General features: G+C 38.0%; 2 protein-coding genes across 7 annotated transcripts; both read left to right on the forward strand.

Annotated features, from left to right (window-relative positions):
• Nucleotides 1–940: 940 nt before the first annotated feature.
• UFL1 (UFM1 specific ligase 1) lies at nt 941–23,859 on the forward strand. Its single transcript, XM_040551183.1, has 19 exons — nt 941–1,139; nt 1,755–1,900; nt 2,565–2,593; nt 3,328–3,425; nt 4,275–4,389; nt 5,558–5,688; nt 6,251–6,309; nt 8,679–8,825; nt 10,028–10,203; nt 10,865–11,044; nt 11,423–11,543; nt 14,301–14,423; nt 16,779–16,899; nt 17,543–17,706; nt 19,170–19,300; nt 19,443–19,523; nt 20,256–20,341; nt 20,830–21,010; nt 21,718–23,859. Exons 1-19 carry the CDS (start codon nt 1,063–1,065, stop codon nt 21,919–21,921), a joined length of 2,370 nt encoding a protein of 789 aa, XP_040407117.1. The 5' UTR covers nt 941–1,062; the 3' UTR covers nt 21,922–23,859.
• Nucleotides 23,860–27,064: 3,205 nt separating this feature from the next.
• Nucleotides 27,065–56,146, forward strand: FHL5 (four and a half LIM domains 5). 6 transcript variants are annotated; one of them, XM_040551186.1, is made up of 7 exons: nt 27,065–27,304; nt 27,445–27,591; nt 44,896–45,077; nt 47,480–47,654; nt 49,773–49,942; nt 53,262–53,448; nt 54,480–56,146. In XM_040551186.1, the coding sequence occupies exons 3-7, from the start codon at nt 44,919–44,921 to the stop codon at nt 54,629–54,631; spliced, it is 843 nt and encodes a 280-aa protein (XP_040407120.1). In that variant the 5' UTR covers nt 27,065–27,304; nt 27,445–27,591; nt 44,896–44,918; the 3' UTR covers nt 54,632–56,146. The 6 variants fall into 6 exon arrangements, with proteins under 6 accessions (XP_040407120.1, XP_040407122.1, XP_040407119.1 ...); XM_040551188.1 differs by having other exon boundaries at nt 27,563–27,591; XM_040551185.1 differs by lacking the exon at nt 27,445–27,591.
• The last annotated feature ends 15,943 nt before the right edge of the window (nt 56,147–72,089 follow it).

Genomic DNA, 72,089 nt, shown 5'->3' on the forward strand with positions numbered 1-72,089 from the left:
TCCGCCAATGGCACACACCTAAGCCCGCCAGAGTCTCGATTTATAGCCTAGTAGTTCCAGGTTTAGTAGCACATCCTGGTGTCTTCTACGACTGCGCGGCCTGTTGCTAGGGGGTCTTCATCAGTCCTCTGGTGGTCGTGGGGATGAAGATCGTCGTCTTCCTCTGTGTTGGGGTCATGTCTTTACTGCGGTATGTGTGTTCCCATGCAAGGAGGAATGCCATTTTGCCCTTATTTGGAGCTGGTTTCTATTGCAATTGTTAACAGGAAGTTCCCATACTTGTTTTTTTCCTTCAACAGGATATTAGGGATATAAGCAGTCAACCGTTGAAACCCCCGTATCAGCAACATTTAATGAACAAACAAGGCTTTACCCATTACATTCTATACCTAGTTATCTGAGAGAAGAGGCCACCCCCGAGCTCCCCACACCTTCCTTTCAGGTAGCTGTAGAGAGCAATGAGGTCTCCCCTGAGCCTCCTATTGTCCAGACTAAACAACCTTAGTTCCCTCAGCTGCTCCTCATAGCACTTGTGTTCCAGGCCCTTCACCAGCGGGAGTGAAGGAGGAGCACAGTCAGCTCTCCCACGTTCTCTGTCGCTACCATTGACAAATCGATGCCACATAAGGGCAGAAGGGGCCCTTAAAATGCGTGGTTGGCCGCTGTTTCAGCAGCCACACAAATTGGGCTCACTGCCTGACGGAGTTGCAACTGAGCAGCTGTACAGGCTGTGTGCCTCACACACCAGTCTGAGCCTCCCCAAATTTTTCAGTAGTGTCGTTCATCTAATTCCATAAACGTTCCCACAAACACCCCAAAACCCTGGCTCGCGCATTAAACCAAGTTTAATTTACACTCTCCGCGCTCAAAAATAAATAAATAAATAAATAAATAAATAAATAAATAAATAATAAATAAATAAATGTAACCCCGCAGACCGGGGGCAGCCGGGCCGGGAGGGGGCGCTGTGGGCGGCCGGCGGGGGGGTGCGTCGAGGAGCTTTGTCCACGCTGGCTGCCCGTAGCTCGCCCCGCTGGGCCGACGTGGAAGGGGAGGGCGGCCATGGCGGCCGCCTGGGAGGAGATCCGGCGCCTGGCCGCCGACTTCCAGCGGGCGCAGTTCGCCGAGGTTGCCCAGAGGTGAGCGGGGCCGCGCCGGTGCCCGCAGCCCGCCGCCGGCAGGGCCCCGAGCCTCGCCCCACGGCCTCCCCCCGGGCCCGGCAGCACGGCGGGGGGGAGGTTTGGGGTGGGGGTGTTGGGGTTCTGGGGGTGGGGGTCCCCAGGGTTGTATTTAGGTCCACGAGAGACACTGAGGCCCAGCCGGTAAACGTCCTCGGGCCCAGCGCTCTGATCCGTCCGCAGTCGTTGGGTAATTGAGATTGTGGCCCAGAACTCGATTATATTAAAAATAAACAAATAAAATAGGAAATAATAAAGAAGTGTATAAGGGTAGTAAACAAAGCCTGTAAGCGCAGCCCTGCCTGCGTTCACAGAAAGGTGCAATCCTACTGCGAAAGGGGCTGACAGCTGTTGGGCAGTGGAAATCACCTCCCAGCAATGACTCGCACACAAAACGCTATGTGGGTGAGTTGTGGGGCATCAGAAAAGTAGGAACACAAAGTGACTGTCATAAAAAGTATTTAATGCAGAGAACAGCAAGTAATCAATTTATTCCCTCTGTTGAGTATTTTTAAAACGCGCATTTGAAGTTAGCGAGTGCTTGGAATAACCGATTGCGCTTTATGCTGTTGATAGGTTGTCAGAACGGAACTGTATAGAAATTGTCACTAAACTGATCGCAGAAAAGCAGTTGGAAGTAGTGCATACACTGGATGGAAAAGAGTATGTCACGCCAGCACAGATTAGTAGGGAGATCCGGGATGAGCTTCATGTTTGTGGTGGTAAGTGTCACATCTGCTTTCCTCTTCTTGGAAGTTAATATTGAAGGCTACAGAACGAATTTGATAGTTTTCTTCAGTACCCATAATGTTTCAAAAAAGCGATCATGCTCCCTCTTGCTTCATCTACATGTGAATTTGTTTGTTTAGTTTTTCATTTCAAATCTGTATTAGGTTTTTAACTAAGCATATCAAGATGTTACTTGATTCTTTTTTGCCTATGTAGAATTTCTGAAGTGGAAATGGTTTACTAACCCACTTGAAGGGAATTTTGCATTTTAGTATCTGGTCCGGATGTTTGCCCAGGACTCAGAATTTCAAAACCATTCTCTGTTCACATCATTAATTGTAATAATAATGTTTTTAAATTACTGTTGCTGATGTTTGACAGTAGCATCATACAAAGGTAAGAAGCTTGACAGCCTCTGTGATTTTTATTTCTGGGGTTTCTGTATTGGATTGTTAGCAAAGCCATAGTGTAGAACAGCATGGGATATCTTGCACTTACCATCAGTGATTTCTGTGATTTGTCAATATTTGAAGCTGAAATTGGTTTAATTGGTCTACAAAGTAGTAAAGTGTTCTGTACACAATGGACTATGCTGTATTTTAAACCTGTTTAAATATGTTTTATATACTAAAAGTATGTTTGTACTTTTTTTTGAAGGTCGAGTAAACATTGTTGACTTGCAACAGGTAACTTTTTAGTAATAGGAAAGTATATTCTTCCTTTTTTATCATGTCTGTTGTAAATGTGGACTTCATCAGTCACACTCATTTTTTAATAGGAGAACAGTTTATGATGAGCTGGTAGCCTTTGTCAGAGTACTGCAGATCATTTAACGCATCCGTTTACTGTTTTATGTAGAGTTCCTTTGTACTTACAGATACTCTGTGATCTGTGAAATCAGCACCAAAATATACAGATTTTTTGTGGACTCCTCCTTTGCAGACTAAGGGGAAAAAAGAATTGTTTCCCATTTAAATCTAAAACTGCAGGAGCATGCATAATTAACTTTGCATGCCTTTTTGGATCTTCCCTCTTCCTACATTAATCTCTTGTCTCCACTAACCTTTATCCTCCAGTAGTCTTCCTCTGTGACTAATTTTCCCTTCTGGCTAGAGAAAAATTACTTAGAATCAGAAAACCTTTCTGAAAGACAATTTAGTATTTTCTATTCATAGCTTTCTGCAATTTTGTATTGCATAGCTTTCTATTAACCTTGTCACAGTTGCAAAGAGTATTTTTGCCCAGTGAAGCTTTATTCCAAATCACAGATTTGCAGTATATGTATGCAATACTAGAAAAAAATAAAAGCAGCTTTCCTTAGGACATAAGAATATTTAAGTATAATAGCTCGATGTTTAAGAATGGTTTTCAATTTAAAATTCTTATAACAGTTTTGGTTTCTGTTTGTTTTTTTTTTTAGATAATAAATGTGGACCTTCTGCACATTGAAAACAGAGCTAATGATATCGTTAAGTCAGACAAAGCTATTCAGCTTGTGCTGGGACAACTTATAAATGAGTGAGTGCTTTCAGGAGCAGCATGTATAACTCAGATCTCTTCTATTTTTTGAAACACAGGCTAACAATGAGAGTCAGCCTTTGTTGTTTCTGAGGCAAAATACATTTTTTCTTGATTGTTATTACAGCTGTTTGGTGATTTGTTTATTTTCAAAATGGCTAGTGAGGCCAGTCTGAAGGTATTCACTGAAGCCATGGGGCAAAGGCATTCTGAATGTCTCTGCCCAGTATTCAGAGGTTTTATTTCTTACTTCTTCATGTCTTTGTGCTCAGGAGACAGATCTCATTTGTTCTGTGGGCTCGCTGTCTGCCTCAGCTGTTGACAAACCCTCTCATTTTCACCCACCTCTTGCTTTACCTCACAATCCTAAAACGTATGAGTTATTTTGTGGCTTTCAACACACCAACAAACACTGAAGTAATACTGTTATGCGGCTGTCTCCATTATTGATTGCATTGCAAGATTTATTCTTGGCAAAGAATGTGTAGTTCCTGGCTCTCTTGAAATAATTAAGACATACTATGTTTACTAAAGCCCTTTTTCTAAGTCTCATTGTCATAAAATGTTTTCCTGTTTCTTCTTTTTTGGCAGATTCATACAAGCAGGTAAATGACAAATTTTAATACTAGCTGCCTTGGTTACAAGGCTTTTAAAAACACATTTTCACTGGCATCTTTCTCTTTTATTCAAGTAAAATAACTTTCAGTTTGTTTTTGAGAATATGCACTAGAACGAGGTATAGTGCCAGGCCAATTAATAATTCAGCAGCGGAAGTGCATGTGGATAACAGGTTGACTTTGAATTTCACATCAACTTCATCTCTTATTTTTTCCCTTCATTTTAAATAAGGAGTTACCTAGACCAATTAGCAGAAGAAATAAATGATAAACTACAGGAAACTGGCCAGGTGACAGTATCCGAACTCTGCAAGGCATATGACCTTCCAGGAGACTTCCTGACACAGGTGATGGAACCCACCAACCTATCAAACGTAGAATCAATTGTGTTCACCTTCTTTTGTCATCTTTGCAATATCCGTGGCTTTAATTGTGACAGGCTGGTCGTCATTCTAAGTAGAAAAGAATTACTATGTAAAGGTTGCAGTGTGACAGCTATTGACAGATTGAGATTGATGTTTGCCTTTTCAGTATTGGGCAACATTTCTTCAGGGTCTTTTTGAGTGTTAGGAACAGAAGGATGTGTTAGACTAGTGGAAGATCTGAAAATTTCACTGTTTGACATATTAGAGAGATGTAAGGGTAACTTCATCAGTCTCATTACCTAGTCAGGAGGCAGAAATACAATGGTAGAGACTTTTCAGTTTATTCAAGAAAGGTAAAATAAATGTAGTTTTTTGAATCTGAAGTCAGACATTCACAAAAACTATTTACTTCTTTAAATGACTATCTTAAGTGCTTAAAAGGATTAGGGAGAATCGGGGACTTTCAGTCAAGGTTGGATATTTTTTGGAAGATGCTTTTTTCAAAGGGTAGTTCTGTGGCGTGTTAAGTGAGCAGTCATATTAATTACAACTTGCTGGCTCTTAATTTGTGAACAGAATTCCTCTAATGTTTGTTAGATGGCTAGCTTCTACAAAAAACATTTCTAAAAATTATTGTATGGTTTCTCCTTCTTTCTTGGGCAATGCTGAAGACTTAGTTCACTTTGCACATTTATGAAAACCTCTTTTGTGTTTATTGTTGCTAATTTACTTCTTGACTGTTTGAAAAAATGGTTAGTGAATTTCTCTGCCTCTAGTTCATACAAAATAAATAGAAAGGTTAAAACTTAGTTTTGATTGTGTATCTCCAAACTACATGGATTTCTTTTGCAAAGTTTTCTGTCAACATTGGATACATACATAGTAATCCCTTTAAGACAGACAGAAGAGAACATTATTAGGAAAGCTGAATTCCCTGATTTGAAGTGTGGGCTACAATGGCATCAACATACATATAGTTAGACACATTCTCAATATATCTAATAATTTCCAATTGTAGTCCTCCTTTTGGAATATTTTGCCTTTTTCAGCAAAACTATCTGGCTTATCTGTTAATACAGATTTTTGAATTCGTTTTTGTTTAACGTTGCTTATCTGCAATTTTAGCAGTCATCCCTGCTTCTGTTTACAGGCATTATCCAGGCGTTTGGGTAGAATTATTCACGGACGACTAGACCAGGAAAACCGTGGGGTGATTTTCACAGAAGCCTATGTTTCCCGGCATCGAGCACGCATTCGTGGTCTCTTCAGTGCAATTACTCGGTAAATTGCTGCACCTGCAACCGCATATTAAAACTTTTTTTTTCCATAGTTCTTTACAAACCAAATTCACTTGAGACTGAAGAAGAAAAGAAACTCATGGATAGCTTTCTTTAGGTATAGTTCAGTTCTGGGAGAGCAAGGAAAGTATAACTGAGACACATTTACATTTTTTGACTGAAGGTGTGGATCAGTGGGGTTTTTTTGTTTGTTTGGAGAATATATATCCTTACTGTCGTTCCCCGACTCCCCAGTCAGTTTTGTATTAACGTCTACCCAGTACACATTCCTATAGGAAATGTTTCTTAATAGATCAAAAATCTTGTGTGTCAACTTGCATGAAGGAAAAAATGTCACTTATGGTAATTACCATAGCTCTGTTATATCTTATAATTTCATAGTAATTTACAATTAAAACCTTGTAACCTGTGTTAATTGTCAGTGTAGCAGAGTGGGGCAAAGATACTACATAGTTTTGTCCATCTGGAATAACCTCTTGTTTCTAGATTCTCCACATCCATTTCAGGTCATTTAGTCACATTGTTTTGTTTTTCTTTTTTCTAAGGCCTACACCTATAAGTAACTTGATCACTCGGTATGGATTTCAAGAACATTTACTTTACTGTGAGTTTCGTTCAGACTGTTTTGTATTTTCGTTAGTTAATTCGTAGATTCTTCATTACCAGAAGTGCACTTTCAAAGAAGCATTTTAGTATATACCACTAATTCTGGAGTAAAGAACAGTATGCTTCTCTCTAGTATAAAAAGCGTTAAACATTTTGTGCTATCTGTAACTGAAGAGATGTTCTCTGTATCTAAAGCAATGAAAGCATATAGTAATGAAATGCCTCTGGGGGCAGGATGATGCAAGAAGTACAGTACTCGTTTTGTCGTCTGTTCCGTTATTTGCCCTTAGATACTGGCAATTTTATCAGTGAAGCACACAAAAGGGGACAGATTTTATGTATCCAAACAGCATTAACTGCTCTGGATTTTATTTATTGACTTTCCTCTCTGATAGCAGAGGCAGAGCTTTTGTTACAGTCATAGTTAAATGTCTTTATATGCTGAGAGATAAAGCACTCTTAAACTGTTTACCTTTATTTTCTGCAGCTCTTTAAATAGAAATTCATAAAGATTTCCTATCCAACTGCTGAAACTTGTAGGCAGTACTTAATTGTTTCTCACTTCTAATATTTCAGCTTTTCTTTGACCACCAGGAATCCCCTCCATCTGTTCAAGATGATGCTTCAAGCATCATTAGTCTTGTGTGTTGGCTGACCAAGTGTTGCAGCTGTTCAGAATCCTTTAATGGTTTTCCATCTCTTCTCATGAAAGTTAATCTCTCTCTTCTGTTTGAGTCTTTTTGCCTTCGGGGCATTGCATGCTTGAGCTCCACAGGAAAATCTCTGCTTACCTTCTTGCTTTGTTACAAGCTTCTTCATTACAAATGAAAATCTTAGCAGTTAAATCAAATCATATAAATACCCTGCTCTCATATAATCAATTTAAGGTTTCGTTTTTTCTAGGAATGTGCTGCCCAACTGTTTGTAGGTTAAAAGGGAAATCTGCTAAACTGCATTATAGCAATGTTTCAGCAGGCAACAAATTTCAGTATACAGTTAGCCTTTTTACAGGCTCTGCAAGTACATGATTATGTATTGCTCATGTACGATGTTAATTTGAATTGAAGTTTGAGTGTTTTCGTGTCACCAACAATCAGCACAGTTGCTAAGTGTGTTTCTAGTACTGTCTCTTTTTTTTTAATGAGTTAGTTCATCTTTTTATTTACTTCTTACTGTATTTCATTACCTCTGATGTTTCATAAGTTTCAAAGAACTTTTTATTTATTGCCAGAGCTCATTTGATCCATTTTTCAGAGATAACGTTTCAGTTCATAGAATCATAAAATGGTTTGGATTAGAAGAGACCTTAATGATCATCTAATTCTACCCACCCCTGCCGTGAGCAGGGAACCCCCTTGCCGCAGACAGGGAAAATAATTGATAATTATTGATAATATTAAAATAATCAATAGAACTCAGTAATGTTTCACTAGAACTTTCCACAAATGTTGGAAACTTGAAAATATCTTTTCAATGACTTTATTTATACTCTGTCTTTTATGTTTGTCGTTATTAGCAATGTGTTTTAAAGTAGCAGTTGTGAGTTTTGCCTCTTCCAGACAAAACTGCTGCAGAACTTAGCAGTTGATTTATTTTATTTTTTAATATACCTAGTGACTTATGTTCTGCTTTTCCCTTTTCATAAGAGGCAGATCATACATTCCCATGTGCCTTTAACGGAATGAAAATGCCATAGTTAGCATGAAGAAAGGTTTAGTACTTTGGTTCTACCAAATACCAGTACATTCTTTGTAAGCAATATTTGTTCGTTACAAGGAGTTTATTACTGGCAACATTGTGAACATTGTAAACCATAAAGATGGTAAAATTGTAAAATTACTCATTGTAAACTGTATGATAGGTGCTAACATTTATGCATTTTTGATAGCAATTTTTCATGTCTTTTTAGTATGTTCAGATCTATTTTCCATATTGTCTAACATGCAAACAGTGAATGCAAAGAGAACACTAGTAATAAAATACTCTTATATTGTATTGTCTGCCCAGAGAACAAGCCTTTTATGACTGCGTTTCTTAAATTAAAGGCTGAAACTGTCCAGACCTATGTTGAATAAAGAGACTTTTGATCCTGCCGTAGTGGTTCACTCTTTCAGAACATTGTATGATTTTGTGAGCTTTTATCAAGACATTCTTAGAAGCATTAAAAATAATGGATAGAACTTGGTAATGTTTCATTAGAACAAGCACTTGTAGTTTGGTCTCTAGTTTCTTTCAATTAATAGTAAAAAGAAAAACAACCAATTAAGGGGAAAAGAAGAAACAAAACGGGGAAAATAATTACTATGTTTAGATTAATGGATACATCAAAATGGAAAATGTTGCTTCACTTGTTTTTCTTCCTTTTAGCTGTGCTAGAAGAACTTGTTAACACTGGTCGTCTAAAAGGCACTGTGGTTGGTGGGAAACAGGATAAGGCTGTGTTTGTTCCAGACATCTATGCCAGAACACAAAGCAACTGGGTGGATTCCTTTTTCAAGCAGAATGGTTACTTAGGTAATTAATCTTCTTTCTCTTGGATAAAATATCTTTCTAAAGTTAGTATAGGTGTTTAGTCTTACTCTAATATAGGTACTATCTAGTGTGAAGCCTTGCAAGTATAAGTGGTGATAAGTACAGTTGATACTCCTTTTAAAAGACTGTCTTGCTTATAATTATGTGTTACTTCAGCAGAAGGAACTGTATTTCAGCAGAGAGAACCATACCGCTAAACAGTAACTTTATTTCACACAAATGGTGTTAAAAATGCTACTTCTATTACTGTTCTGGAAACATTTCTTAAATAGACTGCTTATGGTGGACTTTTCAGGTGGTTGTATTTGGCCCACATAGTTGGGAATTTTAGGTCAGGTATCCAGATTGCAAACAAACTTTGACCATTGGTTGTCCTGATAGCCAAGCATGCAGTGCACAGGAAGAACCTTTTCCACAGTAAGATTTGCAGAACTGGAGTTGATAATACTTATGTCCTATTTGAATCCAGATACGTCTATCTGACTTAAAGCTGACTGATGCCTGGTGATGGTATTTTAAAACGGGAGCTGTGGGAAAATGTGGACCTGAATAAAAAGGGGAGTGTACCCTTATGGTCCCAGAGGGCCATTTATTAGTCCTGCATTTTGAAAAATGTCTTGCATTTTGAAAAGGCTCAACATACTTTTCTACATACTGTAGTACTTTTAAGTGTTTCCGTAATACTGCTCAACTAATAGAGTATCCATCAAAGTCTTTGAATGTTTTTAGAACATCTAAGTTTAAACTGCCAAATGCTTTAAATGCTTTGCTTGTGAGGCACTGAACAATTCTACGAGTATATTGGGTTAATTTTAGAAAACATAAGATTTTGACATTTTACATATTGTAAATATTGTTAATGCTATGTTAGAATAATTTGGGAAGATGTCATTGGAAAGATAAATTTAATGGTGTAAGAATCTGAAAAAAGCATTTTTTCCAAAACTTGGACTGAAGTCATGTCCATGGTTTATTCTTCATATTTCTATCGACTGCGTTTAGCTGTAGCTTGTATTGAAGCAAGTTTTAGGTCAGCATCAGCTTGAAGTTGCACTTATGCATATAGAAACTATACGTAATTCTTTTTTTCCTGCTTTTCTAGAAAATTGCTACATAAATCTTGTAAGTAGCATGAATAGCATAAGAAGATATTTAAATTTAACACATTTCTAACTGTTTTATAGAATTTGATGCGTTATACAGACTTGGAATCCCTGACCCAGCAGGCTACATTAAAAAAAGATACAAGTCCGCAAAACTCTTATTTCTGAGAACAGCTTGTGTTGGTCAAGAAATTGTGGATCAGGTTGAAGCTTCCGTAGAAGAAGCCATCAGTTCTGGAACCTGGATAGATGTAGCAGTAAGTGATCCTTTCTGTTGTTGTCGTTGGATTTATCTGCTTTGTCTTATTTTTGTGTCAGATGATATTTTATTAAAGCTACATGTATGTTTAATGTAAATCCCATGTTGTCAAACAAAAATAATCAGACAAAATGTCATAACAAATAAAAAAAACTTTATTTTCCTTTACATTGGTCTGAACAAAAGCAAAGGAAGGCCGTGTCAGTATTCACTTGATAGACACCTAAGACTAACTTTTCATTTTAAATTTAATGCTAATGTTTTTTGCTAGAGAACAATATATCTTTTTTGGTATTCTTTTGGAAAAAGCCTTAAACTGAAGTCTTATGTAAATTTCAGTAAGTTTATGTAAGTGTTCAGTAAGGAATATTAGCCATTTTGTCCTAGGTAAATCCTTATTTTAGGCCTTAGACTATCACTTTGAGCTGCATTTTGAAGAAATTGGTATGCTTTTTCCCAGATGTAGCAGTGGTGTTTTTGGGATGTTAGGAGACTTAAAATAGTGTTTACTCTTAAATTACTAGTTTAATTTTATAAGTGAAATATATTTTAAGTAGCTAACAGCAAATCTGTGAGTCCTATTTATCCGTACACATGTATGTCTGTCCATTCTAGAATACGCTATTGTATGTAAATGACTTTGATGTTCTTTACCCTAGACTCTTCTGCCAAGTTCATTGTCGGTAGAAGATTCTGGAATTTTGCTTCAACAAGTGATGAGATCTCTGAACAAAAACTCTTCAGGTTTAGTCTTCAGTGACACCATTGTGGTCAGTGAGAAATTTCTAAGCAGCTGTACTGATCTATTTTCTGATATGATGAAACAGAAGGCTGAAAAGGTACAGTTTTTCATTGGTCAAGATGCTACGTTGAGTTTTGGACATAGTTTGATTGTCTTTCTGTTTGCTGTTACCATCTTTTTACTTCTCATCTGAAATACAGCTTAAGAAGACAAGCAAAAAATTAGGAAAGAATTTGCATATGCAGTTGGTGCAGTTTAGTGTATATCCAGTTTTGCTCACGGAACACCATCACAGTAACAGTATGATCAGATACTGAGTTTGGAGAGAAGACTAAACGTGTCTTCATGTGTTGCTCTTGGAAAGCATCATGTTAGATTAGTATACTTTGAAATTGCTAAATGGCTTAAACATTCCTGTATGCATCTTTTGTTGCTGTCTGTATCTTTCCTATTAAGTTCATGTTCTTCATTGTAGGAAATGAAAAATAACCCTGTTCATTTAATCACTGAAGAAGATTTAAAACAGGCTTCTGTTTTAGAAAATTCAAATGCTAATAAAAAAGACAAAAAAGATGAAAGAAGAAAGAAGGCAACAGGTAAAACATCAATGTTTTGCTTATGCAAAAAAAAAATGTTTAGCTTTAGAAATACTTAAATATGAAGTTATTCTGTTTTGTAGTCCATTAGTTTCCTCCAGTCCTTTGCTGAAGATATTTAGTAAACAATCCAACCACTTGTCATGATTATACTGTAGTTGTGAATGTATCTGAGCTATGTACATGAGAACTCATTTCAGATTCAAAGTACAGATGAAGTACCATAAAGAAATCCTGAGTTAGTCCAGTAGTACAAAGCACATGGCTCTAGAAATGGAATCCGTGTTCATTTATTTGTGTATATGGTATATTCACATAAGAATGAGTTGTGTGTGAGGTCTTGTAGAACCAGCTCAGATACATCTGTACCACTTTTTGCTACGCAGTGCAGATATGCTCTTACTCTCTACACTTTCAGAGATCCAAAAAAATTAAAATATTTCTTAATAGTCTTCAGAAATTACTTCCAAAATCGCTCAGTCTAACTTCAGAAATGAGATACTAAGGTGTTTTTTTTTTTTTTTGAGAGAGAATATTATGCTTCTTTTTTGAGAATCCCATGCCAATAATTTTATGTTTGCATACATAACAGTCATTTGGAGTTTCACACAATTTACTTTATGGTATATTGTGTGTTAAATTAATTCCATGCTTTACTCCACTTGTCTGGTGGCTGTTTGGAATAAATTTTAATTTGAGGGAGAATAAAAATATGTAGTTTTAAAAACCCTTTGAAATCTTTCTAGTTTTTAAAACATTTTTCGGACTAAACACTGTATTTTCAGTTCCAGAGACTTTACATGACTCTTGTGTTGCCACGGCACAGCTGAGCAATCGATGTTGAACCCACATGCAGAGTTTTATGTGCTATTGAAAGCAACAGAATTAGAGCACTGATGCATCTAGCTTAATTGAATATACTCATCTGAAAAATAAAATATAAGATTCTACTCTTAAAAAGGCCATGACTGAGTTGGCATGGAAACTAAACTTACTCTTGCCACAAGAGACAGCAGATTTTTCTAGGCCATAGCTGAAGTAGAGAAGCTTGAACTTTAATTGAACTGTCATAAATAGAATGACTTCAGTTTCCAGCCTTCTGAGGATTAAAGTCTCTACTGAGCAGGTACCGTTTGGAGTTTTGTTCATATCCACAGATAACATATGCTGCACAATAAGCAAGACTACCTTGAAGTGTTTTTCTATTGATTGTTATGTGTGTTACCTCACAACATTCAAAATCATGGTTTAAGGATTAGGTGTTGCTGCATAATGGCAAAATGTGGCTGATGTCACATTGCCTTAACGTCTTGTCTGTGCAGGTATGTCTGCTGTGCAAGTGGAACCTGGCATGGCCTAAGTGTTAACGCCACTGGTACAAATATGGATTCTGCCATGTACTTAGTGATTTCAAGATAAATTGTCAGTTGTCCGCTTATAATGCTGTTTATAGCAGTCTCTTACAAATAAGTATATATGGACACTGCAGAAATGATCCTTCCTGTAGGTTACAGTCCATCCTGTTGTCAGAAACTATGACTTCTTTTCCAGTTGTAGTCTCACTTTCTTCATTGCTCTCTGAATGAGATCCTGACTATGGATTGTGGCTTTTTAGTGTGGCTATTCAAGTGAAATGCAGGATGAAAGTAGCTTGCTTTCAAAATAACTAATACATTGCACACTTGACAAACAGTTTGTATCTGCTCAGCTGAATGCAGTCACATTTTAAATAAGTTTGTGAAAAACATCAACTCTTGTTTTATGGAGAGGTCAGAAACTCAGAAGGTCTCACAATGTGCTGCTAGATGCTACTGGACAAGTTTGTTGTTCCTGTAAAGTAATGCTATGCAGTTAGCTTTCTAAGTAGTAGCATCTTGCCCTTGTGTTTCCTTTTCTCAAATGGTGGTAGTACTGTTAGGTAACATAGTAACTTGAAACCTTGGACCTTATATTTAACTGGAAAAATAATTACTTTCTTAAGACTTAGTGCATGCATAGAACTAATTATTCTGGAGTTTAAAGTCAAAAAACAAGGGAACGAGCAATAAAAAAGGGAGCAAACAGCTAAGCAACTTACACTGTGCAGAGGGAATTTTTGTACGTTGAGATGCTATCTGCAGTGTAAATACGTGGGTTACAGCACCTATGAACTAAGTAATTTGTTGTTTGTCGGTACTGGATCATCTCATTGCTTCACAGTGAAGCAATGGAACAGTTGAACAAAAATTAGTGTTCTAGTTAATTGAATGCACATTTTCAAGAATATTTTGGATAAATGCTTACTATGGAGGATTATTTCTCTTAAAGTCAACAAAGTTGCATTATCTGGAATATTTTTGAGTAACTTGGTTATTCAGCATCGCTGAACAAAATGCCAAATGTTTACTAAAATGCTATTTTCAGCCAATAGAAAATCTCCCATTACAAAATTGAAATTAGTATTTCATCTGTTTTCATCTGGAAAAAGACATTATTGTGTTGTTTGTTTGTTTTTTTAATAGCATACATGGTTAGTATTTGTGTCTATTTGTAACACTGGCTTAAATGAAGCTTTCACTCAGTATGCTTTTCTTTTTCTTAAGAATGAAACTTATGACACTAGTATTCTGGAATATGTATTGTAGGTTACCTTTCAAGTCAGGTTGACTTTTCATTTTTTTTTAATTTAACTTCTAACAAGTACTGCAGATAAATTACTGTAATATTGTGAACTTTTAAGTGCTAGAACTGTGAACTAAGCAAGTAATTCTCCACCAGAGGGCAGTGGAAGTGTGAGAGGAGGAGGAGGTGGTAATGCTAGAGAAATCAAGATTAAGAAAACCAAGAAGAAAGGAAGGAAGGATGCTGACAGTGATGAAGAGTCACAAACAACTAGCACAGGTACGTCATTTTATTTTGGGCACTGTCTATTCATAGAGACATGTTTATATCACTTGCTTTTCATCATCTTTGATTTCCACACTATGTTGGTAAGGTCAGGTAAAATATCAAAGAATATGAGAATACTATTCAGTTAGAATTATATCAATGGATGTAATACTGCTATTTACGTGAAATGGACATATTCACTGAATAGTATAACTTAGTCTTTGAAAAAGAAACCGAAGTAATGGAAGATAAAGCAGATAATTTTAAATTTTGATTTTATGTAGGAAATGGTTTGGATTTCAGGATGATATTAATGTATATAAATACCTAAAGGGAGGGTGCAATTAAGACAGAACCAGGCTTTTCTAAGTGGTGCTCAGTGCCAGGACAAGAGGCAGTGAGAACCAACTGGAACACAACATGTTTCATCTGTTCAGTAAACGCTCTTTACTGTACAGATGATGAAGTGCTGGCACAGGTTGCCTAGAGAGGTTGTGGAGTGTCCTTCCATGGAGATACTCAAAAGCCATTGGGACATGGTACTAGGAAAGCAGCTCTGAGTGGCCCTGCATGAGCTGAGGGGTTGGACCAGATGACCCTCCAGAGATCCCTTCCAACCTCAACCATGCTGTGATTCTGTGATAGGGATATTGTAGTTGGTTTCTTAACCCATGCTGAATTATGATAAATAAAGTAGTTCTCATCCAGTTCCAAAGCTTGGTTAACTTAAATAAATCATAGCATTGAAACGGTACTTAAACATTAGTCCTCATAAGCATAAAAATACAGTTTTAATATTTTTAAATAAGATTCATCTTGTGTTAATGAGATTTCTACATCTGAGCTAGTTACCTTTGTAAGCCTACATTTTAGTGGCAGAAAGTAGGTATTTTGAAGGCCCATCAGTCTGACTGGTTTTAGATGTGTATTATAGGAGGAGTTTGAATCACTCCCTACTGGTGCCCATTTCTCCTTGCCGATTGTTAGGAGAAGGAGCATGGAGGCTTCCTCATAAGCAGATGCCTACGTGGTTAGACTTTTATTAAACAGTGGCTGTAAATGAAACAGTGATAATTATGTATTACTTATTTAATTCAAGTACCAGATGTGTGCTTCCATTTTATATGTAGTATCTAGACTTCTAATAGTGACTGCAAAACACTTTTAAACATATTTGAAGTTTTGAGGCACAGCATCTTAATTTTGGGTGATACCACTCTCATAGTTTCCTGTAATTCACATATAAATGAAGTTATTTTTCCAGATTGATGAGTTACTGAGTAACACAGTGTCAAATCAGCCTTTTTTTGTGTGTGACCTTTCATGTTTTACAGTTGTTGCTAGTTTTGCTGTGTTGTAATAAATAGACTGAATTAAATAGTGTGTGATGAATGCTGTTTGATTAACTTCATTTGTGAGTTACTTCTTTTACAGGAGAGAAAAAAAATACTCAGTCGTCATATTCGTGAACTAAAATCCCAAGATAAATTCAGATGTAACTATTCAAATATAAATAACACCCTTCCAAAAACTGGTCTAAGTCTCCTTTCCATCTGTTTTATATAGTCTTGTATGTTCTTCACTGCTACTGTAGCACAATTGGGAGAATCATTGATTTCCTTTCATTCAGTTACCTTATGTGCAGAATAACCCTATTTTATCTTGCAGCTGGAATATGTAATGCCTGTGCTTTTCCAGTTCCCCGTCATCATCCTGATCTCATTCTTATATGTAAAAACTAACATCTGCAGCATGCAGATGAACCTAATATATTGCCCCCCAAAAAAATACAGATGCAATAATTTATATGCATTTACAAGCAGCATAGAAAGTGGTCTTAATACCAGAAAATACCAGAATTTCTAGTCTGGTTTAATTTTCTTGCTATATCCCGTCTGAAATTTTATGTAATCCTGAACTATAACCTCAAGTTGAGGATACTCTCTGTTATATGATTGTCTACATTACTAACTGGGTTTAAAAAAATATCTTGTGAAATGCCTCAAGTAATAATGTTCTATTCAGTTTTGACATTTAAAAAAAATCTGTTTGGTCTTGGTGACGTCATCCTTCCTGAACTAATATATGGGCCAGGCAGTTTGAAATCTTCTACCAAAATGTTTTTGTGTATTTCTTAAGTTGTCCGTGACAGAAAATAACTGTGATCAAAATGGAGATTTCATCAATTTTTCATATGTACAAAATTTTATTGTCATCTATAGTCATCCTTTTCTTTGCGTTGTTGGTAATGTATTTCTTCTGAGGAGGTTTGAACTTTGAGGTGTTTCAATGTCTCATGCCACAGAGTAACTAAAGCAATGTTAAGTATAAAGTTTTGACAATGAATGTTGTTTATGGCTACTACAGATAGGAATAAGCATCTGGAGTTCCCTTTCATGACCCAAGAGGAAATTCAGGATGTTTTAAAGACCCATATGCAAGACTGCCCTGAGGAGCTTATTACAGAACTTGCTGAACATCTAATAAGGTAACTTCTGTAATTCAAACAGAGTTAGAAAGTCTGTGATTCATTTCAGATGAATCTTCTCTTGATTCTGTTTTCTTGTTAGAAAAAAAAAAACTGATGGAAGTGAATCAATATTCTCTTTCTGTACAGCTCTGTATTATATACTTCCTTTAGTATTAGAAAGCTGTACTGTCACAGTAATGAGAAATAATGCTTCTGCCAAGCTGTAGGAAGTTCTGTGTCCTATGTCAGGAAGAGATTTCAGGGTCACGGTTGCATTTCCACACCCTTACACTGTTCTGTGTTGGGATTTCACCAGTGCCATCTTGTGTACAGCTCTTGTATGTCCCCTGTCCTTTGTGGCACTACTGGCACTTGTGTAACTGGATGGTAAGCTAGGTCAGCAAAGATGAATAATCTATTTTAAAAGATGTTCCATGAGAGAGAGAGAGAGAAGTGTATGTGTTCTGGGCAAAAAGGACATGAGAAGACCGTAAGAGCCCCTTATGGGCTTGCTTTATATCATCATTCTGTGGCTTTTAAGTCCCACTCAGTCTGTCGTGACATAGCTTTCTCTATTGGTATGTTTGGAAAAACCTTCAACATTTTTACACTTTGCTTAATACTCTTTTTTTTTTTTCTCCCTCATCTTCCCTGTTCTAAGACCTCTAACAAAAAGTTATCAAGAAGTTGTGCGTTCCGTTTTTACGTCTTCAACATCTTCCTCTGGAGCTAGCAGAAGACAGACTATGAAGGACTTGCAGGAAGAATTCTCAAACTTGTACAACAACATTCGGTTATTTGAAAAGGGAACAAAGCATTTCACAGGTATAATAAATATATAGTTAAAATGAATGCACTCCTTCAAGGATGTTGAATTTATTCCAGAATCTACATTCAGAGTCAAAGAAGAGCAACAGTTTTAAGAAAATGAAAACTTAGGGATGTATTTATAATGTCTAAAACTGACCTCCTGCAGGAGTGCACTGCTTTGCACACTTACTGAAACACATTCTCTTTATTTCATATCCACAGTCTTTGTTCTGTCCAGGTCACTGTGTATTCTTGTCCTTTCTTCCAAAGTGTTTGTGTCCCTTTTCAGTTTTTATTCTCTCTACTATTTTTTTAACTGACTTCACTCTGTCACCCCTGTAACTAGTGAAAACACTGAATAGCACCTGACTCTTGAGAACTCCCCTCTCAACCTTCTTTTGGTTTGTATTGAAAGTAACCTCTCCTTGTAAGTACATTTTCAAAAAGGTGTAGATTCATTTTGCAGTGGGTTACTCTGTAATGTGTCTTCTTTAGCTACCTATATTTTGTTACAGAAAGGACTTCTGTTACAAGCAAAGACTTGTGGCTTTTTTTTTTTAAATTGGTTGGAAACAGAAGTGCTGAGTTACTAACAGGCCAATCCCTGTTCATATATATATATATATATATATATATATTTGTATATATACATATACATATACAATATATATATGTATGTATGTATAAAATATGTATATATATAATGTGTTTATGTATAATATATGTAAATTAGATGTATGTTATTTTTATGTATGTGTATAGATATAGATATATATATATATATACAGCATTTTCCTAATGCTGTAAATGTTTCCAAGATTCTGTGCTCTGAGTTTTCTTTGAAACTTTCCCTGTGGAAAGCTACAGCAAAAGAAAATATTAATGCACACAAAACAAATAAATGTATTTGTTTTGCATTTGTTTTGTATACTTTGTATTTTTTGTATTTTTTGTATTTTGTATTTTTTTGTTATATTTTTGTTATATTTTTTTGTTTTTTGTATTTTGTTTTGTATACTTGTATTTCAAATGTGTTTTGAAATAAATTTAGTTATTTCCCATTAGCCTTTGTTCTTGTACACTGGTTCTTTTTTTCCTAAAATTCTGCTATTTCAGTCTTATGTCACATGCCTGCTCATGTAACTGCTTGTCTTGTTGACTTTTCTTTTTCATACTTCTACTTGTTGATTGGTAGAATCAACATTGTGTTTGTTCATTAGTAGTTCTTGTTCATACAGATACACCTTTGAAGTACTAACTGTGCATTCAAACGCTCTCACAGACCTGAAAGTCCACATTTTCACTGAGGAATGAGGAACTGTAAATGGGGGAAGATTCTCTTCACGTATCTAGATAACTTTCTTGTACTACTCTGGGTTGATAGAGTCCATGATTTAGGAAGTGTTGTGATAACTCTTCATATGAATCAGCTGTAATAAGTTACTTTCCCACTTTTAATCTTATTTTTTTTTAAACAGATGAAACTCAGACTAACCTTGTCAAGCACCTGTTGAAGACTGTCTGTACAGACATTACAAATCTTATTTTCAACTTCCTAGCATCTGATTCAATGATGACAACAGAAAATTATTCTGCCATCACAAGTGAGGTATGCAGCGATCAGTTCCTTTTTGCCAGTCTCAAGTAGATCAGTGATATTTATTTAATATTTAATTATCTTCTGTTTAAATATGCCTACAGTTAAAATAGTAATTCGTATTGCAGATTGTTTCCAATCTTCTCTCATACAGGTCAGGACCAAGATTTTAGGTAAATTGCCAGAAGACACCAAAGGTCCTTTAACTAAACTGCATACTTCTCTGAATGGCAAGGTAAAGTATTCCAGAATGTTTTGAGCTCAGATTTTCTGTTCTGGTGATACTATGTTAATAAACAGCTGAAAGACATAGTGTAGTACATATGGTGCTGCTGCTTTAAATGCTGAAGGCAAAGTCATCTTTTGAATGTATGTAAGTCAGTGAGAGTAAGTACATTTTCATATCTGTGAATTTTAAGAGGTGAAAAGGTGATCTTACATTATGATACTGATGGTCACCTGGCTGTTTGCTTCCAGATGGACTCTAGTGTATCTTTTATGCATAGATGAGAAAAACAAAAGCTGAATCTGCAGTTTAAAGTGATCGATGTTTCTTGAATTTACTTCCTGAAGCTCCTGATGTTCTCCCATGTATTCTTTAACTAGTATTCCTGAGTACTTAAAATAATAAAATAAAAAACAGATTATGGCAGTCGAAGTATAAAGGAACGCAATTTATTATTTCTTATATGCAAAAGGCCATTCTTAAAGAAGAAAAGTCTATAGAGAACTGTAGAATGAATTCCTTTTTAGTATTTCATTTCTAAGACTAACATTACAATACAGTTTTTGTATTTAAATACATGAACTATTGGAAGATAAACTTAATTTTTATTAAATACTTTTTTTTTTCCTACCATAGTTTATTCCAAGTGTATTCATTGTCATCTGTTTGGGCGATTAATTATGAACAGTAATTAGCTTATTTTGTAACCTGCTAAAACAGATTATTACTTTTTTTTAATAGAGTTTAGAAGATTTCCTTTCATACCTTGATTCTGCAGCAGATATTTGTGATATTATGGTGAAAAAAGGAGACAAAAAGAAAGAAAGGTACCTTAATTTTATTTATTCTGTTTACACTGTGTGAAATGTAGCTTTGTTGATGCACAAGTGTCAGATGGTTAGTTTGGTAGCAGTCACGCAGAATGTGTAAGAGGCAATCTTTCTTTCCAAACTGTTTAACTGTAAAATACAAAGGAAGGCAGCCCTAATTCCGTGGGAGAAGGCAGAGAGGAGAGTTTGTATTTACCTAACATGCTTGGCTGACTGGTTACTACAACATAGCAGTGTAGGTTCACTAGGGAGTTTTTCAAAATCTGAGCTACACCAGGGCTTCTTGTTTGTTCGTTTTTTTTTTTTTTTCATTATTATTATTATTATTATTATTATTTCCTTTCAGTGTGGAGTTTCATATCAAGAACTGGTCGATCAGAGGAGAAAATAGCATTATTAATGTTAGAAGAGCTTTAGAGTCTATTTGGATTATTATGAGACAGAATGGGAAACATATTTTAATCTAATACATTCCTGTTTCTTAGGCAAGTCTTGTTTCAGCATAGACAAGCTCTGATTGAACAGCTAAAAGTAACAGAAGATCCGGCTCTTGTTCTGCACCTGACATCAGTACTGTTATTTCAGTTTTCGACCCACTGTATGCTTCATGCACCAGGGAGATCTGTACCACAGATCATTAATTTCCTAAGCGGCAAGATCCCAGAGGTATTCCTTTCTAGCCTTTTAGCGGGAAAGCACATTTTTTCTATGACTAAACATAAGAGTTGTGCCTCATACTGACTCCTCCTGCTATATAACACTAGCACCTTTGCTTTTCATGTCTAATCTTTATGTGCAGAATATGCAGTTTGTCTGATCTGTGTTTCTATTCAAGCATATCGTTTCAGGAATCTCTTTTCAACATTTTTTAAATAAAATTAAAAATCCATCTGTCATCAGTCTGTTCTGTAGCTTTTGCCTTTGTCTGTAGAGTCAGCTGTCCATTATGGAATGTTATAAATCAATGAAAATTCTTAAAACTCTCTTTTCTCCTACCTAGAGCGTGAATGTTTTTGAACTTTTCTGATTCAGTTTTAGGAAAGATGTACCTCTTCAAAAATAAAAAGTTTCAAATTCTACATCTAATCAGCCAAAAATAATGGTGTTTACTGACTGCATTGCTTTACTGCTTCAGTGGTTAATTGTCCTGTTCCCTCAGCATGGAAATACTTTCATTTTTCTACCTGTTTCATGGAATTTAGGTTAGGTAGCAAAATACCTTGATGGAAATAGATGCGTCACTAACCTCCGTTAGATAAGAATGGAAGAATGTTTATTGTTTTAACATTTATTCTTCAATTAATTAAAAGTTTGTGTATCTTCTCCGTAATGTTGACATTTCTTTTTGTTGTGCTTTTTTTTTTTTCCCTCAGGATCAGCATTCTCTGTTAGTCAAATACCAGGGATTAGTAGTGAAACAATTGATCAGTCAGACTAAGAAGACTGAACAGGGGGACAGTGACAAAACAGAAGAGGACGAAGGAGCAGATGCCATTCGGAAAGAGCTCCAGGAAATCACTACCTCTATCAAAGATCTTGTTCTCAGACCTAGAAAATCGTCTGTAACAGAGGAATAAAATGATTATTGAGTACATCCACATCCGTGATATAGTCAGAATTTATTTTTTTTTTTATCCTGAGGGGAAGGATGGGAGAAAATGCTTGAAAACCTTTTAATATTTGGCTTCTCGCAAATCACAGCCAGGGTACAGAGCTGTTGTGTGATAGTGACAAATAGACTTTTGTTTATGTACTACTGCATCATACCTGTAACACGCATAGTAATGCATTAGATGTAGGTGTGACAGAGTGCAACTGTGGGCACTTTGGGTATGAAAACACTGCTTTTTTAATTGGCGACTTCATATGAGACCTCAAGAAATGGTTATTTTTCATATAACACTATTCTGTTACATGCTTCTAGTTATGCTCTTCTGATTTGGATTTATAGTGATACAAGGATCGCATATAAGTTTATATAAGCGTATGTATCAATCTCAAAGACTAGTTTTGAAATGATAATACTGCTATAAATGGTGTACAAATGAAAAGCCATATTTACTTTTTGATATCAAGCTGGATATTTGCAGCTTCTGTCCACTAAACCGCAAGAGTAAAAACACTGAGTACAAGTTTATATTCCTAAACTTAAGTGACTCAGTATTAATGTGAGTTTCTAAAGGTACTGAAACCTTTCAAAAATCAGCACACCCATACTATTCGTGTATTAACATCCGTAATAGCAGCTCATTTAAAACTTGTAACTGGGACAGAAGAGGCAATAACCTTTTGCACTGATATTTTGAGGGTGGAGAAATAATGTTGCACCTTCTGTATTTAACATACTACATGTTATTTAGTCTTGTTGATTTCTCAGCCCAGTTCCCTTCGCAGTTTGAAGCACATGCTTGCATTCTGGCAGCTGCCTTAAGGGAACTTCTGGTATTCTGTTTACCCTGAGTTCCTTAAAAAAAATTTCAAAGGTAACTTTAAAGATATTTTTACATAAACGTTATGGACTGAAATTTGTTTTTCTAACCTGAAATAGCTAAATATTGTTAAAAGTGTTTCCCTCAAGTGTTTTACCTGCCTTATTTTCACAAGTACTTTATGTATTCAGGAAAGCAGAAAATGTGTACATTAAATAAATTAGAGTTCTGCCACTATTTATGACATAAAACTTGTCATAACACTATGTCAAATTATTTTCTAATTTGTACTTAAAATAAGATCGGTTTCAAACCAGAAATATTTTGGTTGTATCAGATCCTTCTTAGCTTTATATTACTTCAGTAAGACCTATTGGTTTCACGTGTATAATTCCAGGTTTTTGCATAAAATCAAATTTGAGTACTAAGACAAGAAAGCATACTTTTCACTGAAAAAGTTGTTCACCCATACTTTCCAAAATTCTTTGATGATGAAAGAAAGCAAATATATTCTGTGCAAGTCCTACTTTGTTTAAATACTGTGTTTTTCAGCAAAACAAATACCATTCATGTATTCTACATGCTTAATCAAAATTATCTAAAAGCCTGAAATTAGAACAACAAAAAGTTGATGAGGTCACTTATGGAAACTCAGATTAACCAAGGTTGAGTTAATTTTGATAAGGTAAAAATTATAAAAGTACGTTATATTTAATGACATTCACATCATAATTCTGATCTTTTACCCACTGTAAGACAAAAGCAGTGTGCTGGTTGTAAGGCAGAAGCAAAGGTAGTTGTTTCTTTTTCTTTGGATGGAGGCTATCTTAGATGACAATAAAGGACAGTGAGGAATAAGAGAAAAGTAGTGTTCTGGCTGTTTAGCTTTGTTTAAGAAAAAGTTTGCGTACAGTGAATAGGCTTGATTTGTTGTTATTTAGCCAGAATAATTGCAATTTTCCTATACTGAATGTAAACGATTTTATATAACATGGATCTATTTTGTAAATAGTATGCTATATGACATTCTGTATGCAAATATGAAATTATTTTAATAACATTAAATGATGAAGTATTTAAAATGCATTTTGTTGACTTAACCAATGGTTGATGATCTTGCAACTTGCAGCTTTCAAACAGCAGTCAGTTATATGCACTGTTTTATTTAACATGCTGCTTTGAGTGTCCCTGTGTTTTTGTTTGATTCTGTTTTATGCTGGAATAATAACTTATAAAATCTACTAAATCATGCATTAGAGTTGCTATATGGTAGCCATTATTATAAGAATTATAAAAATATGTGTATTCTTCTAAGTAGATGAGAAAAAGCCACTAAAATTCAGAGGTCTTTTATGGTTACTAAGAATTCTAGGACACACAGGTTGGAAAACCTTCCCACAGATACTTCTGTTGTCTCTTAGATATGGAAAACCAGTCTTTAGTTTATGAAGTAGACATATCTTGAAAGAGAGGGAAAAAGAATATTTATAATTTCCTGAATATTATGCTAATTTGTGGGTTTTACCCTCTCCCTATGATAAATTAAAGGTTGGACTTGGTGCTTAGGGACATAGTTTAGTGGGTGACATTGGTAGTAGGGTGATGGTTAGACCAGATGATCTTGGAGGTCTTTTCCAACCTTAATGACTCCATGGTTCTGTGTATGTGAGTGTAAGAGTATTTTTGTCTTAGAGGTTCAGTTCACAAAACAGAAGTGCCTATTGGCATATCTAGGAAAATGGAAGGGGATGCACAATATACAAATCAACACTTACTTTGGCTTTAAGTATTTAGTGTAAGCCTCTTGTGTCCTTCACCTTAAACACCACCATTATAGCTTCTGTGAATACATGTACATACGTACAAACATTTATAAACAGGCTTTTCATAGTCTCATTTGCTGCTCTCAGCAAATTGGAGTAGGTGCATTAACTGTAGGTGGAAAAATATCTTTCTCAGCAGTAGCCTTTCTTTTCCCCATTACTAAGTGGCAAATTGTGACTTTTGTAGCTGGTTATTTCAGGTTATTTCAGGTCTGCTGGAAATAAGTGAACTGGCGCTCTGCTGGAACTCACAGCCTTCTTTCCTGTTCTCTTGGTTTGCAACATCTTTGAAACAAAAATTGGCACAAGTTTCCAAATAATAGTTAATATTTGGGGGTTGTTGTCTGGATTAATGCATGTTAACAGCTTGCTCAGGTAAACTACAGGTTTTTTAGGGTCTTTGAATAAGCTTCTTCTGAAATGCTGCTCTGTGATTTCCCTTTTTTAAATAGCAGTTATATTTCCTTAGGCCAGGAAAATGGAAATTTCTACAGAACTGGGTAGATTTGTTGTTGTTGTTGTTGTCGGAATAGGAAGTTTAGTACTTACACAGAAAACATGAGGGTGGTTGTACTGGGTCAGATCAAATGTCTGTGTACCCAGTATCATTTCTCCAGCGGCGGCCAAAAGGGGTTGCCTAGGGAGGAGTATAAGCATAAGGCATGTAGTGATTTTTCCCTTGGGTATTTCTGGAGCCTCCAAATACATGCTACTCAAATATTTTGAATTATGGTTGTACTTTAAACATAGAAAATGGTAATGATCTGAAGCTTTGGGATTAACAGGATACTTGTGAGAGCAGGATTCCTTCTCTCTGCTGGCCCAAATAATAGCATATTCAGTAAAAGGCAAAGGTGTTTTCTCAGGAAAACAGTAAATAATTTGATAGTGGTTTTTTTTTAGGAATGCTTAAATATTTAAGCAAGGAATTACCTTGTGTTTTTTTTTTTGTTGTTTGTTTTGTTTTTTAAATTGAGATGGGAAGAGCAATTTGATATTTTTAAAGAGAAACATCATTTGGTTTATGAACTCCTAAATCCTCAATGTGAAGAGGAAGCTAGGTCAAGACAGATTGCATCTGTGGTCACAGAATAAGCTGCTTTCTGTTTCAGGAAGTTCAGGAAAAGATGTGAGATCTGTATGAGACATCATCTTACTGAGATATGAAAAAGCAGAATTTTTGTTCCGTTGTATTCAATTTGCACCTGTTGGCAAAAATACTTTCTTCTAAGAGCTTCTCTTGGCAAGACTTCTATTAATACAGCAATTATCCCTCCGACTAGAAAAAATTGAAAAGGATGGTCTTTGAAGTTTTAAGGAAGATAATATGGCTAGAGGAGGTTCCTGTGCTTTTCGTGCTTTCTGGAAAGAACCTTCTGTGTTGGAACTATTTATAAGTTTCATTAGGTCTTTTGACAGATCAGTTTGGGTAATATTTTTGTCTTGCTCATACTTACGGGTTTCAAAATGTACTTGATCAAAAATTGCACTTTAAGATTTTTTTTCTTTTTGGTAGTAAAGGCAAGAGGAAACTATTCATGATTCTCCTTTTGGACATGCATTCAGGCCTAACTTGCTGTCTTCCTTCTCAATCTACAAAAATTGCAAGCTTGAAAAATTAGCATTGAAGTGCTCGATATAAATAAAGCTTATAGTTTGTACAGTAGGAGGTAAAAGTTCAATCCAATTTGACTGGAAGACAAAATAAATGTGTGCAGAGTTTTAACAAACCAGTCAGCCACAAATGGAAATGATGAATTTTCGGCAATAACAATCAAATGATCAGTCGTAATTGCAAGATACTACCCAGGCACAGATAACCTCCAGAACGCATTGTCCAGATTTGCCAGTTTATCAAAGAACATAATACATCTTTAACGTTTAAATGCTTCCTTCTTTCTTCTGCCTGTGATATGAAGCAGGTCCCACCCACTTGACATTATAGACTAAATGATTCAGATGCATTGGCTCTTGGCGGTGGAAAAATCTGCCTGGAGGTCAATAGTAGTTCATACCACAAGCAGCCATCGTTTTTTTTCACTCTGCTTAGCTTCAGCCTGCTCTTTTAAATCGACACAATATGCTTACTTTCAGCTAAAATTGATTAAAGTGCTGCACAGAGCCTGATGCAGTACTTTGCTTACAAGCTCTTCGGTGTGCTTCGTGCATGCAGTAGACTGTCTGCAAAACTTAGCTGGCCCCTCCTGTGTCCAAACAAAAAGAGATGGCTGCAAGTTGAAGTAGGCCAGAACTGAGAAATTGAGGGATAGCCTCGACGAGGCCATTCCTACCACGAATGGTAATGCTGTATGCACAACTTCCTGCGTGCTGGAGGAGAGGCGAGTTGTTCCAGCCCAGAAATTGCTTTAGTAGTGTTAGAGGAATTCAACTCGGTCCCCAAAAAATCTTTCCTTTAATTGGAGAAGTCTTTCTCCCTGCTCCCCCCCGCCCATTTCCTGTACGCAGCAGTCATACGTTAGTAATCACGATTTTTCTGTTTCTTTTCTGAATTACAAGCCCAAGTGAGGGCTGTTGGACTCATTCTGCATGGACCACAGCATAGCCGGAGATGAATGATGATCCATATCTTCATTTTCTGCTAAACAGTTGGCGGATTAGGGGGTTTAATTCTTGATTTTTTTAACAGAAGTGCCTTTTTTCGTTTTGACAACTGTCTGAAATACGTTCCTTTAAGAACCTCCTACACGGTATGTATTTGTCATTTGTAAACAGAGTATGTCAAAAAAAAAAAAATAAATAAGATTTGATTAAGTGGTGAGGCAGCTAGCTATTTGCATGTCATGAGGTCTCAGGGAAACAAACTGACCCTCAGCCTTCTTCCATCTAGCCAAATTCTGATGGGACCCTCAAATAGCTCTGGCAAAGCGTTCTGTTTCTTTTGGACTTGATGAATGCTTGTTTCTGTGCAGACGTGTAATTATTTCTTCTTCATTTTGCTGCACAAGTTACCAGGAGAAGCAGCTTAAAACCAAATGTGAGTATTGAGGTTCTTTTCCGTTATTCCTTTATATGACAACACTTAGATGTGGTACTGTACAAGGTAACTAATTTACCTTTTTGAGAAATGAAGCAGAAGTATTTTTCTTCAGACACAGAACTAATTCACATGGATACTGCTTCTTTAAATTGTATGCAGAATTCTATACATATTTAAAAAAAAAAAAAAAAAAGATTCTGTGTACTGAAAGAGATGCCACACTTTTTTCAGATGCAATAGTTTTCGTTTTATGAATTGGCTCACATTAACATAGGGGAAGATTGTCTGTGGTTCCCTTTGTAATGAGATGAGGATTAATTTTGTTTACTCCACAAAACAAGCCAACAAAAAGAGTGTGCTGTTTCCTGTGACATTTGAATCATCATTCTCATCTCTTAGCAAGCTTTCATAGCTATTTGCTATTGCAAGAAAACTTTCTAAATAATGCCTTTTCAGATAAGTCACTTGTTTCTAGTCACAAACAATATCATCGCCTAATATTGATTGTTCTTGCATTTTCTTTGAAGTAAAACCAGTTTCCAAGCTGGTACTTACAGAAATATTTTGACTTGTTACAGAAATCAGGTAGTATCTTGCAATTCTATAGAACTTATTTTATCTTCAGTCTGTCATAGTTTTATGAACATAATCTTGGTTTGGAATTTGAAGAGAGTGGAATTGAAAGGCTATGCCACTGCTTGCTGTATTTTTTCTGAAAATGTGTGCCTGTACTGCAGAATTGAAAAAGAAATACGGGTAATGGGGTGGAAATATTCCTTAAAGTCTACATATATTAATTGTACTGATACCTGATTTCACAGTGGCAATTTTTTTTTGAATAATGGGGTCAAAATTAAGTTTGGATGAAACTATCAGAACGGAATTAAAATATTTCAATTATACCAATGTTGAAAATATTTTTTTTAACTGTCTCTGTTTTCAGAAGTTCTGTTTTTATATCTGGACCTGGACATGAGGACTTCTGTTTAGAAAACCAGTTTCAGATGCCTTTGTTGTTTTTCTTTAATATTTTCACCCATTTTTTCTTCTATTTCTGTGATAAGTTGACATTTCTAGAGTATTTGAACAAAACAGAATGTATTTAATGTATTAATGTTATAAGAGATTGCTGATGGTCTTGCCATGCAATTTGATTGCAGTGCCACAAAAGTCACTTTGATTCAAAGTTGTGTAACTGGTAGAAACCTAAAATGACATACTAATTGTCTTGCAAGATTACAGCAACATGAAAGCAGAAGCTGCTTGAAAGAGATTCTGATCTATTGTGACCTGTGGTATCTCCGGGTTATTTGCAGGCAAACATATTTTGCTAAGTGTGTGCGTTTGGCTGACTTGGTAAAATGTAAATTCTATGGGCCATATACCAATAATCCCAGCTTTCTGCATACCTTTTTTTTTTTTTTAATTTTGAGTTTTTAAGAAAAAAATAATTAAATCAGTGTTGCCTAACCATGGACAGACAGAAAGAAATGTGAAAATCTTAACCAGCATACTTACTAATCTCAACCCTAAACTCAGAGGGTGAAATCCTGACCCTGTTCAAATGAGTGGTCCTCCTGACAACTAAACAAGCTCTAGACTTAGGTCAGGCTTTTAGATTATCTAGGGAATAAAACTAAGATTTTCTGCGTGTTTCCCCGCCAGTTAAAGGTAAGATGATGTCTTATGTCTAATTCTAGGATGTTCATAAAATTAATGATTTCCAGCTCAACTTTTCTATAAAAACCTCCAGAGCCCAAAGTTCAGAAACTGGAGTGATGAAATGCTCCGTTTCTGCTCCTGCAGAGGAATTCACTCTTCTGGGAACAGGTTGTACAGTTCTAGTTAGGAGGCTGTGAACTTCTAATGTCATATGCTTATATTTTCCAGTAAAATGTAAGGGGGATGAAATAAAGGCAGTTTTATAGAAATGCACTGACGTTACTCCAAAACACTGAACTAACATACTAAAAATAAGTTAATAAAACTCGATGACATAATTTTATGTAACAGAGATACAATGAGGGACAAAACTATTACAAAGGCTAACTAATTTCCCTTGGTTGCCTCTATAATAACAGCTACATTAAGCTTCTGCTAGGACTCATCCTGGACAGGAATTTTTCTCTCTCCTTTACCTATAAAAAGTGTCTTGTGAATTAGCCTCAGTAGGCTTAGGTTTGCTTTTGTGAATATCCCCATTTTCCTCTGATATTGAACTGCATAAGTCAACTATCCCTTCTTGTTTCCCTTTCTCAGACTAAGCGGGTTTTTCTGGTTTTACTTCATTCATGCTAGTAGGTTACTTTCCTTCTCAGTCATGGTTGCCTTCGAGTTTGAATTTGTTCTAGGTCCATATATGAGGACTGGTAAATTCTTGCACATCTCAACATATTATGGTTAAGGGATCTAAACAGTCTGCTCTGGTTCATTGCTGGCCTCACACTTAGATGCTCTTAAGACTCAGAACAATGCTCATTTTCCTATACCTGTCTTTGTATGCAGATAACAGAATTGATAGAAGGAGGGATGCTGGTGACAGAGCGTGGCATAACTGTGGGCAGAACACACGTGGGAGGCCACAACTCAGCCCAGAGCCACTTTCAGCAAGATATTCTGTGCCTCAGTTCCCATATGTGGAACTGGGTTTGTTACTTCAGGGAGGAAAAAAATGAGTCCAAAACCACATTTATTGACTGCAAACAGCCTTAATAACCAGTAACTCTCTCAACCAATTGTGTAAGAATATTAATCATAACCTCAGAGTCCTTAAGGACAATTGTAATCTTCACAACTGGAACATTTTTTTGCTTCAGCTAATTTTAGAAGTGCCTTTTACCTGTAGCACTGGAGGCTGATCACCTGGAAACCTTTGTACAGTGTTTTTAACTACCCTGGGCCAGTGCCATGCCTACAGCCTAATGAGCAGACCCACCAAGTGGCAAAGCCATAATGACTGGATGTTTTCTTCCCACTCCTCCAGGTCTGAGCTCTGACCTTGAGCAAGCCAATTCCTCTACTTGGACAAGCATTAACCTTTTCTGTAGACAAGTGTCTCACAACTGTGTTTTGGGATTGCTTTATTATAATTAGAAAATCATTCTGAAATCTTTGAAAGGAAGACTGTAAAATACCTCAGAGTATTAGCTTATAATTCTATTTATCAGAAGCCCAGAACTGTATTAGGTTATAAATGTATAACCAGGAGCCCAGCCTTCCACAAGTGAGCTCTGCAAGTTTCTAATTCAACCACAACATAATTCATTTATGTATTATAATGTGAAATTGTGGCATAATTACAGTTTTGTGAATATCTGGATTTGGGGTGCTATTTGCATGCAAAAAAAGGAAAAGATTAGAGGAAAACTGTTTAATGCTGATGAGCTGAGAGTCTGTTTAATTTGGAAATGAAGAGCATTGAGAAACATTTCAAATTAAAAGCTCAAAATGTTGGGGGGGTGTTTCGTCTTTTTAATGCAGGAATGGAATTTTTAGATGTATTTAATCATTGTCTTGCACTTTTTACTGAAAACATTTACCAATTTCATTGTAATTTAGCAAAAAAAGCTTGACCTGTATTTGTTTGTTAACAGTTCCTGCTAATTCTTGTCACTCTGCCCCCCTCAGAGCAAAGCAGCCTCATTCCCCACAGCTGGTCAGTTAGGGACTCTGAGCAACATCCCCTATTGAAACAGGTAGTTTCCATTCCAGGTTCACTAAGATGGTTGCTTTGCTATTGCTAGGTGTCAGGCTTCACGTTATCACTTGAATAGATTTAAATGGTTTCAATGGACTTATTATTATTCCACAATATCCTTGAGCTAAATAACCTGTTCTTAAAATATTCCTAAATGTTAGAAAGGAATTTCTTCATTCTTACTAAATTTCCTCCAGCAGTCTAAGAATTAACTGATGATTTTTATTCCTTGTAATTCATCTGAGTCAAATGTTGGCTGTCTGAGGTGTTCAGATAATCTTTAGCTTTAATTTTCCTTCAATCAAAGTAGGGCAATCCCACGCTGGAACCAGCTTTAAGATAGCATGTATTTGTAATCACAGAAAGAAATCCACTGTGAAAGTCATAGTGCCAAAAAAAAAAAAAAAAAAAAAGACCTTTTCACATGCCAGGACATTACAAAACTCCCAGCAGAGCAGTAACTGAAAGGTCAGTAACCTCACATCATAATAAAGAAAGACAGAATACCAAGATCTATTCATTTCTGGGTCTAATTTTAAATCATTGCCACTTTTAGGAAGATAGACTATGTTAAAATAGAAAGAAATATGTCTAATGTCTGGCACAGAGATTTTAAGGCTTAAGGGAAATGTTAGGATACCCAGTCACATAACTGTTCTGAAGACCTTATCTCTTAAGTGGGCAGAACAGGTAAAGAAAGAGGCACGCAGATTTCGGGTACATGAGAAAGATCATACAGCAGTCACGGGCAGGGCATGAACAAAACCCAGAGCTGAGAATCGCTGAGGACTGGTCAGTGGTGCTGCTCACAGCATATAAGAACTGAAGTTAAAACAGAGTTGATGCCATGATACCCTTATCTTGTTTGGCAAGATGTTATCTACTCAACTGCTCAAGATACAAGAAATCTTCAGTTAATATTTTTACTCTGGTTAATGTCTAATTCACAAAACCACATATAAAAAAAAATAGTTTTATATTAATCTATACTCAGTCCTAGAAACACTCCTTTATTTTTCCTCCCTGCTAAAGGAAGAACAAGAAGTCACAGATCTCTGCTCCCAGCTCTTTCTATCAGCCACTCCACTCCTAAAGGGGTTCACTGCCTTGAAAGGCCTGCGGTGAGCTGTCTTCTAGAAAGGAGTTTTTACACTGAGAGTCATTTACCCTTTTGCTGTGTTGGAATGAAATGTGCTGGTTTACAGTGAATGTCATTTACCCTTTTACTGTGTTGGAATGAAATATGCTGGTTTACAGTGAATGTCATAGATCCAAATATTTTATCTTTTTTTTCCTAGAATCCTAAGAGCAGCAGCCTGCACTTGATTCATCTGCATAGATAACTATTTGGTTTTCCAGCTTTACAGTATGTTTAAAACAAATACAGGGCAGAGAATAAAAACAAGAAGTCACTATGCCATAATTCCAGATCTTCAGTGAAATGCACATGCAACCATATTGTGCTAGTTGTTTTTTTTTTTGCAACCTTGGTGCAAACGTTCAGAGTTTGTACATGAATTGTGCCCAATAGATACGAGATCACCAATGCAGGGTTAAAAACCTAATCTAGTGTATATTAAATCACCTAATTTAACATCCATAAATTGAGGGAAATTGTTCGGCTATGTTAAATTGCATACATATGTAAGAGTTTTAAGGGTCCTGTTCTAAGAGAAGACAAACCACACGTTCACGTAACCCTTAGGGGAAAGAGAGGAAGTCAAATAAGTCTACTTAAGACCATTCACATTGTGTTTTCCTGGCAACATTTCTTACCCCCGTCTCAATTACATTCTGTAAACAATTCATTGCTGCAAAAGCATCAGTATGCAAAGAGTACTGCATCTTTCAGGTTTTCTCTAACAGATTAGATCTTTTATCACCTATCCACCTAGCAGATGCAACATATGCATTTTAACCAGACTGTGTGTTTATTGCATCCCTGCTTTCCAAAGAGTTTGCAGTTATAGAGGATTGTTACTGCTAGAGCACATAGTTAGCAGTACAAGCTAACTTCTCATTACAATTGAGACACTGCGTGTTAGTTGTCAGTAAAAGCCCTCGCTTTGTGGTGAGGCTACTAGTGGCTGTACTCAATGTACTTGCCCATTCCTTCTCAATGGTCACCCACAACAACTCCCATGTAACATGAAGGGAGGCTACAGATGCTACATTTGTTGTTGCTGGAATTTCTTAGACTGTGCCCAGCAGTGGCTTCACAGACTGAATCATAGCAGCCCAGAGTCTGCAGAACCAGGTCATTTCTGTTTTCAGTGTAAAGTTTGGTAATAAGGTGACAGCCAAAACTGATGGAGCCCCAACAAAACTGGCTGTTCACAGGTCCTAAAAATATAAATAACTGGGAAAAATGAAATTGAGGTAGGGATCTCAACTCTCTCAATTAGATATGTACTGATACTCCTTACCAGTAGCCTTTGCTCTTCCTAAGCTATAATGCTACCTAACTCATAACAATCTTTTAACAGAGCTGAGATCAGAAATCCTTAGATTTGTTTCATTTCAATAAGGTTTCGTATTTTTATTACAAAAGTGCTGCAGCTCAGTTTATTTTTTCCTCAGAAAACTAGGTCAGGTTGGCCCAGTACTGTTGGGAGAGAAAAGTAAAAGGCTATGCTGCTGCAGCAGATGCTGTGTTACCACTTGGGGGATTTATGTTTGGTTTTGGAGGAAGGAGTTTTTTTTTTTTTTTTTAAAAAAAAAAAAAAGGAGTAATGAAAACCCTTTCAAATTTTAGCTTGCTTTAAAACATATCTGCTGCTGTTGCTCATCTTTTTCTTATCGCTCGTTTTATTTCTTAAAGCATTCCTAAAGTAGGTCACCGGGTTTTAAAGAACCCAGCTAGATAAAGTTGTAGTGAGTAGTGAATTGTCATTACGCTTTCACAAGGATTTTAATTCATGTGGTGTCCCTGGTCTCACAGGACACAGCACTCTCCATCCTCCCTTCTGTCCCTGAACTAAAACGTGAGGGTGGGGGAAATCCAGTCTGCAGCTGATGCATCTGCAGAGAAAAGACGTAGACTATTTCTTATTAAGATCTTGAAGGCTGAAGTCAGCATCAGTGTTGACTACTGAAGCTGTTACCTCTTGTAAGCTGCTTCGTTTTATGAGCAACTCCACTCCCTGTGAAGCACAGGCATCATTGCCTACAGCTATTGCTTTCCTCAGGAAAGCTTTCCATCCTGAAGACAAGCCTGTTGTGTTTTCAGGTAGATGTGTTCCTGCCCAGTATTGTTAGTGTATTGCTAAGATGGTGCCGTTTTCTTGGTGGACTTTTGGCTTTATTGCATTGTATACAGGGGAGTTGGGTGGGGTATTTCGGTGTGCAGACCCACTTCTAGCAGAGTTCAGTAAGAAGTGCAGCTCTCATTTGCACGCTGTAGATGAATTCACTGGCAAAAGTCTTGGATCAGCACTTCAACGCAATTCTCTATTTGCAACTCCCATTCTCTTTTTATTCAAGCACTTTTAAAGTACTTTACACAATTAGGGGATTTTAGGTGAGAGTGGAGGCAGGAAAGGGGACTGGAAAAAGCCAGGCTGAAAAGCTGGGGAGAATTTGTATTCACTGCCAGAGATCACCTGTGACCTCAGTTCTTATCCTGACCATTTCAGCCCCAAATTATTAACGTTCCTTTTTCTCTTTCAAAGACATTTAGTGCTTGCTGGGTTGTGGGTTGATAGAAGGAAAATACATTAATATTTCCATTCAAGTACAATATGTTATTCTCTACCTTTCCACCATTTTAATTGAAGAAACTGTCACCCAGCACGAATGTCCTTTTGCCACCGAATTTCTTATCTCAAACTGAGATGACTCTAACTCAGATTCCCATCTTTTTTTCCTAGAATAAAACATACAGCTAGCTATAAAATTGTTTCTCCCAGTGAAATATTCAACTCTCTATCAAAAGTCAGAAAGTAAGCTTTTACTAAAAGATTTTCTGTTGAGAATTTAAGGTTCATTTTAGACCAATATCTTTTTCAGATTTCACTTTCGTGAATCTTACTTTTCTAAATCAAACTGACATTTTCCATTAAGTTTTTTTATTCACAAATATTTGCTCCTAAAATACATCAAAATTAAAAAGATAATTAAAAAAAAAAAAAAAACTGTTAGAGTATTTTCAAATAAGCTTTCTGCAAAACTCCTTTTTTCTTCCAAAAATACCCTGATGAAATAACCTCTTAATTTTTATTCGTTTTGGAAGCTTATAAATGCTCAGGTTTCAGAGCATGAATTTAAACCTCTAAAAGGGATTATGAAACTTTCCTCATGAGCAGGTTGTTGCCTTGTGCAGGGTTTCTTGCATCTTCCTTAGGATATTTTTGTCTGCTGAACTGAAAAAGATAAGTACCCCTATAGTCATTTAGCATCACAAAATTATTTTTAGATCTGCTTCTCCTCCTGAGTTCTAGTACGGACTATGTTTAATGTAGATGTCAGTCCTTTATTCCTTATTGTACCATACAGGGCAGAGGCTGAGCAATGGAGCTCAGCCTACGTTTCCTTCTGAGCCAAGCTGTCAAAATAGTCAGGATGACTGAAGGCATCCAGACCTCCACATCTCTTCTGTAGCCTCATCTATACTAACATCAGCTGAAATTTAAAATAACTGGTGAAGAAAAGGAGTTTTTTTCTTGCATCTGCCTGCAACAACCAAAGTAACAAAATCTTCTTTACTGTGGTAAACCAGATACCACAGACAAGCCAGTAACTCCTTTCCATCAAAAAGGGCCAAGGTTTTGGGCCATACTCACATCTAAATATCAGACTGGTTGACAAAGGATACGTTGATCACATTTCACACTCAGTGACAATATGAAGTAATATCAGTCTCTCTTAATTTCACACATGGCTGGGACTTGAGAATGCTGGAATTGATTTTTCCCTGCAGAAATGCTGGATCTACTGAAAAATGTTTTTTGTTTCTGTTTTGTTTGTTTCTTTGTTTTGACAGAAATCGTTTAGAATCACAAGTTTCGTTTGCTGTTTCCTCTGTAACCAAATTTGTGCAATTCCACTGACTGTATTTTAATCGAGAAAGATTTACAGACTGTGTTTATCAGATTTGAAATATTAGGAAACATCGACATTAATGGTAATGAAGAACCTAGTTGCTTCTATACTTTCTAAAACCCCATTTCTTGCTTATCCTTAAAAATATCTTTCAGAATCTATGCTTCAAGGATACAGGCAGCAAAGCCCTAAACATGCATTCAGCTTTGAGCATGTAAATATTCCATCTGAAAGCAATCACATTTCTCATGTGTTTAGACTATGTGCATGGCTGGCTTATGCATGGAATCACAACAGTCACCTTACAGGAGACCTTTATTCCTGATATGGAAATAACCCCGCTCCTGCCCAAATGCTCATAACAGAACACAGGCTTTGCGGACTGTTTCACCCAGCCCCTTTTATCATTCAGCAGTGATAAACCTTTCTGTTTTCCACCACAGAATGGTTGAGGTGGGAAGGGACATGTAGCTCAGCCTCCTGCTCCAAGTAGGGTCCCCTAGAGCTGGTTCGCCAGGACCATGTTGGGTTTTGAACATTTCCAAGGAAGGAGACTCCACAACTTCCCTGGAAAACCTCTTCCAGTGCTGTCACCATCACAGTGAAATAGAGTTTTCTGATGTTCAGAGGAAACCTCCTGTTTTCCATTTATGCCCATTGCCTCTTGTCCTGGCACTGGGCACCGCTGAAAAGAGCCTGGCTCTGCCCTTCCTTTGGGTATTTGTAGACATTTATAGAACATCACTTCAGCCTCCTCCTCACCAGGCTGAGCAGTCCCAGCTCTCTCAGCCTTTTGTCATCAGGCTGCAGTGCCTCAATCATCTTTGTGGCACTTCACTGGACTCTTGTCAGTATGTCCATGTCTCTCTTGCACTGGGGAGCCCAGAACTGGATGCAGTGCTCCAGGTGTGGCTTCAACTCTGCTGAGCAGACATTAAGGATTTCCTCCCCTGACCTGCTGACGGTGCTATTCTTAATGTCCCACAGGCTGCTGCTGTTGTTCTTACCTACAAAGGCACACTGCTGGCTCATGTTCAACCTGTTGTCTACCAGGACTCCCAGGCCCTTTTCTGCAGAGCTGCTTCCCAGCTGGTCACCCCCACCATGTGCTGGTGCCTGGGGTTGTTCCTCCCCAGGTGCAGGGCATTGCACTTCTTGTTGAACATCGTGTCAGTCCTGGCAGCCCATTTCTCCAGCTTGCCAAGGTCCCTCTGGATGGCAGCATGACCATCTGGCATATCCACCACTCCTTCCAGTTTTATGTCACCTGCAAACTCGCTGCAGGTGCACGCTGTCCCATCATCCGGGTCATTAATGATGGTATTGGTCCCAGTGTCAGCTCCTGGAGTACACCACTAATTAAATTACTTTAAACTTGCTCCTTTAATGTTGTACCTAGGATTCAGTAATGATTTTTCATCCACATCCTAAATACATGACTGCTTTGCTTTTTGAGTGTGGGCAGTTGAAGCTAATCTATTTAAAACTACCTAAATGACTTTTAAGTATATAACACGCCAGGTAATTTGGGTATACTTCTCTACGTGGCCCTTTTGTGCCAGAAACAATCCTCAAATCTGTTCTGTGGCTAAATGTATACAGTATGATTGAGAAAACTGCCATGATTTTACTTGAAAAGGCATACCAGTACCTGACTGAAACATTTCATGGCTTCATGTTATTTTGTAAATCTCACGGTAACCATAAAGAGCTGAGATCCACAGTGCACACTGGACAAAGTTCTGGCTGTACCAGACTGTGAAAACCTGTAAAAAAAAGTGCAGGTGAGAATGATTTCAGAAAAATAAAAGTAGCAATCTAAGCCTTGGCATTAACCTTACTTTTTTTCTTGAATGGCTGCTGTTGACGATATTGACAGTGCCCAGGAATCTGAGCAGATTGAAAGGATTTGTGTTCCTGGGTAACAGCCTGGGAGAGACTTGAATCAATACCGAGCACTCCACAAACAGTTTGTCTCGTCTTAAACACAGAGCAGCATTACAGAACAGCAATACTGATGAGCAGTTGAGCTTTCTGCATTCACAGTAATGGTGCCAGTTCTGACTAGAATTGCTGGGATCCGGTGTAATGTTTGTTTTAAAAGATGAATTGCAGTCTCAGACTTTCATATGTTGATTTGTTAAAAAAAAATAATACAGCAAATCATTAGGTTTAATTGTGTAGTCAGTTAGCTACTTTTCTGAAAAAAAAAAAAAAAAAAAGAGCTTTCAGCTATTACATGTGATATGCTTATTTCCGACCTCTAATTTATCTGTACAGTGGGTATGGTAATCCTTGATGCGATGGTAATTCTTGACCTTCGATTGCAAAGCTCACAGTAGAGGAAGAATATGCTTCAGGAGAGAAACATACAGAGCCATTAATTTGACTTTTGCCAACTAAATCCCTCAGGCTGACCTCAGTAGCAAGTACAAGTGGTTTTGGACAAGCTGGGTGCTGCTGTTGAACGTTCTGTGGATGAATTTAAGAAAATACCCAGCTTGCTGTAAAAACACTGGAATAAGGCTGTTCCAACCCACTCTGCAGCTAGCAAGGAGACTTTGAGACACAGGCTAGCCATGTCTCTGCTGCAACAGAATTTCTGTATGTCTGCAAGACAGCACACCTTCAGTCCAGGCGCTTTCACTGCTCTGTATGTTTGCTTGAAGTTTGAGTAAGTAGTAAATTATGTTGCACTGGGATGAAGGAAGAATTTAGTTGACTAACACCACTGTTTGAATTTGCATGGTGTAAACAAAGCAGATGGCAATACCAATTAAGGAGAAAATTGCACAATACTTGGGATGATCAATCCCCCAGTTAAGCCAGAGCTCTTGTCCTTTTCACTCATGGTCACAGGGTGCATAAACATAGCACACTGCAGTGTGGTGCCACTACTAGATCAACCTCTAAATGAGCTGCTTTGCCGAGACAGTCCACCAAATCAGTGCCACTGGTGGACCTTGAAGCACTATAGTCATGTCAATACAGCACAGCCCTGCTTAGCATGGCTGTCCTGGCTACTGAAACCAGGACTTTGTCAGCGACAGCTCTGCACCCGCTCAAATGCCTTCAGGATCCGACTTTGAGCTACTGTGCTGCGCCACTGAGATAAAACAGCTTGTTCAAAGTTAACATCTGTCTGTACTTTCCTGTAAGTATATGGTTTGACTTGATTTGTGCTTTATGCCCCTGGTTCCTATTGCTTCTCTACCCATTTTTAGAAGAGCAAATATTCTGGTATCTTTGAACACTCAAATATAACTTCAGGGTATCACTAGGAAAACTGCAGTTACTCTAAGGGAGGGAGGAGAGAAAGCAAGGGTATTGTCAATGTTTTGAAAATAAGACATCCATTTAGTTGTCCTTGTTTTTTGTGTTTTTTTTTTTTTGTTGTTTTTTTTTTGTTCTCTTTTTCTTTTGAGGGGTCAGGGTTTACATTAGGTCTAGCCACAATAAAGTAGCAAATTTCTAGGGGGTAACAATCATGCAGAGAAATCAAAAACTGTAATCTCTGAAATGTTTCTTGGAAAACATTGCCATTATTTTATAAATGAAAGTTTTCAGCATTCTTAGATACTTTTTCTCATAATGATGTTGGCTTTATAATGCAGTTGTAACCTTGAGTCACCAATGTATTTTGTAAATGTATGCGATGAATTGTCCAGCAGCTTTCAGACACACACACACACACAAAAAAAAAAAAAAAAAAAAGGAAAATTAAATCAGCAAATACATGTGAATAAGCAAAACTATGTTCCAAGATGAAAATATGTACCTAACTGAAAGTAAAAAAGTGTCTGGAATAGCTTGCAGGAATGTCACCTTTGTAATAGATAGATTTGTTTTACTTATCCTTCATTGTTGCAACAATTTATTTTGCCATCATTTTTCTTTATCTGTGCCTGTTTCAGAGTCTAACAGAGAGCCCTGTTCCATTCCTAGTATGCTCTTAATGAAAAAGATGATGCAGTTTAATGGCAGCCTTATTTAGATCATGAAATAATCCATTAAAATCACCACAAAGCAAAAGATACATCTTTACATGCATGCATATAAGTACATACATATGTATATTCATTCCCTTCTAAGTAGGATTAATGTTTGTGCTTTTTATGTTTACATAATCTAAGGTGTATTATCACATCTATAGGGAACATTAAAATAAATCAAGAGATATGTTAACATTATGGATGTGCTTCTTACATCCAGTGAGAAAACCAGCATTCCTTTCCCGATGGTTCCACATTTATCAGGTTTGGGTGGACTTGGCAACCATTTTATTATGGCTTTCTGTGCTAGAAGACTTCCAGTGCTCTATGTCGTATAAGAAACCATTTGACTCTACAGAAAGTCCCTCTACTAATTTGTTGTAGCTAAATTCTACCTTAATCTGTTAGAACAGTAGGCAGACTAGCCAGCTCTGTTGTTTTATTTTCATCTGCTTTATCATTTATATCATGAGGCTCCTGCATTCTCAGATCTGACCCCAGGGACATCAGCTGCAATATCCTCGCATCCTTGGAAACATCTCTGTGCACCCCTAGGAGTATCCTAATGCTACAAATGGCATCGCATAACTGTGCCTACTATCTACACAAAAATCAACTGTACTTTAGCTTTGCTCCAATCTAGATAACAAAATCATCTTTTCCCAAGGAATGAAGAAATGGCAGTCTCTCCCTGTGCCTAGGACGCAAGTGAGCAGCTGGAATGCTGGAGTCAGCATTTCATTCCATGAGAGTGAATAGCACCAGACCTCCAGAGATTTCTGAACTGACCTTCAAAACACGGAGTCTAGCTTCCAGCAAACTTAAAGTAAACACATTTCTCTAGAGATCGGGATCAAAGCACAGGAAAAACATTCTACTTAACTACATGGTGCTTGTAACGTGATTTACTTACTGGAGCAAGGGTAAGTGGAGTTGGCGGAGCCGAGATTCACTTTTTTGTTGTATTGTCTAAGGGTAAAAACAGTTCACAGAGATTACCCAGACCTTTGCCAAAGGATTTACAAAAAAATAATTATTCTTTTTCATACCATCTATGCTTCATACCCAAACATGGTCTTATTTCATCATGGTCAAACTCTGAAGACTTTCTGAAGAAAACTTTCAAGGACTTGAGGGCTTTACTTGAGGAGCAGCCTAAGGGTACCTCTGCCTTCGAATCTGCTCTTGGGGATACTCTTTTTATGTTCTCCAGCAACCACTGTCATCTGTAAAACAAGAGTAATAGGACTTTGTTACCATACTCATGTAGGTTTTAAAGAGGATAACTACATTACAGATTTGGAAGTTCTTAGTTATTAGAATAGCGTGTCTTGTGCATACACATAACCTGGGCTTCCTGGAACAGATTGGCCTGGGGAAAAAAATCAAGAGAACCATGTTTTGAACAAAATTGTTCAGTATAGAGTTTTCAATAATGTTAAAACCTATTATCATTCATTACATTCATTAGAACAACAACAACAAAAAATGTATCTGCACATATCTGAAGCTATTTTTTGATGAGCTTTGTGCAACACAACCTACTATAAGTGATAGATAAGTTCGTCATACATGTCCTGTTAGGATTTTACTATCACCACTTTTAGGCAGAGGTGAAACTCTGTTAGGAAGCTGAGGAACTGATTCAACAGAGAAGAAATCAGAAAGGTACTCTGGTCAGGGTTATCCTCAGAGGCATTTCATAACTCTGACTAGTTCATAACTGACATAATTCCATCAATGTGCTCTTGCAGCCCAGAAAGCCAACTGAATCCTGGGCTGCATCAAAAGCAGTGTGACCAGCAGGTCAAGGGAGGTGATTCTCCCCCTCTGCTCTGCTCTCATAAGACCCCACCTGGAGAACTATGTTCAGCTCTGGGGACCCCAGCACAAGAAGGACATGTATGTATTAGAATGAGTCCAGAGGAGGGCCACATGGATGATCAAGGGGCTGGAGCACCTCTGCTTTGAAGACAGGCTTAGGGAGTTGGGGTTGTTCAGCCTGGAGAAGAGAAGGCTCTGGGGGAGACCTTATTGCAGCCTTCCAGTACCTACAGAGGACCTACAGGAAATCTGGGGAGGGACGCTGTATCAGGGAGTGCAGTGATAGGACAAAGGGCAACAGCTTTAAACTAAAAGAGGGGAGATTTAGATCAGATGTGAGAAAGAAAGAAAATCATTACTATGAGGGTGGTGAGGCACTGGCACAGGTTGCCCAGAGAAGCTGTGGATGCCCCATCCCTGGAGGTGTTCAAGGCCAGGCTGGATGGGGCTTTGAGCAACCTGGTCTGGTGGGAGGTTTCCCTGCCCATGACAGGGGGGTTGGAATTAAATGATCTTTAAGGTCCCTTCCAACCCAAACCATTCTATGATTCTAACTCCCACAAAAAAAGGAATGAAAATTCCTCTGAAACCCAGTTTCAAGCCTGTCTTATGACCTTTAACGTGGAGCCCAGTCAACCACAAGCATTCCTTCTTGACTGTCTCTATAACCACCAATTTAGAAGAATTTCCCAATATAGAAGAAAATGAGCAAAATTTAACTTTGGTTTTAGTGACAACTATGTATGGATCACACACTGAATTACTGTACTGTGCCTGGTTTTTATATGTATTGCATGATGGATGTCATTTTCTCTCATACTTTGGTTCATTCTTTGCACACTCAAAGCTCTCTTTGATCTTAAGGAAATACTATTATCCCAAGGATATCACATAAAATACGTCTTTAATATTTTTAAGAAAGCACATTTCCCACTGATCTGAGTTACAGATTATTTGACTTCCTTACTACACCCTGTCTTGGCTAGCACTAAGATTTAGGGCAGTCAGAAAAACAGTAAATCAATTCAACTCCAAAGATTTTCAATTTACAGGAACTAGTTTTCCATAGCTTGTGCCAAATGAACAAGTCATTACTTTTGGTCTGAGATAAGCGTTATAGCCTCTCTCCCTGCCACTTTTTCCACAGGCTTACTACAGCCCCTCCAGGAATAGATTAATAAATTCCCGGTTTTATGCATTTGTGCCAGTGGAGACCTCCAGTAACTGTTCCTTCTCATAGCTGAAGCTATCAGTTTGAATTACATCTCACAAACCAGAAACCCAGAAAAAGTTAATTGCCTTTTTAAAGCTGAACCATATATATAAGATAGCCAGTGAATATATAAAAACAAGTATGAGTGACTTCTCCTAAATGGATTAGATGTAAGCTCTGTGGTGGTAAGTGCTCCCTCAAATCCTGTTTCTAATATGGTTCTCTTCCTTGCTATCAGGCCTTGCATCTGGTTAAGATAAACTAACTTGCACCATTAGTCAGCGTAAAAAGATTTCAGCTGCCCAAAGTCACTGATATGTAAGTATTTTAGGAGACCTTCCCCAGTTGTTTTCAATCTAAAATTTATGATTGCTGGCACTGTATGCAGTGACAATCACTGATGAGTTTAATGAAGATTGCAATCCAATGAATCCAGCAGATGTTTCTGGGTTTGCTTCACTGGGAACTTTCTGGATTCTTCGTCCTTCATTCCCAGGAATCAAGACCCAATTTTAGCAAAGTGCTGATGATCCAACCAGTAACAAGATGACTGAAAAAAGTCTTCATCTCCACAATCCTTAAAACATTCAGCAGTTACTGAACTATAAGCAGCTAAAGTTCAGATACTAATCCAAGCCTCTTTAGCCTGAAAAACTGAAGGATGGGAAACTCATACAATTGGATCTCAATAGATTTGTGGTATTTCCTGCACTTGGCTGGCACAGAAATATCATCTATCTCAGTGTTTTGGCTCTGCCAACAGGGAACCTGGCAATACAGAAACATATAAGAAAAAACAATCTTTTCCAATAACAACAAGAGAAACTTGCTTTGAGTTATGATTTTGCTTGGATTTTATTTTGTTTATTTCTTTTTATATTTTGCTCTTTTGCTACCCAGGGGTATTTTTATTACCCTACACTGCCATCAAGTATTAGCAGCACAGTTGGGATTATGCAAAAATACAGTCATAAAGCTTGGAGTCCTTTGTCTTCCTTCTGTTTTGTTGGTTGGTTGGTTTGGGTGGGGAGGAGCACGTTGAAAATAGAGGAATGAGCAGAAAGACAGGAATGACAGGGGAGAGCCAGGAGAACACCAAAAAGTGCTTGACATTTCTTTACAGCCTTTTAACTGCAGTTTGATTAATTTTTGAACTCTCGTTTCTCCCTCAATTCCTTGATATCTGAATAAAACATGCCACACCATTCAGCATCCATAATGCTCGTGACATCGGTAGTTGTATATACAGAACATGAAGGCACCTTCGTGACCATCATACCTGACCTATCAGCATAAATACCGTTCAACTAAGCTGAAGTAACCTTCTTGCTCCCCATTATCTAGGTAACAAAATATATACTATTTGCCATTAAAGACCGCCATTTTGTTACAGAGCAGCCCAGCATTAAAAATCCAAAGCGCTGCAAAGGAATAAAACACACCTATCCTGACTTTCACAGGTAATGCAGTATTACTTATTATCTGGGCAAGCAAACTGCCATTCATTCAATTACATGATTTTTCCATCTTTCCAGATCACCCGGAAAACCCCACCAGAATGACCAGCAATCAGACAGATTGTCATTACTGCCTGCAGTCTCTTCGTGGAAGGAAGTATGCATTAAGGGAAGAAAACGCTTACTGTGTCACATGTTATGACAGCCTGTTTGCCAACCCCTGTGAAGAGTGCAAGAAACCTATTGAGTGTGATTCTAAGGTAAAGATTTAACTTCCTTGGTCTTTTCTTAGATTACACACAAATCCCATTTTTTTTAATGATGGATTCTATATCAGTCCATTTGCAAACTCCTGTGCTGATGAAGAAACCTAAGCACAGTGGTTGTACACATGTATACAGCAGAGCTATTTTCCCAGAATAGAAAAGCTCCATGGTTTTTCCTAAGTGAGGAAATCTGCACATACATTGACTTCAAGCATATGTTAAGGCTGTGGTGTCCACATGGACCACATCTGGATTCCATCCTTCAATTCTGCTTACTCACCAGCAGAAGGTGCTCACCACAGTGCTTGAGGAACAGCAGGGTGCCGATGGAATTCAGTGGGTCAGGTTGAGTGAAGCTTTAGAATTTCTGGGACGTGCATTGGAAAAATTGACTTCAACTATTTTATAAAATACTTTGACTGCAGGTGTTGACATACAGATGTCAAACTGAAAAGAAGCAATGCTTATAATATTTATTTTATACACTCTGTCTTTTGGAAGTGAAATATACTTTCATTTTAACTTAATTCCACTTTGCTCATCTCTCAGAGAAAACATTAGTGGCAGCATTTCTGTACTTACTTTCCTCTCACCTCTCCCCTTTCTGAGAATATTAATTAATAATATGAATTCCTTTGGGACCTTTGACAGGGTTTCTAGTACCCTTTATTTCAATTTACTGCCAGACACTTTTTTTTTTTTTAATTTTAATTTGAAATTAAACCTGTCAAAACACCTTGGTTTTGCTGAGTTCAGAATGTACTGCTCACATTCTCCCAATGCTCATTTTGTCTATGTTCTTTTGAAATAAAAGAATCATAGAATCATTTAGAATGTCAAAGACCTTCAAGAGCATCCAGTCCAACCATCAACCTGACCTACTGAGTCTCATCACTTAACCATGTCCCTCAGTGTCAGAGAATGCTGGGCCATAAAGTTAATAAAATAAGCCTCTTGGAAGGTCTCCCTGGTCAACACATTTCATGGTTTTCAAAGTATATTATGTGAATATTGCTCAGTTCCATAAAGGAGTCAAAGGAAAACGCTAATTTGGATGATGACAGTTTTCAGATATTCACCAGTGTTTTTCAGTTGCAAACTTCTACGTGCAGCTCCAGTCAGGGTAACCTGGAGAACCTATACTCTGCGCTCAGCAACTCCACTTTTACAATTTAAAATTAAATGGCAGGACTACTGATATCAAAAATCATTAACAAACAAACAAACAAACAAAAAAGTCTTTTGACTGAGTGAAAGGAAAAAATGAGAGAAAAAAATAAATCAGAGATAACATGAAAGGAGGGCCACAGCAAGAGAAGTGGCCCACAGAAGCCTACAGCTGGTTTTGCCACTTCTGCCAAGGTGCTAGAGCTTGGATCTCTTCCTCTCCGTCTTACCCATTCTTTGCCTCAGGCTGCCATGGGGTGTTAGCCCATTTCCTAAATGGTTCAGGGTGCTAACTAAAGCAAACGAAAGTGGTAAGCCCTCAGGACCTCCTAAAATGAAGCCTGGTATGTATTTCATTTCTCATTTTAGCATTTGAAGGGGTGGGGAACTGACAAACTAGAAAAATGAGATTGGCTTTGTGCTCTTTTGTGCTTCTTATTTATAAAGGAGACCTGGAAGGGTCTGGTTTATTTTTTAAGTCTTTTTTTTTTTTTTTTTGGTGGTGCATTTTTCCCTTGTTTTTTTTTTTTAACCTTGGAAAAAGAAAACCTGGTGTTTGCTCTTTTTGTGAATTCTTAGTGGAGGTCTCATACATATACTATTAGCTTTTTCATCTCCTAAGCCTGCTGAGTCTTAAACAAACACCTTTCTGCCAGCTTTTTAGGAGGACTTATATTAGGTGTAAAAAAAAGCAATGATTTTTTAATACTCTTCCTAAGAATCATTTTGTTCTCAATTAATGAGATTTTAATTGCTTGCTCTCTGCAATAATATGATCTTTCTTTAGTGTTATGTAGAGTCAGCTGGAAGAAAAAGTAGTAACATTAAAAAATGCATGAAGTTCTATTTAAAAGTCTACAGAGAATGCATTTCTTGTCAGGTGGCCTGTGCACATTAAAAATGTTAATTACTTGCTTTCCCTTGAAGGCCAACTGTAAAAATATATGATTGGTCTTCCAATATAAACATCGCTCTGATGTTGCACATGGAAGAACAATTGCTTCAATTGCCTGTGCCAAAGCAGATCCTAATGTCCTGTACGAGAGAGTTACAAAATACCCTAACACAGAGATTTTGAGGACTGATACCACCTTTGAGCACACCTTCTACAGATGCAACTGTAATCTCTTCGAGTTGCCATTGCAATGTTCTGCATTTTTCACTCCCCGCTGAGCGAAAAGAACACTATAAAGAAATGTCTTCATTAACATGGACTTACTTTCTTCAAGGATCTGGCCTACAAAGGCCGCCACTGGCATGAGAGGTGCTTCAACTGTGCCAAATGCAGTCGCTCTCTGGTGGAGAAACCATTTGCTGCAAAGGATGAGCTCTTGCTGTGTACTGAATGCTACTCTAATGAGTATTCATCTAAGTGTTTCCACTGTCAGAAGACCATTATGCCTGGTAAGACAACAGGGACCCTTTCCTGAAAAATGGAACTGCATTTTTAATTAAAATAACATCCTTGAATAACCTACCTACAAAGTCCTTGACGTTCAAAACAGCTTGCAGGTGACTGCATCTCCCTCTTGTAGTACCCTCCCAGCATTAAAGAGAGGCAAGGCAAACACCTCAGGTCTAGCACTAGCAGGGCTTATGAACCCGTATAAAGAATATTAGAGTTCAAAATAGAAAAAGATGTGTTCACGCTGAGTCCTTGATTCTGCCTGCAGTTCTTAGGAAGTGTATCCCACTGTGAGTGTAGGCAGACAAACAGAGATCATTAGCAGGAGTGCAGGGCTAGACAAGACATCTGCATTTTGTCTGTCGCCTTGGCAAGACTTTGAGTATCAGACCTGGCTCGCAGTCTTTATAAACCATTTCTTTCCCTCAGAAATATATTTTGCTTTAATTGTCAAAACATGGTGTTTTATGTTCAAATCATTATCACCATTTTTACTACAAAACACATACAGATGTGTTTACAATGGGTTTAGTTCCTGACATCAGCAACTTTCAAAATTCTGCACTTTCCACTGAACCGCTTCTCAGCTTTTGATTGTGTTTGTCTAGGTCTTTCATTACTTCCACACCAGTAAAGCTAATGCACCAGAGACACTGCTTAAAGCTGCCTCTTCAGAGGCTGCCTCTAAGAGAAGCAACAGCAATGTATGTAGCAAAATGGAGTAGACTGTCAAGGAAAGTGGGTCCCAAACTTTTGGAAACCCTCAATACTTACATCCTCTTACAGATCACACACACAGGTCCAAATACCAGCAGCAAGCTATGTGCCAAGGCCTCATAACTACTAGTTTGGGAACCTCTGGCCAAGAACATCAGTACACTTACCAGCAACACAGGGAGTTTATTTTTCATAGTAATGCCAAACAATAAGATCCAGGCTGTGAAGAATTATCATCTTAATATAAATATTAGGTTACCCATGTCCTAGTTTAATCTGTAGAGTTGATAAAACTACGTACTGGTACTATTGAATTTATTTTCTTTTTCATTGCAGGTTACAGTTGTATTTGTAGCAATATACTCCCCCTCCTCAAAGAAAAAGGGGGAGAAAATACGATGAAAAGGGCTCAGGGGTTGAGATAAGTACAGGGAGATCACTCAACAATTATTGTCATGGGCAAAACAGACTCAGCATAAGGAGATTAATGAAATGTACTGACTATCACTAGCAGACTAGAGCAGCGAGAAACTCAAAATAAACACCTTTCCCCCTTATCCACCTACCTTGTAGATTTTGTCCTAGAATCTAGGACACTAAATCCTCACAGCAAGTGCTGAGGGTAGGAATAACAATGCAAACAAAGAACTGATGCTAACAAGTTTCTATCTTGTTAATCATTGACTTCTTCCTCTTCATCTTGCTAGCTGTATATTGAAAAGACCCGGTAGGCAAAGATAGCAAATTTAGCCTTCTGATCACCAGGAGGAAGCTGCAAACCTTTTATGTTGAAGTACATCAGTAGTTTCTCTTTCCTCTAAGCCCACAATCCAGGAAGCAAGTGTTCCAGGATTAAGCAGTTATATCAGCAATTTTCTTCTTCCCAGAGAAAGGATGGTAAAGTGCCTGGCACCTCTCTTGGGAGTCTGATGCTACTGGCTATGGTGGATAGTCACTGAAAGAGTCATTTTCAGACAGATGCGCGTATCTTAGGCTTACACATCTACATTAGGGTGTACCATGCACCTGTACACAACTTAAAAGCTCTGAAACTCATCTGGCAGACATTTAACTAAGTGACTTCCTTTTGGAATTGCATCTGTCCTTGCACTGAGAAAAACTCTGAACAACTGAAGTGTATCATAGAAGAGTAACCCTAAAAGAGTCATATAGGTAAGGACTGAAAAAAATCACAGCTTAGCATGTCTTTTGCCAGGTGACTGTACAGTATTGAATGTGTTTTAGAGATAAAATACACTTAGAAACTATGGCATTAAGGATAAGCATTTTTTGGGTACACGACACTGAGATAAAAGGACTGAAAATAAGAGTCTTCTTGACATTTAAAACTTCTGTTAAAAGGCTATATTTGGGAACATTGTTTGTGATGATTTTTGCAGGTTCGCGTAAGATGGAATTTAAGGGAAGTTCTTGGCATGAATCCTGTTTTGTTTGTCAGTATTGCCGGCAACCACTGGGAACAAAACCATTGATCACCAAAGACAATGAGAATTACTGTGTGCCCTGTTTTGAGAAGCAATTTGCTCACTGTTGCTACTCTTGCAAAAAGGTAATTACAATGGAGAAATTTCACTGTGCTGGCATGTTATTTTTGGTCAAGTCAAGACCAGATTGTCCAACAGCAAAAACTATGCCAACAACTTTTTCTGCAATCTTTAAAGTTCAGGCTTAAAATAACCTCTGCAAATTCTTACTTCCATTCTCATCTGGAAGTCTGAAGTTTAAGTCACAATGGGCAAAAGAGAATATTAGCAGAGCACATGACTTCTTAGATTAGTTCTTTTCTGTAAAACAGCTAAAGTTTTTTAAAAAAATAAAAACCCTTCACACATTAGAGCTTATGAGGACAAGTCACATAACTGAATGAAAGTTCAGGCTATATACTTAACAAGCTTTAACGAAGTATATTTTTTTATCCCCATTTAGTTACACTTTTTGTCAACAAAGAATGCTTTTAGTGCTTTAAAATGCTTTTCTAAAAGCAGATGAGGAACAGAAGAAAATGATCTTGAGATCAACAGAACTCTTATTGCCTGTAACTACAACTATTTATAATTGCTGTTAGCTGCTTTTCAGGAGCACCTGGAGCTTGCTTTGTCTCTCTAACAGGTATTCATATCACCTGTTTTAAAGTATTTAATGTGGATGCTTAAATTAGAAGCTTTTAGTCTTTTTTTTTCATCAGTAGATCTCTCAATATATTTAGGAAAGCACCTGTAAGCGTATAAAGATCTTAAGCTCCCACCTCTGATGCCCCAGTTATATAGATGAAGTTAGGAAGCTTTAGTACCTCCCTTTCTGTTTCAGTTTTTTAACAATAGAATAGGAATGCTAATTAACTTTCCAGAATTCATGGAAATGTTGGGTGTAAATTATGGCAATAAATACACCAGAGATTGTGGTATGTTTAGAAAGCTCAGTAAGACAAACCTGGGGAATAGCAGAGGTAAATGACAAAAAAAGAAATGTGCATTTGTAACAAAAAAAAAATGGTGTCTCTGTTTAGTGACTTGTTCATAGTAATACAGGATCTATGGAAAACAGTGCTATATTTTAAATAACTACTTCTGTGGAAGACATTAATTCTTTTCCTGACAGCAAAATTATATCAAGATACTAGGTTTTCTAACACTGGAGAAATAGGATATAGTGAGGGTGTCACACCACCTAACTTTAAATCCATAACAAAGACGCCTGTGCTCCTTAGTGGAGCAGTATTGCTCATGGGGGGAGATGCTGGATCATGCAAAATGTCTGGTGAACTGATAGGAAGAGCCAAGTCTTCCTTTTGGTATTGATATTGGACACTGAAAACTAACTGTGACAGTGTTTGCCATCTTCTTCTAGCTAATATTTATATAAGCCTGATTATATTTATAATGTATTTATTGACAAAAACAAATACTTTGATTTTTTTTTGTTGTTATTAGTTGTGATTTTTAACAAAGGTTGAAATTTTAGAGAAAGTTGTTTAAAACCCTTCGTTCCTGATAACAACTGACCTTGCCTTCATAAATATGCCTCCCTTTACGTTTGTCAGATGTATTCACATGCAAAATCAGCCACCTAATCTGACAAAAGTGTTCAAGGTCATACATGGTTTTCTCTTGAAATGTATCAGGCAATAATCAGATTAAGTAATATTTAGTTGTGATAATACAAGTCAAGAGTCCCACTGTTTCAATACATGAGGCTTCCCCTGTGGTTACCAGAAAGCCTGTTTTAAAATGAGTTTTTCTTTCTTCCCCCAAATACAAATAAATTTTCCTTCCCTCGATTTCTCATGTTTTAAAATTGTCTCCAGGTGGTGAAAACAATTAAGTATTGCATTATTCTGGTGTGATACTGCTCTCTAACAAATGTTTTAATCTGCTTTTTATAGTAGAATTTCACTTATTCTTTAGTATCTCTACCACTCTGGAGGCAAAAAATATTTTTTCACTTCAAATGACTTATAATTTCTAAATTTATTTACTGTTTAGCTGTAAACTTCTACCTCTAACAAAACACTTTAATTTAAGCAAAACCCGCTTCCTGTTTTTTCTTCAATACTTAAACTTTAGAAAATACCTCTAGATATTCCTATGCCTCTATATCTAGCCATTTATTTGCATTAAATGATCACATGACAAATATAGTAATTCTGCTCCATATTTATTACAGAAATTGAGGTTAACAGCATTTATATGAAATAATCAGGATTTGCTTCTTAAAAATTATAGGAATGCAAATAGACTACATATATACTAAAACAATTTTACTAAATAAAACTACATCGGTTTCCATAAATAAGTGAGCTCAAAGAGACTGAATTGCTAAAGTCTTCAGTTCTGTGCCAGAGAAAAAACATTCGAAATTTTGAGATTTTAATGGAAAGACAAATTAACTCTTATTGTAGCCCAATCCTAGAATACTAAGAGGATCGGGAACCATTTAAATTTCTTATTGCCTGACATCACCCAGTATAATTGTTTATTTTCCTGAAGCTGTATTTCCCAGGAAATTTTCATGGTGCCTTTATTTTTATTTAATTAAGTTTCTCCAACTCTTTCTTCTCCTGGTCCAACTACAGTAATTCACTCACTCATTCACTCACTCATCCATTCATTTACTGTCATATACGTGTCTTGGCAGTAGAAACACCATCTTAGAGCTCATTTTTATTTCTAGAGAAATTCCTTTATACAGTCCCTCAAAACTTCTCTGAAACCTACTCTTTACTGCACATATGGAAGCCTTAGAGCAACTGGAAATTTCCTTCTTCAGAAATAACCAGTGGAGAGCCATGAGTGAGTTGCAGGGAATGGAAATTTGATGACAGTGACAAACACTATTTTTCCTTCTTCTGACAATGTAGATCTCCTTTCTGTCTCATTTCTGCTTCTTTACTGTCTTTTTCCTCCTACTTAAAATGCTGCTTCAATTTTGAGACAGCAAAATGTCAATTCCAGTTGGAGATTAGTCCTATTCTCATCATCATTTCTATCAGCCACTGTCCATCACAGAGAAGTGTTGCACTGAGAGTATGTCCGATGCTCAGCCTTTACCCAGATGGGTAAGAGAAAAATTTCATAACAAGCTGACCTGTTTATTACAAAACATAAGTTTATTCTGTGATAGGAAACCAAGAATAAAAATAAAAATAAAACACTGGAATATTCAGATCAGCTGCAATTAGTCAAGTTTCCAGATGATGTCTTAGTCAAGTTTTCCCGATGAAAAACAGTGGACATGACCATACTGTCTCTCTCTTCACTTGTGCATACTGCAAGAGAGAAAACAAGTGGAAGGATTTACGAAACACTTGATAATCCTTCATGATTCATGCCTTTGTTTTATTGCTCTGTCCTTTTTTATCAATATGTTAGGTAATAACTTCTGGGGGAGTGACCTACCATGACCAGCCTTGGCATAAAGAATGCTTTGTCTGTGCTGGATGTAAAACTCAGCTGTCTGGACAAAGGTTTATTTCCAAAGATGAGTATCCATACTGTGTAGACTGTTACAGCAAATTTTATGCTGAGAAGTGTGCTGCTTGCAAGAAACCTATTACAGGTGAGTCTTATCTTTTAGAAGGGACTAGACACTGAGGAATCATCAGTCTCCCCTCAAATCAGATCTTTACTTTAGAAAATGGCATTAAAAATAGTCCCATCATAATTAAAGACTGAGGGAGCTAGGTACTGGAGAGACCCCCTCTCTGTCAAATGCAACATGTCTTGCTAGGACATACTGATCACATTTATTCCCTGACTGCTGTGCTCTTTTATTTGCCAAACATTCTCCCATCATTTGACTTAGCACTTTATGCACTAAAAATCATCCCCAGGAACATAGGAAAAGGCATTTTTGGCTTCTCTTCAGCCAATACAAACAAGTCCCTCATGGCTGTAATTGGTTTGCCTTTGTTTTTAAATACAAATGTGATAAAATTGGATGTGAGGTAACTGCCTGCTGGTAAGGCACACCTGTCAAGTTAGAGAGCTTGCCAAACACAACAAAGCTCTATTGTATGCATCCTTGTGTACTTCCATGGTCTGGAAACTCCATGATCTGGAAATTTCCCAAAGACACTATCTTGAAGATACTTGGTGAAAATAATTAAATTTCACTCAGTGTTGTATAGAAATTATATGTATCTATGCATTGCAAATAATTTTCATGAGAGTTTCTTGGGAAGATCTGCAAACCTTAATGGACATTCTGATAAACCTCTCCCATTCAGAGTTCATAATGGGATATGAAAACAATCAAGTGACTTATGGCTTTACTTAAAATATTTCCCACTATCTCACTATTATTTTGTCTCATTATCTTAAAGTGGTTGGTTGTGGGTTTTGTTGTTGTTGTTGTTGTTTTGTTTGGTTGTGGTTTTTTTTTTTGGTTTGTTTTTCTGTTGTTTGTTTTTTTGTTTTTGTTTTTCAATTCAGCTAACAAAGGGCATTTCAGACTATGGATTTTTTTTCCTTAATTTATTTGCTTATATGAATAACAACATGATCATACATCAGAAAACAATCTGTTGCATTTCTGAACCATGTCCAGAAATACTGGATTTACATCTTCATTCTCATAATCTTTTTCAGCTCTTGGAGGTGCCAAGTTTATCTCATTTGAAGAGCGCCAGTGGCATGGGGAATGCTTTAACTGTGCAAAATGCTCTGTCTCGTTGGTGGGCGAAGAATTCCTCACTAAGCAGGATGATGTCCTTTGTAATGAATGTGGCTCTGCTTCATAGTTCTGTGGAGAGCTATACAGATGCATTATTCTCACTCTTTAACCATGTGCTTTGTTACTTGCAATAAGAAAATCATCTAAACAACATACCACTTATTTAGTCATTCACATAATTTTCAAACAGCAGTTTAATTCTATCATAGTTCTAAACTGTTTGTTAAAAATATAATAATAATAAATAGCCACATACTGGCTAACTGCAGAAAATATTAGTATATATTTAAAATATAACTACAGTATGTTTTCCTTGTAACATACTGCACTCTGCTGTTAGAAGCTTAAAAATTTACATTTCATCTCCCATGAACCAAGAAGTATGAAAAGTCTATATGGCATACAAGTAATGATGAGGCATTAGCTCTCCTAACAAAGAGAACGTAGGTGTACACAAAGAAACACTAAGTCAGAGAAGTCAACTCTAGTGCCAGATAAAGGGATAAAAGTTTTCTTTTCTCTCCTTACTGAGATTGCTTCTCAGAAAAATAAGTTTCCCATGACTTTAGTCATCCAAAAGACTGAGTGATGTGTCCTCTCCCAAAAGTGGTTAATTTTACTTAGTTCTTTAGGTATAAATATTTTAGAACATAAATAAAACCATATTTTGTAAGAGGTAAGCATTTCCCAATATTTGATAGTGCTAATGTACAGTTTTCCATAGCTAATACACCTTAAAACTCTGTCTCCATTGTCTTCATTGGACCTTCAAATACATACTTAAAATATATTTTTTATTAGTAGAGACAAGAACCAACTCACAGTTGTCTGCTTACAGTTGTACTTTGCACTCTTCCTCCCCACAAAACCCATTTGCCAGCAATCAAGACACTTAAAGGCCTTGACATTTCCACACTGCTGTCTTTTATTCAGTCTGCTCCTTTTCTTGTAAATGCATGCTTGTCGGTAGCAGGCTATAAGCTCTTCAGAGCCAATACCTGATTCATTTTGTCATGTGCCACGTGCATTTGCCAATATTATGTCAAGAATTTGTAATGTTGCCATTGCAAGCTAGGCAGTCCTCGCTTGTAGTACAAGGTATTCATTTCTAGGTAGCTGGCTTTGAGAAGGTTATACCTGCTTGCTGAGCTTCGTTGCTCAATTGTCTGTTATTAAAGGTCATCTAGAACTGAGTTACGAGCATTTCTTCTCTTCCTTGTTTCACACTGTATGTTACAACAGCCTGACTCATGTTGCAGTATCTGCCAGGCCATGGTGAATGGTGCAGCGGTTCTGCACCACTCAGCACTGTTTTATTCCTCATCTCACATGTTTTAAAACCATGCATTCTCCTTTAGACCCTGATGTTAATTGCTTACAATTTTTTGGCTGACTTGAGAGGGCTTTATTCATATTGAAGACAGATACTACTTTAACTGTAAAAGGGAGGAAAAAAAGAGCATGTGAGCATAGGTAAGGCAGAGCTGAACTGCAGTGGCGTAAAATCAATATGGATAATGACTGACCAACAAGTACATAGCAGTCTGTTTTCCAGTCAGTAAAATATTGATCTTTTGCTCTACTTGTTGTTCATTTTTGTTTTTTTTTTTCAGCTTCTTCTTTCACAACAACTTTTATTGGAGTTTGGATTTTGATTGGTTTATGCCTTTTCATTTAATCCCAGCTGCTTCCTTTTCTATTTTCACATTGCATATGGCTGATACAGGTTCTTGGTAAGACTTAGATTCCCATAAATAGAAATAGGTTTCATTGCCTTAAGAAATGGGGTGTGTGTGTATATATATAAATATATATATATATATATATAAATAAATACATATATATACACACACATATACACACGTATATAGTGGTGCACGGTTATGTATGATGTTTGAAAAATGTGTACTGAACTATTAGAAATTATCCCATTAGTAAATGTTAATGGTCCTAAATTTTGAAATGAAAATGATGAATCATCAAATGCAGCCATGTTTGTGGGGCATACCTTTTATTTTTGTTGTGTGAAATAACATTCAGCAAATTGCAAGAATGTGGCTCGGGCCCTTTATTCGGTCTTGTCTGAGCAATGTTCTAGCTTAATTATGAAGTGACGCAGGAATTATCAGGCAGAGTCTTAAGACATGACAGAGTCACAGATCACACACATTGATCATGGTAATCCCAATCTTCTAGCCTTAACATTTATGAAAATGAAATTCTGTTCTGACTCATCAACCAATTATATTTTTAGAAATACCAACTGAATTATTTATCTCTCCTGCAGTAAATACACTACAGTCAAATCTGAAACTGAGCATTTTCACTTCAGAGTAATAAAAAGAAGTAAATGTGACTGCTATAAATAGTTGGAATAAATGTTATATTACATATTAGATTGATATTTCCTAGTCTCTGTCACCGGCTACTGATGTCCAAACATAAATACAGTAATACTCTGCACAATTTGGGTCACCTCTGCTCATGGTAGATGTAATCCAACTTGAATAGGAGCCTAGAAGGGCTACAAGAATAAACCACATATCTCTGTGGATGACCATAGATCATGGAGGGGATAAGAAGGCTGCTGTAAGTCAAGAGACAACATATGGCTCAAGAACAAGGAAAGCAAATTTGTCATGATTGGAAACTGGAAATTAGAAGGCTGCTACTAAGTAATGGTGAGGCTTGTAGGTGAACCTGGAACCAAGGGTGAAGAGCTATGTGGACAGTTTTAAGTGTTTTTTGATCATTGCATTAAACAGCAGATACAGCATGAGTGCCTGGGATAGCAAAGCAGTGGGCAAAATAGCCAGATGGTCAGCTTCAGTTCTTGTTGCTAACATTTGATTTACTGCAGGATAATCAGCGTACAGACTCCCATGCAATTCAATTTTGTTTAATAAACCTCAGAGGATGGAAGTTTGAAGGATTTATTTTTTGGTAGGTCAATTTGTTTTTGTTAATGTTGTGCTTTTCTTTAACATTGTACTGTTTTATTTTCAGATATATCTAGTTCTTTCCCAGCTGCCTAGCTCTAAGGTAATCACCCTGCTTTTGTTATGGTTAAGCTAAATTATCCCAAGGCACAGTGGTGTCTCTGATGTCCTGATCACATGCTGCTGTACTCACAGTTGCCTTGGGGGAGCAGGAGGGAGACTGTCATTTGGGACTAACTTCTTAAGACTGAAGTAGGTGCCCTATTATCACCCTCAGTGCTTAAGGCTGAGGTTCTTCAATCACTGCTTAATCCTGAGAGAACACCCAGAAAGAACATGCTTAAAATACACAGACAAGCCCTGCAGTATTATCACCAAGTGACCCTTATCTACCCATATTTCTGAATGTCACATTTTTCACTCTCAGACAAGTTCATGCAGTGAGAGGAAGTTGTCAGTCTTTCCCTGGACTACTACTTTTAAAATCCAGGCATGTTTTCAGCAGATGCTGTTGCTGGCAATGCACACACGCCGTAACTTAGCTGTGGAATGCGGGATCAATTCCCAGCATTTCCAGGCCAAGGCACAGGCTCCAGACCCATGACTTACATGAAGGATGAAACCAGCTAGACATCCTCCATTCTCTTCTGCCCTTGTCCCCTGGTTTTCTGGAAAGAAGATATGTGAGCCTAGACTGGGGAAGAGCTATAGCATAGTCTGGCCACATCAGTGAAGTGGGTGTCACATCACAGTGTAGTTTTTTTTTCAGTATTTCAGCACATGCATGATCAACTGGTTGTTGTAGTCCACCAGTAGATATTGTCCCAGGCCTTGTTGATGCTAAGAGTGGCTCAGTCCAGCCCCAGGTGCATTAGAGGGGGAGCAGCAAGCTTTTGTGAGATCTTCTGGGCCCGTTGTTTCAAACTGTTCATGGGCCTCATCACAACAGAAAGAGAGGAACCTGTTTAGACCCCATTGGCTTTACCATCAGTTTCAGCACCTGGTCAAAGTTTTTGTGAAACACACTTCATTTAACAGAATGGATCTAGAGCAGCATATTGTATTTTAGGAAGACAAGTAAAAGCAACAGTGACATTTATACAATGACAGATATCAATAGCTGAAAGAAAGTGATGTTAACTTACTGCCTGAGTGGAAGCTGGGAGATCATTTCTGTAAACAAAAATGTTGGATGGAATTCAAGCCCATACCCAGAACAAACTTGTTTACAAATCAACCAGGAATGCTGCAATAAATCCTCTACATTCTTGTTAATAATATCTCATAGAGAATGTATGTGTATGCCTGCATGCTTCTTCACCCTCAAATTACCAAATTTTTAAAGGACTGAGTCACAGGAAACTTGGCAACTTAAATCAAAGCGCAAAACACCTAGAGAGGTTACAGACTACTATTTCTAAACCGAAGTTTCAGACCATCATATCCAGATGTACAAGGTACAAGTATTTTGAGGTACAAGAGGGCAATAAGACCTTTGGAGGACAGATATGGCTGCAGTGATCTTACTGCAGGGGTGTTATGTAATTGGCAATAGGTGGCTGCAGTGGAAGGTCTAGGGATATTATTATCTGCTTTGGCCTGAATTAGTAAGCTTTTCTTGGCATGTTAGAGAGAACGTGTGTCCAATAATATCCATTTCAATATTTCTGTAGGCTTACATTTCTGCTCCTCTGGATTTACTGACAAATGCAACTGGCCTCCATTTCCCCTGATATCCTTTACTCAATAGTGCAGGGGACATCTGCCAATCAAGTACCTGATTAAAGTGAATTGTTATTTGCAAGAATTGTCAAAAAAAATTGTTAAGGAATTGCTGAAACACCTGGAGTATCCCTGGGACAGGGTCATTCCAGCCCCATGTATCAGTTTCCTTCCCACATCCTGCATTTTTAAACTGAGTTCTTACTGGGGCTCCCTGAAGACGAGACCAGATAGCAACATCCTTACAGCACAGCCACACAAATATCCCCAATGGTGAGCGAATATGTCACGTAAGAAGCTGGATCTGTTCAATGCAAACTAACTCAATGTCAGAAGGACAACCATCGTACAGCATTACATCCAAGTTAATGAACCCTATCTCTGTCTTGGATATAATGTATCTAGTTTTATCAGCTTGTGCCTCTGCTCTAAGTCTTTCACTGTCCTCTCCAGTAAGATATTCAAGATGCTCATCTCATTCACCGCAGATTTTTTTAGCACTACCTGAACTGCTAAATTACTGCATGCAAGAGGCTGCATTATCACCACATTCCTGAAAAGCAGGAGCCACGAATCCCTTTCATGCTTAGTCTGCATGAGGCTTTGAGGACACATCACATTAAAACAACAAACACTCAGTTCCTGCCTATAAACTGGGCACAGGTACAGAGGTAACTAAAAAACAGAGCAGGTTTTGAGGGGTTCAAATATTTCACTCAAGCACCTCAGCTTCTGCTCAAGTCACTCGTTCTTGCTCACCCAACTGCTCATGTCCTGGTACTCGTCAGGTGTATTCACGTAATGTCCACACGTGACCAGAAGAGCAGTTCACTAGGAAAGAATCTCAGTCTGGCACAAAGGCCAGTCTCAAACCTTTCCTGGGTGAGTTATTAAATAGAGCACTGCCCCAGCAGTTGAGGTAACAAAATCCAAACAGCCTCAGACAGTTGCTTATATTTGAACCCCAGTGTTCAGCTTAGAGTAATTTTATATTAAAGGCTTGCCTCAGGTAGGCATATTAACAAGATCCTCATTTAGCCATCTCTATCTTCACCTTAGACTTGGCGTCAGATTTTGCTAGACTAATTATCAAAAAATAAAAAAATCATATTTCCCACCTGGGCACAGACTAAAAAAAGTGCAAAATCATGTAAATGTTTTTATCTAGTTCTGATGAAATTCATTTTTGCCGTTTTTGTTTCTAAAAGAAAAAAAAAAAAAAAAAAAAGGACTAATTTCTTGCAAACAAGCTCTTTATTTATAATAAAAGTAAATCATGCCCTTAGTCAAACATTTTCATTGGAAGGGCTGCAATCAGAGTAGAAATTTATGGCTATGAAAGCAGATGGCTGTAAAAGGTTGCTAATAGCACCTTCCCCAAGTAATATAGAAACTGGTAATAAATCTGTAACCTAAATGTAAATGGTAGCCCAGCATGTTCTCTGTGAGAATGTGACAGAGGACAGTCCTTAGGACACCAGTCTCCTGTTGGGGGCCTGTCCTCATGCCATCTTGGAGAAGTGACAAATTAGGTCACCTGAATATCACCTTCCAATGTTTTTAAACATTTGGATTTCTTTAACCTTTAACTCTTGAATGTTCTGGCTTTCTCATGATAGCCAACTTATTCCTTGTTAGCTTGGTTCTTTTTTTTTTTTTTTAATTTCTACAAAATCCTTATTGCAATCTTAACTCATAACTCACTGAAAGGTAAACCCACCCTGACTGATTTTTTATTTTTTTCTGGACCATGTGTGGTACTGTTTACTGAGATCTTCAATTTAAAGCACGTTTCTATTTGCCTATGAAACACTCTCAAAGTGAAATGTTTTTTGTTGAGCTCTTTACCAAGCTTTCTCAGGCCAGCTCCTGTTCTCCTCTTTCCCTTTTTCATCTCTAGAAGATTTCAGTCAAAATTATATTACCATTTTACAAAACAAAGCAAGTGAAAAAAAAAGTATATAAAATGTTTGCAGTATACTAAAGAACCCTGAACCTTTTCATTGAGCAGGTCGTGTGCTTCACTTGATTTTGGTTCAAGAACCTATTTGACAACAAAAAGGAAACTTTACCTCATGGAGGTGCCTCGTGCCATCCCTGCAAAGATCCACTTGGTCCAGTTAGATCTCTTCTGCATTAACAAATTGCACATGCATTTCCTGAAAAGCAAATGCATGGTGCAGATTGGGGCTGCAGGAGGATAACAAAGGTTCTTGGCAACATTACTGAATTACCCATAGAGAATTGCCTTAGGGTCCACTTCTGTGATGCCGGGTAATTCATACCGCCCGCGCTGCACCCATCTCACTGCGGTGTGCTGGAGAGCATGCTGCCCACCTTGCAGAGCTGCTGCATGCCCCCAGTATCCGCGGGTTACACCAGAGGCCTGCCTTGCTTGTACAAAGCCCTGTGTAATACTAGGTGCTTGGTGCAATACACTTGTAAGCATTTTAGTTTGGGTATGCACGCCAGGCCGTCAGCTGTAAAATTGAAGTAACTACCAACCTGACAAGGCCAGCCTCAGAGGAAAGCTTCCTGTATTGGCCAGGCATTCAGCTGTAGAGCAAGCAGGGTTGCAAGGCCCAGGCACAGGCCAGGGCTCACCGCAAAGGCACAATCCACTCCAGGATCACAGTTGACGACGGGGAATGGCTTCCCTGGAAAAACGTCTCAGAGACCATTTCACGCAAAGGCTTCAAGTCTGCCTGGATATGCAGGAGAGCTGCAGGGACAGCTCTAATTCTGGTATTTCCTCACTGGGATCAGAGACAAGCTCTGAAAAGCCTAAACAAAATTAGCCAGGATTAGTCGCTTTTATTCTCGTTTCATATTTTTGGAAAACCGCCAAAACCTGCAAGCCTTGTCTAAAGTGGGATTAACAGGATTTCTGCCTTCTGCCCGTGCCTCGAGCCCACGGGCCCCTCCTGCCAACCCCCACTAGATGGCACATGCTCCTGTCCTACAGCCACTCGCAGGAAAAACTGGCATTAACAGCCAACCTCTGCAAACCATCGCAGTCACAAGCATCCACAAAAGTTGCCCTCACGTCTGAGGCAGGGGTGAGCTGCCTGGATGCAGGCTCGTTGCACTTTTTTGAACAACTGCAGTGTTATTTATTTTGCAGATTTATGTACTGCAGTCAGAGACAGTCATGGGAGGTGCACGACACCCAACTGTCTTCCTCCCCTTAAGTGACCCCCACTGATTTCCACAGAGCTGTTTCAGGAACACGGAGTTTTTTCCATCAGAAAGCAAGCCACGGGACTGTTTACTGCAGAGAAAAGACTCAGGAAGAACATAAGGTTGTGATACTGTTTTCTTATGTGCTTCTAATTGGTTTTCATTACTGAAATTAAAGTCACCCTGTGTGACGAAAAGCAATGGTCAAGGGCAGAAATTCAGCTGCAACTGCAGCTTGACAGTTAAAAAACAGTAACTTAAAGCTGCCAGAACTATTAAAGAGGAATTGAGGTTTAACATGATTCCTGCCTTACTTCCCCTTTGCCCAGAGGCTCAAGTAGTCAGCTGCATTCCTGGTACAAAAACAGTCATCATTTCCTCATGGGAGGGAAGCAAAGTCACATCCCTGTTCCACCCCTCACACTTACTGACTTCCAGTGGGAGCCCTCAGAAAGCAGGGGTTTGAATCTATAGCAAACAGAAGACTCACAGCAAGGGAAGGGAACCAGGAGGACACTTTTGTACTGCCTAAAGCAAGAATGTACCATCTAGCAGAATAGCACAAGCTTTCCTTCCAAATGTGATATCCAACAGACAGTTAGTGCAAAGGTAAAGACTGCTAAATAGCCTGTCTTCTGCAATGGATGTAGAGAAAAACCATACCACTGACACTGTTTGTCTCCAGCCACCCTGGAGCAGTTGTGCAGGAGCTGCACAACTCAAATAGTAAGGGCCTCACCATCCTGAGGAATTATGATAGGCTTCCTTTTGGGAGGCACAGAGAGGCTGCACAAACAAAAACCAGGATTCACAGAAGTCATTGGTCTGAGTGGAGGAGCGTCTAAATTATCCAGACGAAAATATTGCTGGAAAGGTTATAGGCTAAGTCATAGCACTCACTTCCAGCCACTTAGAGGACAGGAAAGCCACAAATGTCTTCTGCTGAGATTCAAAGCTGTGAAAGCTCTACCAAGGTACTGAAGCACTCTACCAAGTACTTCAAGCACACACAGTCCTGAGAGAAGGAAGTTTGTGCATTACCACTCTTCTAGACATGAGAGCAGCAGTGAGCACACTCACCAGGAATATCAAAAACCTAGCATCTGCTCTATCCAGTTTTGGTTATTTGGTAATCTGTACATCCTGCATACAAGAAAAGTGTTTCTTGCCAAAGGTATTTTAATATGACATGATGTAATTAAATATTCATTGGCTCAAACACGTGAGAAGAGGTCTAACATCCATAGTCAAGTTATTCAGCTGGGAATCCTGAATGTCCATTTGCAGCTTCAGCAGATGAATGCAGTCACCCTTTAACTATATCAGCTCTATCTAAGAGTCAGATGTGGGTTTGTCAGGATGCAGAGTTTCCAGAGGAAAGGTTGCTTCTGCAGGTGTTCACAGGGCAGGGACATTGTTAACCTCTCTCTACTTGAGACTGCACTACAAGGGCATCCTGTACCATTACAGCCACTTTCAGCATGGTGGTACCCAGTCAGGGTTATTAATCACTGTGCTGACTGCAGTATTCTGAGCAATTTACTTTGTTTTCTTGGAAGAGTAAACATAGGAAGCAAGATACTTAGCTCATTCATTGATTTTACCAATAATACTATGATTTCAGAGACTGGCCCTGATGGAAACTGTCCCTCTCCTGAGGAGCAGTAGAGAAATGGGTTTGTAGAAATGCTGCTGGACACCCAGAGACTGGGACAACAGCAAGTCAAGGGGCAGTGAGTCCTTTGATGGGAGTGTAAGTGTCATGGCCTACTTCTGGTCAAACTTGAGAGCTACTTTTATGCCATGTTCCCATGGGCACTCCGGAGGTGGTGGATAATAGATGCTATCAAGTAACTGGGAAACCTTTCAAATACGTTTGCTTTCTGCTGTTTCTTCTGTGTGGCCAGATGGGAATTTTAAAATTACATAGAACAGAAACTGTCAAGAATAACTCTCAATTGGTGTATTCCAGGAGGAACTGCTAGAATAAGAAGGATTACTTTACTCTATTGTAAGATTGGATACAATAGAGATAGACTGCCCTTAACAATATCTCTGGTGGGTACTAATGTGGATATAACTAGTAACAGCTGGATGAAAACTCCTGAAATGCAAGGGTATGGTGTAAGCAACTAAAGAAAGACATAGTAATGGAAAAATAAATCCAGTAAGAACTAACACAATGAGGCAGAAAACAAATAGGTCTGTTGGCTCCAGCTTTATTGATCAGAATAATCTTTATAAGTATTAAATCAAAAGTATAAGTGCAATTCCTCTGAATATCAAATATTAAACATGCATACAGTGTTCTAAGACTGACAAGCATAGTAACAGAAAAGTGAAAGGGAGGAAATGAAATATAGGAAAATAGCAGTAATGGATCGATCAGTATTAACAGCAAAACTTCCTCATATTAAAATGATGCAGCAGTTTAGTCATGGAAAGATGTTAAATCTAAAGACTTATTATATGTATCAGGTATTAAAGGGGGCAATCTCTGTAGAAAAAAAAAAATGGAAAAAAGATATTTAAAAAGCAAAGTACTTTAGCCTATAGAGTTATCAGTAATATTTGATTTTATTATCTACTGTATTGCCACAGCAATCACTAGGTGACAGGTTAACACAATAAAATGCAGTAACAATTTTCAATGCATTTTTCTCCATAAATCATTGATATATTTTCAGCATACCTAGTATTTACATCACTTAGACCACTTACAGTAGAGTCTGTGTAGATACCTGACATTATAATCCAAGGTAGCTAAGATTATTTTCACTTGATGAAAGCATTTTGTGTTACCACACATATTTCCATATCTTGTTAACTGGAGAGAATAGGTATGTGTGTGCGCATTTATTTCTTAGATGTCCCATAAACAAAGAAGGGTGCTTTTTTCCTTCTATGAATATATGGGAAGCAAGTCCTTCAATTGTTTTAGTCCTGTGCCCAACAGAAACAGGACAAAATTTTAGAGGCTTTGGTTACCTCATCTTAAGTTCACACTCACAGTAGAAAACTCAGTCCTCAATGATACTGGAGTCACGAAAAGTCAGGAAAGATGGTTTTGTGCCTACAAATTATAGGAGAACTAACCTTTTTGTTCACGTACAGAAGATCTCAATGAGGCTGCAATAAACCTCTTACCTCACTGCATGAAAGTATGGCTAGTAAGGATGCAAGTAGCTAGCACAGTTTCTCTGCCACTGTACACCACACAGAGAAGCCCAAAGGTTAGCAAGACAGCCAAACAGGGCTATTTCTAATCCACCAGGTCACAATCAGTCTTCTACTGTGCTCAAATGAATCTATAAAAAAAAAATATTTACTACTGAACCTACAGCTGTAGTCTGTTACGCATTGTGCACCAGCCACCTAGCAGTGATGAGTGCTCCCATCCTGACCCAGTAATGCACAGCTCAGCTCCCAGCTGTCCTACCCATCAAGCTTGTGCTGAGCAAACCTTCCAAAGTTCATTCTCCAGTGAACTCAAAAACCTGTTTTGTCAGATCACGAAAGAGAGGTGGCTTCTCTGACAGATTTAATGGAAAACCAGAGCAAATGGCTTTTACACTCTTCATATCAACCGTCAGAAATGACCAGAAACTCACCTTTTAGCATTAAAAAAAAAAAAGGCAGAAATGCAAGTCATTTGCCATTATCCTTTATAAATTCAAAACTCACTAAAGAAAGCTGTTGAAAGAATGATCTATTAGAGTTGGTTAAACATCATCTGCAACACAATAGTTTTCTCTCATGCTACAGGAATCTAGTTCAGCTGCCACGCAGGTCAGCTATGATACCCTTGCAGAGGGCTCTTCACAGGGGCTTCATTTATATCCAAACAATTGCAGCCAGCTCTCATTAACTTCAGCATTAAGTTCATCGCAAAACATGTGCTACTTCTTTGTAAACAATTAGTATTCAACGTGATACACTTTTGCTATCTCTACATTTCTGGGGTTAAAAGTCAGCTCTTTTGAAACAGAGTTGATTAATTTTTCCGCATGGTACTTGACAGACAGCCCATCAGAGAAGTATATCACCCCAACACCACATATAATCTGACATTGCCAGTTACCTGAAGGTTTACCACTCCACATTGCGTAAAGTAGAATTGCTACCATGTTTCTCTTGTTTCTGTACCAACTGTCATACAAGTCAGTAATTCATCATAGATACCAATATGAGTTGGTAAATAACATTACTGGTAAGTAACATTTACTATCTGTAACACCAAAATCAAGTAGAAAACCATCCTGAGCCAGGAGCTCCTGCTTTGCATGGAGGTAAGGTGCTACTAATATGGACTAGGGACCTATCTCTTCTTTGGGATTAAACTCTCTGACGGTCTATCAGCACACTTAAGCTCTGTTTATGTGTTCTGCTTGGGAAGGAAGAAATACAGTCTGGGGATGTCCTCAAAAACTGCAGACTTCTGGACAAGTCATGAGAACTACTGGAGGTCAACAGAACTTCTACTTTAGGCCTGTCACTATTGGCTGGCTGGTCTGAGTTTGTTAGTTTGTTTTTAAAGACCATTAGGAATAAATGCCCATGAATCAGCTTAACACCTGGGATGGGAGAGAGACTGCTTTATTAGAACCATCACAAGAGAGAAGATGATGGAAACTTTTCTGACAATGGTGCACCAAGCTGCATGGTTCAGTCGACACACTGGAGGAAAGGGATGCCATCCAGAGAGATCTTAACAGTCTTGAGAGGTGGGCCTGGGCAAACCTCACAAAGTTTAACAAGGCCAAGTGCAAGGTCCTACACCTGGGTCAGGGCAATCCCAAGCACAAATACAGAACAGATTGAGAGCAGCCCTAAGGAGAAGTACTTGGTGGTGTTGGTTGATGGAAAACTCGACATGAGCTGGTAATCTGCTCTTGCAGCCCAGAAAGCCAACCATATCCTGGGCTACATTAAAAGCAGCATGGCCAGCAGGGCGAGGGAGATGATTCTCCCCCTCTGCTCTGCTCTTGTGAGACCCCACCTGGAGAATTGTGTTCAGCTCAGAGGTCCCCAACATAAAAAGGAGATGGACCTGCTGGAGCAAGTCCAGAGAAGGGCCATGAGGATGATCAGAGGGCTGGAGCACCTCTCCTATGAAGACAGGCTGAGGGAGCTGGGGTTGTTCAGCCTGGAGAAGAGAAGGCTCTGGGGAGACCTTATAATGGCCTGCCAGTGCCTAAAGGGGGACTACAGGAAAGATGGGGAGGGACTGTGTCAGGGACTGCATTGATAGGATAAGGGGTAATGGCTTTAAACTAAAAGAGGGTAGGTTTAGCTAAGACAGAAGGAAGAAACTCTTTACTCAGAGAGCGGTGAAGCACTGGCACAGGTTGCCCAGAGAAGCTGTGGATGCCCCATCCCTGGAGGTGTTCAAGGCCAGGCTGGATGGGGCTTTGGACAACCTGATCTGGTGGGAGGTGTCCCTGCCCATGGCAGGGGGATTGGAATTAGAGGATCTTTAAGGTGTCTTTCAACCCAAACCGTTCTCTGATTTTAATATTTAAATTGGAATTATGATCATGAACACAGTTCTTTAACTGGGATTTTCCCCTTTTCATATCTGAGATATTAGGCTGTTATTTTTATACTCCAGAAGCACAAATCTGTATTTAATGATATTTGGCAGTTTTTCAGTGCAGCACTTTACTTCACAGTGCTTTGGAAATATTAACCACATTTTCAAGGTACAGAATAACAGCTAAATAAATTGATTGACATATTTATAGAGTCATGGGCAGTTGGGAAGAGGGGAAAATAGGCACATAGCTGCAATTGTTTCTTTTGCGGTGAAACAGAACTCTCACCTTCATAAAACTTCAGCAAGCAGCATAAACAAAACCAAAACCTTTAGATGCAACAGCAGGAATAGCGTAAAACACAAGAATACAGATCCCTTTACCATGTAGACGGTACTGGAACAGGAATTGCTTACTTTTTTTTAATGACCTGTGCTACAGGAGATAACATACCCCCAGCAAATTGTGGACAATACCAAATCAGAGGAGGAAGTTGATATGAATTATGGCTGAGTTGCTGTTCAGAGCGTCTAGATGGGCTGGAGAAATGCAACAACAGGAACCTCATAAAATTCAAAGGGACACGCAGGGTAGGCCAGAACAACCCCTTGCACTGGTACAGGCTGATGACTGCTGCCAAGACACAGTCTTTGTAAAAATAATCCTGTGGGTCCTGGTGGACAACAAACTGAATGTGAGCCAGCAATACAGCCTTGCAGGGAGGGAGACAAAGCATTTCTCGCCCTTTGTTTGAAAGAGCACTACCGACAGGTCAAGGGATGTGATGTTTTCCCTCAGCACTTGTGATACTGCATCCAGAGTCCTGCTGTATCCCCCTTTTACTCTGAAGTTTTGGGATTCAGAATGCAAGAGAGACCTTGCTAACCTGGAGCAAATTCAGCCCAGGTCATGGGCTGGAGCACTTGTCCTGTGAGGAGAGGCTTGCAGAGCTCGGCTTGTTCAGCCTGGTGAAGAGACAGCAAAATTTCACTGCTGCCTACAATCACCTAAAGGCAGGGGGTACAGAAGACTGAGTCAGACTATTCTCAGAGTGAAGAGTGAAAGGATCGCAGGCAGTGGGCATGCTGCAATAAGAGAAACTCAGAATCTGTGTAAAAATTTTGTTTGTTTACCATGATGGTGGTCAAACCCTGGCACTGCCCCTTAGAGGCTATCAAGCCTCCATCCCTCGAGGTGCTCAGATCTCAGCTGGGCACAACCCTGAGCACCCTGCTCTGCTTGGTCCCACTGTGAGCAGAGTGTTGGACTGGACAACTTCTGGAGAGTCTTTCTAACCAGCATGGCCTCTGCATCTGTTAGTAACCTCATGATCTTCACAGCATCCTTTTAAGGCATGTGTATATATGTGTTTGTCAAACCAGAGAGGCTGAGGGAGACCATATGAAACACGATGGTGATATATTTGGTATCAACACTGCTTCACGGTTGTTCTGAAACAGTCACAAGCATGCAATTAATTAAACATGCAATTTTAGTGGTAGCAACTGCCAAGGAGTTTGAGTCTCCTACTAAAAACTTTGTGAGAGCTTTAATCATGCATCCAAGAGGGAAAAAAATAAGATTAAAAATAAAAAGGACACAAAACAAGGTAACAGGAGATGCACCCCAACTCAAATTACTGAAAAGTTTCAAATATTTTCTATGCAGTGGTAATGCTGTCATATTCTTCTAGATAATATTCATGATGTCACTGTAATTAGCCCTTAAGCATAACCTCTTGACTCCATTGATTTTAACAGTTTTCAATTACAGCCACTTATGAAACTTCTCAAAATAGACACAGTTATGTTACATTATTTTCTAACAAGTCCATACTTCATAACCACCCACTAAGGTGTGTACAACAAGTCTATGTGCAACTAACACAAAGAGAACTCCACTGGAAGGCTTCCATATTCGTCACATGCTTGGAACATAAATTACTGTTTATAAGCTCTCCTTGCCTGGCTAAAAAGAGTACAAAAGTTGAAATTACAAGTAATATAAAACTGTTGGCTAGAAGTTATAATATTGGACAAAACTTGTGTGGATTTTGAGGAGTCTATTATTTCACTCTTGTATTTTATACCACTGTGCAGCACAACTATTTAGTTGATGCTTTAGAATTGCCAGAAGAGTTTGCAAAGATATATTGTCTATGCATAACAGAAAATCATGCCCACAGACAAACCAACACACTTCATAAAAAAGATTTATTTTCCTTTGAAATGATGATATTGCTAACACATTCCAACTTGTTGCAAAAGCCTTTTTCTAACTCTCCTCTTCAGAGGAACGTATCCTAATGTATTCCAAAAGCAAGAGCTTTTGGAGAAATATATGTATGTATGTATGTATATGTATGTATGTATATATATGTATACATATGTATATATATTCATATTTTCTAAACAGATTTTTTAAGCAGGTTGTTAGGGGGAGATTTCTGTGGCTGTCTTACCACACTGAATGCATTTAAGTCTGAAATAAACAACTACAGGAGTCAGACACATTCTGCAATTCGTCACCTATGAAGTAAGTCAGTAGTGCACAGAGATAGCAGTTTGTGTCCCTGACCAACCTTCTTCCACACTTGCTGTGGCACTGAGTAGACCTTTGCACATGAGACATCACACCTACATCTGTGTGGTGGAGCAACAGACTCCTGTCGCTCCAGAGATCTGCATCTTGTTGCTTTTGGCTGAGAGAAGGAAGGAAGCCCAAGGCCTGGAGGGGCCATATCAGAGCAGGAAAGTAGTCACTGGACAGGAAGATGCTGGAAAGAGCATGGAAAGACTTCAACTCCCTCCCTCCACTCCAAGAAAAAACAATGTCACATAATGGAATTAATAGGCTAAAGAGAAAGGATAGAAGAAAATGTTTCAGGAAGAGGAATGAGATAGAGACTGGTAACCCAAACTCAAAACATGTGCTAGAAAAAAGACATTTCCCACATCCAAACCAAATAATAATTTCATGTGATTGACTCATTCTTTCAAAAAGAAAAATAAAACAAACTCATCCTTACTTCTTACCAAAACTCCCTTAAATCCATGTGAAAGGAGAAAATACATTAAGTCCTTTCAAAGTCAGAGAGAGGAGAAGAAAGCTGAGCCCACGTCCAACAGAAGCAGTCAATGACTCCCAGCTACACCTACATCCTCAGATGGCTTTCCAGGGGATGCTAATGAACAAGTGCATCAACAGCTACCTTAATGGTAGCCACATGGTGTTGGCAATGCACTGATCTAACTCTTTGAGAAGTTTCAGAATTTGTTACTAAATCTTTACTTTAAAAACAATGAGTAGTGTATATTTTCCTAAAAAGATAGTACAAGAATTAAGATTGTTTTCCATAAAAAGTACTTATCCAAACATCAACAAGAATTAATCAATTTCATTCTAGTATCCTGGTAATCTCTATTTTCATTTGAAAATACAGTGGGAATGTTTAGTTTGCTTTTTATTTGCCCCATACTACAAGAACATTTTTTACCTGGAAGTTGTGTATGAGAGCTATGACTAATGAGGTTTGGGGTATGAAGACACCATTAGCTCTCTATTTGAATGTCCACTTTTCTTCTTGTGGGTACCACAGCTAAGCTGCAGGCATCCTGGATAATGCAGAGAGATTCATTCTAACAGTGCTGCGAACTGGGAGCACCGGTGATTTTGCTGGAGGAAACGCCAACACTGATCACAGCCATCTTCCACTCAGCAATATTCTCCAGAACCTTCCTGTTATGTCTTCTGCTGTGCCCCAAACACCGGTTACAACAGTGAAGCTTTGACAAATCAAATCAGTGAATGTTATACAACAGTCTGCTAATAGACAGGATTAATCATTTCCTCCTGTAGTTTGTTCCAGATATATCTCAGAGGTAGCAGTCTCCCACCGCAGACATTTAATTAGGTCAGTTTGGGGCTGATTCTCTTATGAGTAGCATTGAGAAAGGCAGGAGTACATGACCCTCAGCAAGCTGTGCTCAAAGCCCAGGTTTTGAGAAATGGCTTCCGTGTGGTCAGCCCAGCTGCACTCAGTTTTCTGCCAGACAGACTGACTCTGACCTGGATTAATCATTGTGCATATGCTTTTGGCCATATGCAGCAAGTGTGAACAAGCTAGCAGCTGTCTTTTGATCCTCTTTTA

This window comes from Cygnus olor, chromosome 3, assembly GCF_009769625.2.
Source record: "Cygnus olor isolate bCygOlo1 chromosome 3, bCygOlo1.pri.v2, whole genome shotgun sequence".
Taxonomy (NCBI): domain Eukaryota; kingdom Metazoa; phylum Chordata; class Aves; order Anseriformes; family Anatidae; genus Cygnus; species Cygnus olor.

Bases quoted from the DNA above. Each gene is read 5' to 3' on its own strand.
- FHL5 (XM_040551186.1), top strand. From the start codon at position 44,919: ATGACCAGCAATCAGACAGATTGTCATTACTGCCTGCAGTCTCTTCGT. The intron at 45,078-47,479 runs GTAAAGATTTAA...ACTTTCTTCAAG, and splicing joins CTATTGAGTGTGATTCTAAG to GATCTGGCCTACAAAGGCCG. The intron at 49,943-53,261 runs GTAATTACAATG...TCAATATGTTAG, and splicing joins GTTGCTACTCTTGCAAAAAG to GTAATAACTTCTGGGGGAGT.
- UFL1 (XM_040551183.1), top strand. From the start codon at position 1,063: ATGGCGGCCGCCTGGGAGGAGATCCGGCGCCTGGCCGCCGACTTCCAG. The intron at 3,426-4,274 runs GTGAGTGCTTTC...ATTTTAAATAAG, and splicing joins CTGGGACAACTTATAAATGA to GAGTTACCTAGACCAATTAG. The intron at 5,689-6,250 runs GTAAATTGCTGC...CTTTTTTCTAAG, and splicing joins CTCTTCAGTGCAATTACTCG to GCCTACACCTATAAGTAACT.